General features: G+C 37.4%; 3 protein-coding genes across 5 annotated transcripts; 2 read left to right on the top strand and 1 right to left on the bottom strand.

The window, feature by feature from the left end:
* Positions 1-36,646: 36,646 nt before the first annotated feature.
* On the top strand, positions 36,647-50,556 carry LOC149833739 (serine/threonine-protein kinase PBL34-like). 2 transcript variants are annotated; one of them, XM_090010989.1, is made up of 7 exons: positions 36,647-37,706; positions 38,210-38,544; positions 38,648-38,783; positions 47,357-47,493; positions 48,711-48,834; positions 49,790-50,269; positions 50,397-50,556. In XM_090010989.1, the coding sequence occupies exons 1-7, from the start codon at positions 37,520-37,522 to the stop codon at positions 50,402-50,404; spliced, it is 1,407 nt and encodes a 468-aa protein (XP_089867115.1). In that variant the 5' UTR covers positions 36,647-37,519; the 3' UTR covers positions 50,405-50,556. The 2 variants fall into 2 exon arrangements, with proteins under 2 accessions (XP_089867115.1, XP_089867114.1); XM_090010988.1 differs by having other exon boundaries at positions 49,790-50,420.
* An 8,156-nt stretch (positions 50,557-58,712) lies between these two features.
* LOC149833738 (uncharacterized) lies at positions 58,713-61,487 on the bottom strand. The gene is made up of 3 exons (XM_090009209.1): positions 61,147-61,487; positions 60,256-60,950; positions 58,713-59,446 (listed from the first exon to the last, which is right to left on the bottom strand). Exons 1-3 carry the CDS (start codon positions 61,485-61,487, stop codon positions 58,713-58,715), a joined length of 1,770 nt encoding a protein of 589 aa, XP_089865335.1.
* Positions 61,488-66,458: 4,971 nt separating this feature from the next.
* Positions 66,459-71,849, top strand: LOC149833737 (hypersensitive-induced response protein 1). 2 transcript variants are annotated; one of them, XM_090010986.1, is made up of 6 exons: positions 66,459-66,562; positions 68,849-69,047; positions 69,655-69,775; positions 70,440-70,531; positions 70,631-70,727; positions 71,233-71,849. In XM_090010986.1, the coding sequence occupies exons 2-6, from the start codon at positions 68,859-68,861 to the stop codon at positions 71,586-71,588; spliced, it is 855 nt and encodes a 284-aa protein (XP_089867112.1). In that variant the 5' UTR covers positions 66,459-66,562; positions 68,849-68,858; the 3' UTR covers positions 71,589-71,849. The 2 variants fall into 2 exon arrangements, with proteins under 2 accessions (XP_089867112.1, XP_089867113.1); XM_090010987.1 differs by having other exon boundaries at positions 66,464-66,562; positions 68,856-69,047.
* The last annotated feature ends 240 nt before the right edge of the window (positions 71,850-72,089 follow it).

Below are 72,089 nucleotides of genomic sequence, written 5' to 3'. Positions count from 1 at the left end.
TGACCCAACCCATACTTAATACGGGTCGGACCCGGCCCGAACCAAAACCCAGGTTAGACCCGGTCCGAAACAGGCCCGGGTCGGACCCGATCCAAAACAGATACCGGGTTACATCCGGTCTAAAATGGATACCGGGTTCGACCCGGTTCAGACCGGATACCGGGTTCGACCCGGTCCATCATGGACCCGGGTACGACCCGGTTCAGACCGGATACCGGGTTCGACCCGGTCCATCATGGACCCGTGTACGACCCGGTTCAGACCGGATACCGGGTTCGACCCGATCCAACATGGACCCGGGTACGACCCGGTTCAAACCGAATACCGGGTTCGACCCGGTCCAACATAGACCCGTGTATGACCCGGTCCTATATGGACCCGGGTATGACCCGGTTCTTAATGGGTCCGGATCGGACCCGATCTAAAATGGGTCCGGATTGGACCCGATCCTTTTCGGATCAGACCCAGACCCGGTACCTTTATGGGTCTGGGTCAGATCCAAAAGAAAAAAGCAGACCCCGATCCACCCAAAAGGGTTTGGATCGGGTTTGTCATCGGGTTTCCTCTCCGGACCCGATCCGGTCCAAATTTAAAACCTAACCCGATGGTTTCTGTTTCAGTTTTTAGGGAAACCGAAAAGGGGGTTATCGGTTTCCCCCTTTTTCGATTTCACGGCGACCCACGTCGCCGTCACGGCGATCGGCGCAGCTGCCGGCGACCTGCGTCACTCCACAGTGACGCCGGTCCGGCGTCATCCACCCCGACAAAAGACGTCGCCCCACGGCGACGATTTGCGGCGGTGCCGACCGATGGCTGAAAGGGCACGGCCGGAAATACAGTGCCGACAAGATCGCCGGCGAACGACGGAAGATTCAACCGGCATATCGCCCTACGACGATGGTCCAATCCGGCGACAGCCCCGGCGAAAACCCACCCCCTCCCCGGCGACAGGTAAGGGTTTAAATAAATTTTTTTTTTATTGTCGCCGGTTTACAGGTAACTCCGGCGATGAGGTGGGAAAACCAGGGCGCCGGCATGACTGCAGTGGCAGTTCTGCTGTTTTCCGGCAAAAGCCCCTGACGCCGGCCATCCGACGTTCAACCCCGGCAATATCTCCGGCAAATGAAACCCGACGATGGCAAACCCTCTCTGCAGCCCAACGACCACAGGTATAAAACGATTTTTTTTTGTTTGCCTGAACCGGGAATATTAAGTCGCCTTTTTCCGGTGACATTTGCTGGTGATGACTGTCGCCTCACAGCGACAGTCTTTGGCTAATCGGTGGTTGTCGCTCCACGGCGACTCCACCGACGCCAAAACGCCGTTTCAGCCTACACGGCCACGCGCAGCGGGAATGCGTGATACCGTGGGCCCATAACCCATTGTAGGCGATATCCCTGTGAAAACAAATAGACAGAGAGCGTACCTTGATTCGCCATTGATCATGTAGGTGATTCGGCGTTCTCCTCAGCCGGTCGACGCCCACAATGAGCCCAGGCCTTATGTCGACGGTGAGCAGGACCCTTTCCGCAGCGTCTGAATGCGGAGCAGAATTTGGGCAGGGAAACAGCTACAAGTCACTCATCCTCCCAGTAGCCCCTAACCCCTTATTTGTAATGGGAGATTAGGCAGTTACGTGAATGTGGTCTCTCCACATTCACGTAACTCCCACCCACTATCTCCATTACTTGGCCAGTTACATGACCCACTAATGGCTGTGTCAAACCGGGTCAGACTGCGGGTTGGACCCGTAAAACCCAAAATGTCCAACAATATATTGATTTACATGAAGATGGAAGCACCCAAAGCAGCATTGTTTGTCATGATAGGAAGACCAACAAAGTGGTGTTGTCAACTAGACTGTTCCATGTAATCAAACAAAGTCATTCATTAGCAGATTTTTTTTTTTGGATAATTCAAGGAGAAAAACTTTATCATGGATCACACTTTGGCTGACCTTGTAAATGTTCAAACCACACGATTTTGAGAAATCACACACACACAGAAGAACAAGTTTTACGTGGCTCGGTCTAGAGAGTACATGTGAGAGGTTCAGAGTTCAATTGAACCTTTTGTGATTACAATCATGAGCAGAAAAAACTCTGCAATTCTTAAGCTTTTTGGAGTCCATATATACAAAACTGATTTCCCTTATAAAGAAGTATCTGACTGGGTGTACCGCCTCAAGGTGTCATCTTCTGGTCAGGAGTCTCCATATGAAGAGACCTCCTATTGCTAGGAAACCTTTTCTCTCTAAGCTGGACTTTCTTTTACTCGGGCTTGTCATGAGCTTGAGCTTGAGCTTGAGCTTGGCTTGGCTCACCACAAGAATAAGTTCAGCTCGATCACCCTTACTTTGGCTCATTTACCAGCCCTAGTTCAGTGGAGGGAAGGTATATCAAGTCTTAATGATGAGTTGATTGATCTAAATAGCGATACTAAAGTTTTTTTTTATAGAGAGCTGGGGTTAGTCAGACCCCTACCAGTTATACAACCATACCATTTGGGGTTCGAACTTGCAGCGTCCCAAAACACGGTGACGTGCACTAACTGCTCCTGCCAGACAAGCGGAGACCCCACTGGTTAGCCATACTTAAGTTTGACTGCACATAATTTGGTGTTATTACACCAAGCAGAGGGAGTTCTCACCTAGTGAGCATGGTCTCCAACTTGAGTGTTGATTAAAGGATCGTATACTTTATGATTAAACCAAGCATTGCATGTGTATCTCAACACTTGTTCTCCAAGGAATATTGCACGACTCAATATGATTAGGTGACATATCAACTAGGGGTGGCAAAACCTGACCCTACCCGCCAACTCGCCTCTTAGGTGGGTTCGGGTTGGGCTTAAGCCAACCCATTTAATAAACGGGTCGACCCGCCTAACCCATTTATTAAACGGGTTCGGGTTGGGGGTATGCCAACCCACCAACCCGGCTGACCAGTTTAATAAACGAGTTAGGCGGGCGGGTCAACCCGCCAACCCGACCCACCAACCCGCTCACCAACCCGACCCGCCAACCCGTTTTCCCGACCCAACCCATTTATTAAATGGGTTGGCGGGTGATGTTGGGTTACCCGTTTATTAAATGGGTCGGGTTAGTGTTTGCCACAGCCGACCCATTTAATAAACGGGTCGGGTTCGGGTTGAGGTATGCTGACACGCCAACCCGCCAACCCGACCCGATTGCCACCCCTAATATCAACCATGAAGAAAAATGTATAGAAATAAACACTATTTTCCAAAGAAAAAAAATAAAAGCTAACACCATTCATATAAATATCAAAAGTTAAGGGTCTTTCGCACTTTACAATTTGAGTTGAGAAGGTATTTGTCTTCGTCTAATTATACTAATGTCAAAATGCAAATAAGCCAGCGAGGCCAGCAGGGTGCTGAGATGAAGGCACCAGTTGAAACCACACTGCTATACAGGTGTATATGTAGCTTTCAGAGGTGGTCCACATAAGACAAGGTAGCCGTGGGGATCCACTCAAGGTTTTTCTGGCTTTGGCGAGGGTTCAGCATCATATAAAAAAACAAAATGCAAATACCTCCTATAAGTGGCCACTTGATGCAAAAGGCAGAAACTTTCATTTTTATTTTTATTTTAAGTTTTTGGTCTAAGTGACCTCATAGATGTGATCTACATGCCGTTTTTATTGGGAACTGGCTTTTGAATAGCCGGAATCCGACCTGTATTTAGTTTTTTTCAGCGATGCCAAAATCAATGGTTGTAAATATATTGATTTTTCTCAATTAAAAAAACATGATCCAAGGGTCCGCTTCACACTAATTTGAGCATGCTGAACACATCCAGTAGGTTAGATTGAGTCATAACAACTTGCATGATGGGATTCCAACTAGACCCCTACCTACAATTAAGGGTGTCAACGGGTAGGGTTTGGTTCGGATTCAGGTGAAACCAGACTTGAACCAAATTTTCAGGTATGGTATCGGGTCCGGACTTGGGTCTAATTGGGTCCACTATAAAAGAGATCATACCCGGACCCGATAAGAACTACATGAACCAAACCCAGACCATACCCCCATAAAACCATATTTTTTTTCATTTTTACATTGAAAAATTGCGAGTCTCAATCGAAACTCGGGTCGGGTTTGGGTCTGATATAAAAATTCACAAACTATACCCACGTTCATGTATTAATCAAACCTTCGAGTCTGGACCCAGATCTTAATTGGGTCTTCTTATTTATCACCATACCTGGACCTTATAGGGTTTGGTTCGGGTCGGGTCAGAGTAAACCGGCCCGTTGACATCCCTACCTACAATAGACTGTATTGAATATAAACCCCAAAAAACAAGGCTGCACTAAAAGGATGGCTGCTTTTAAGCACATTGTATAGCTATTGCTCGGATAAAAACTTGATGACTGATTGTACACAGCAACTAACCTTTTGGTGTTAGTTGATTAGCAAGCACCATGGGCATGATTGCTGATTTTGATATCAAAGACCAAACAAGTGTTTACGGCAGCTCAATGTTGGATAGGATTTAGAGGGTGGACAAGGTGCAATCACATTGCATACTTTGAGTGTGTCACTGCACTTGGTCGCACTCCTTCTTTGGCTGACAGCCTGTCAATTGCGGAGCCCAACAACAGATGAAGGGCAGCCAGGCGCAGCAGCACATTCAAAGTGTGCAATGTCATTGCACCTGATCTGCTGTCTAAGATTTTAAGCCAGAACTGGGCATGACACAGAGTGTGCTCACCAGCCAACCCATAATTTAGATAGCATTCGGCCCTAAGAACAGAGAAAGTGATATGCCAAATCACTGGTTTTTGGTTTCTTGGCATCTTCACCAATCCTTTCTTTAGTACATCGCCATTAATTGTGCAAACCAGCACCACACCGATGACTTTTATTTATAACCAAGCACCTGTGAATTTTGAGATCATGACGTCCCATTCACTTAGTCTCATGATGTTCATAAATCACCTCACTCCGTTTGAACCTGGGATGGAGGACATGAAACAGGGATGAAGGTTAAAATCAAAACTCGTGCGAGGATGGACTTACACTTTTCCCCGCCCCACCGTCATCCGGATCCCAACCTTGCCCTGCCCCGGCCCCAATCATTCTTTAAAGATGGCAATGGATCGAGGGAAAACGGGGCCCCACCCCATTTGGACTGAGGGTGGAGGACATGAAACAGGAATGAAAAGCTGGAATAAAGTTAAAATCAAAATTCATGCCTGGATGAAGGGCAGAATTTTGCGGGGCAGGGTGGAATGGCAGACACATCATCAGTGGCCCCACTAGCAGCCGTGTTCTTTTAAATGGATGGTCACCATGTCAAATCAATAAAGCAACGGTGATTTGACATATCATATGATCCAACCTACCTCTCTTCATCTCCTAACGCTCGAGTGCTTGTTGCCAACTAGGTTGTTTTATGAGTTTTATCTCATTTAAGACATGAACCGACATGAGCAGAAATTTGTACATTATGTTTGGTTGCATTCACTCACATGTGATTTGTAATCTCATGCAAATGAGATAATGATGAATCTCATCTGCACAGCCAACCAAGCATATGATTTTGAATCTCAGGCAAATGAGAAATGGACATCTGATATCTGATTTTAAATCACATGGTGAAATATGTGATTTGAAGTCATTCAATCATTCAATTTCAAATCACATTTGATTCCATCTCATACAATTCTCAAACACATGAGATGCAACCAAACACAAGCATCTGAGTTCTGATTTTCTAATATAGTTATTCAAGTTGGCCTAGTTTGAAGAACTTGCTTTAGTATTATCAGTTTCAATTCAAACATGAGTTTGATTCACACTCCATGTTCTGAAAAATATTTACCATTAGCATAAAAACAGAATCTGTCTAAAGAAGCTGGATTCGAACCAGCGTCGACATATTGCTAACTAATTTACAGTTCGTTTTCTTTGACCGCTCGGGGCATCGACCTAGAAAGATCTTATTGCCCCGAAATGACCCGACCCAATAGAAAAATCCCAATTTATTGGGCCTTTTGATACAATCAAATAGATTGTCATGAGGGTGCCATAGTCTAGGAGCCCAAACTATGATTGAACATGACCCAGAGTGAAACAGTACATCTTTTCAATGCAAGGTTAAAAAAGATACTCATGTGCTTATAACCATGAAAATATGAGGTCTTGGCAATTTCATGTCGTGTCATAGAAAAACACTACACCTTAGGGTCCATGTGAAGACATGGATAGGACAGACTAACTCGACACAGTCATGTATGGACATTATTTTAATGTTTTAAATATTTTAACATATTAATTATTTTAATAAAATACATTTTTATTTATTAAACTACTAAAAAATTTATTAGTGAAAATATTAAAAAGTTTGCGTCCTCATGTTCTACTTTCCAAAAATTTATGAACTTGAGTCACGAACTCGTGTCATGCATTGGGTCGTACCTGTAACTATACCTCTAACTAGGGGTGTCAATGGATCGGGTATGACACAACCTCTACCCGTACTGAATCCTATAGGGTTAGGGTTTGGTTACATAAAAGGGTCTGATTAACTATCCGGGTTGGACCTATTATTAAATGGGTCTGGTATGGTTTATAAAATTTTATACTAAACCCTTGATTTTCAAGATATTTAAAGATTTGATATGTTGTAGGCACTTGATTTTTCAATCCTCATAAAATCTGACATATAAGTCAGAGAAACATGATCCAAAGGTCAGTTTCTACTAAACTTGATACATACACCACATCATAGTAGAGAGATGAGTATGAACATATGAGAAAGGGGATTGGACAAAAAATAACGGGCCGGATCACTTCCATCTTGCGGCCCAGAAATTTTTCTTTCTTGGGATGGTGACTTGGTTGCCTAGATTTTTTTTTGTTTTATATTGTTATTTTAATGTATTATAATATTTTCAGTCTTTTCAGGGGGGGGGGGGGGGGGGCAGATGTACCTGTCATTCGGTGGCAGACGTTAGAGTGGGGCCGGATCCGACCCGAAGAGGCCAGGCCGGGACCCACATAGTAGTGGGATCATCAGAGCCAGGCCTGTATTTCACGAGGACCTATCTAGGTGACATTTCCAGAGCAAAACTTACTATGTGGATCAATCTATCGGGAATTGATTGGCATCTGGATCCTAATAAGGTCCATTAATGGTTCACGTGGATCCAAGTAGAGCTCAAGATAGTGATGTCAACGGAATGGATGTAACCAGACGTCTGACCCGAATCCAAATCTGCTAACCAAATTCTGATCAGATTAATAATAGGATTTGGGTTTGTTTTTGAGTCTTGAATTCAAACCCAAACCCAAATCCAACTAAAATTTGAATCTGGTTAAGTCTAAATATCCGGTTTTAAGCCACTCATATTTGGATTCAGTTTTATCTGATTCCATCCGACTACAAATCCGATTAGGTCCGATTCTGTAATGCATAGATCTGACCCCAGTAGGTCGAATCAATGTCAGAAATCTTGAACTGAGAAATTTCTGGAAAGCCCCATTTGAGTGCAGGTAAAAGTTTTGAAAGAAGCAAAAACTTCTAGTAAAAATGGTGGGACCCACCAAAAATTTCCATGTTTATGGAAAACATGGAAAATTTTTAACCTATTTTTTTTTTTGGTAAATTTTGGCCGTTTCAGTGGAGATAAAAAGTCAATGTAATGACATTGGACTTTTTTTTCACATAAAAACTTTATCCTACTTTTTTTTCTTCTGATTATTTTTCCAAATTGCAAACGGGGCCGAAAGGAAAAGTGTCACGACAAATGAAAAATTTTGTATTTATAGGGAAAATCTCGGGAAAAATGCCCACATGTAAGCTTAAACAATGGAAAATATATAAAACCATGAAGATGATTAAAATTTAAAAAAGGTTTTAATGTTACATATATATTGGTTGAAAATATCGTGATTTTCTCCGGATTTGAGAGTATCACATAATAATGATTTCAGAGTATCTCGGATGTTTGTTAAACAGGACCCGGTTATAGATGTGTATCCATCTCAGATACTACAATGGAGCTCTGGATCCACTTATGATTGAAGTCCTTTTGTCACTGAATCCTCATGTCATAAGAAGCTCTGTTGATTTTCGTCTGGAAAAGATAAAGTGGTCGGATTAGACCAGATTATGTCCAGATCCGATACATTCGTTTACCCTATTCAGATTTGGATCAGTGAAGATACAACTATATTTGTTATGGATCCAACCTGGATTCTGATATATGCTATCTGGATCTGAAAATCTGATTCAGATTTAAGAGTAGATCAAAACTCCAATTCGCATGCGTGCCTTGTGTCTGGGATATCTGCACGCTTGGCTATGCTGTGTAACAAACCTTAGGAGACCCGGGGTCCACCAAGACTCTGGTCGGATCAATTTGGGTCCCGAGTAGGTTTAAGACTCGAGAGACTGATCCAATAGTCTGAAAGGACAAATCCAATGGGTTCATGATCTTCATATGGTTAGGGGGTGTGAATGGATTGGATTTTGTTGGACAGCCCATCAATATTAGAAGCATTATTTTTCAGATCATGGATCTCAAAATAGGATTTGGACTTTAGATGGGACTCTTTCGCAATTCAGATTTCCTGTTGGATCTATATTTGGATTCTGATTAATCCATTCTGTTTGTGCTTTTTACATCTAAGATATGCATGTTTTGATCCTACTGCAGTGGATTTGGGAATTGCTGTCACTGCTTAATGGAAGTGGGCATCCACTAGCTAGGTGATGTGATGCAAATCAGTTTCCCTATTTGGATCAGTCTACCAAACTACAACTACAAATTACGATTAAGCTACCAAACAATGAGGGAGGAGCAAAAGAATAAGGTTTAGAGAAAGAGGGAAGAGGGAATAAAGTTCAGAATATTTTTTTTCAATCATCAAAACTGTACCTCAAAAATTCCTATAACGAGTATTTATAGGGAAACACGATAAACCCTAGGTCTACTTTGGATCCGATACGGGGAAGAGGGAACAAAGTTCAGAATAATTTTTTTATCATCAAAACTCTATTTCAGAAATCCCTATAATGAGTATTTACAGGGAAACACAATAAACCCCAGGTCAACATTAGATCCGATATGAATGCATTACATAAAAATCCAATTCTAAATAAGAAATCCAAATAAAAATCCTAAACTAAATTAGATACATTTGAATCTTTATGGATCGGGTCTTCTACTCCGCTCGTGCATCATGATGCTACCTGGTTGGGCCTGAACACATAATATGTGTTCGACCTCGATCATTGAATTTGCTCTTCTGATTAACATGCATGGTTGGAGTTCATGAAATTGATCATGTTCCATATCTTATTTTTCTAGACAGAGAAAGCTGGGTTAGGCAGACACATGCCAGTTTTGTTTTGTTTTATATAGGCAAGTTGGGGTTAGGCGGACCTCTACCAGTTATACAACTATACCATTAGGTTTTGAACCTGAAATATCCCAACACAAGGTGACGTGCACTAGCTGCTCTTACCGGACAAGCAGAGCCTGATAGCCTTTAAAGTACTCGATCGCCAAAGGCACTAGCTATAAATCACAGTCTCTGGTCCTTTGATATGTTTTATATTTTCAAAATTTCTTCTGTGTATAGAACTGGCCCCAACAGCCATATATAAATCCATCAAAGGGTGCTGGATGGGCTGTGCCCAAAGGAGAAATACCCCTTCTCTCTTGAATTATGTTATGTAATAGTACATTATTCTATGCCTTACATCTTAGTTAGTTTAGTTTTTTTGTGTGTAACTGTTACATCTTGAATTATGTTATGTAACAGTACATTATTTTATGCCTTATATCTTAGTTAGTTTAGTTTTTTTTGTTTAACTGTTACATAATACATGCCATTTAATTTGGGAGAGTCACAACCGTTGGAGTGGCACTTCCAACGGCTATTTTATGGCCACATGATCTTACAGAGCCCCCTTTGGTACATTCTCTCAGTTATACCCCCATAGGTAGACTCTGCCACTCATACAACCATAGCATTGAGATTCGAACTTGCAACCTCCCAACACAAGGTGACGTGAACCAACTGCTCCTGCCACACAATCGGAGAGTCCCCTCCCACACTCTCCCTCTTGGTGATCATGTTTCATATCTTACTACATATGAGCAGTTGGGGTTTGACTCCAGCGGGTGGTATCTCCTTGAATAAGCCGAAGCTCTACATAGGCTAGGGGTGAGCAAAAAAACCACGATCCAACCAACCTGAACTGGACCGTACCCAACTGGCTAATTTTGGATAGTAACCGGCAGGTATGGTTCGGTTCTTGGTTCTAATTTTTTAAAACCAGCGGGTAATGGTTCGATTTCCGATTTTGGGTGAGAACCACCCAACCGAACGGGTCCTATATATAATATGAACTTATATTTTTTAAAATGAAATCATTTGCCAGAAGGCCTATCTCTTGGGTCCAAAAGAAAAGCAGCTCAAACCAAAATGAAAAAACCCTACCCTCAACTCCTCAACCTTCGCTGCAGCCTCCTTCTCTCAGTCCTCCTCTAGTCTTGAGTCTTAGCTAATTCTCCCCGGACTTAGTTTATATGTCATGGTTTATATGTCAAACAGGCTCAAGGCCTTTGTGTACCTGTGGCCTGATTTTTGTGAAAGTTTCAAGATATTATGGTTTATATGTTATGATTTTAAGATGTTTCATTTACCAAAAATGTTCCATTTCAAGATGTTTCGGGATGTTATGGTTATAGTCTCATTTACAAAAAAAGGTAAAACATAACTTTCTTTGCAGAAAATTGGGTAAGCATTAAAACCGTAATCGGGATTCAACCGGAACCAAACCAGACCAGTGGTTCGGTTCTTGGTTGGATCCATGAAATGAGCAGGTGGTTCACGGTTCACAATTTGCAAAACCAGCCCCTAGTTGATGGATTTCGGTTCTAGGATAGGAACCATCCATCCTGGAACCGATCACCCCTAGCATAGGTCCTGGGGGTGAGGGTACTATCCCTGGTGTTTGCCTGCCCCAGGATGGCAACCAAGTATCTCAACACCAGGTGTAGGGTTTCCTATACATTGTGATATACCATGTTTTTTTTTATAGTTTTAATTTTCATATTTATTATTATTGGTTGTTATGTTTTAACTATAAACTATCAAGTTTTATTCTGATTTTTTTTCTCGAAAAAAAAAATTATTGCAACTTTTCCAGTTGCTGACAATATCATGAGAAAGAGATTTATGACTATGGTCCGAACAAGACCTTGAAGTCTGACCCGATAAAAATCCACCCGGACATAGCGGGTCCAAGCAGCTTATCACGTTCGAATGGGAGGACATTGTGAATGAATCGTGCATGGATGCATCATGTGATGCTGCTAGCTTGATCCAAAATAGAGGTGTTTTTGGAACTGACACAAAAGATTAAGGAAATTTTTTAGAACGAATTAAAAAAAAAACTCACCAACGGGTGCTCCGTTGCTTGGTAGGAGCAGTTAGTGCACGTCAACTTGTATGGGGACGTTGCAAGTTCAAAACCCAATGGTATGAGTTGTATAACTGGTGGGGGTCTGCCTAACCCCAGCTTTCTTCATAAAAAAAAAAACAAATTTAAAAAAGCTCACAAGCCGGGATTTCATTTTGACGCATTTGGTCCATGTAATAATTAAATTAGCCGCGGAATTAGCAAAACTCATGTGCCCAATTCCTCAAAAATAAATTGAATTTAGAATTTTAAATCAACTATGCCTTGTTGCTAAAAAATAAATTGGGTTGAATTGACATTCTTAAATCCTTAAATCCTGCTCCTTGCATTAGTTTTTAGATGTGCTGTTTATTAGCAGTATTTATGTGCTTCTTATAATGCAAAGCATATTAGAAATAGAGATAGAGAATATTCAATAATTTTATTTTAATTTTCAGAAAATAACTTGGATTTTCAGAAGGTTGCCAGGAGTAGCAATATGTTCGTTTTTTTTAGTGGAATGAAGAAGTTGATATTTTTTCAAGTACATGCGAAACAAAAAGTAAGAAGCAGGAAATTTTTGGCACATGTAATATTAGAAAGCGTTGTAGAATTCAAAAACAAAATGATTCTAGCATTATATCTAATATTAAGAAACTAAAATTTTTACCTTAAAGAAAATGTAACGTAAGTTGATTTTTTTTAATGTAGTAGTCTAAAGGAAATGTCTTATTTTTATTATAATTATAAAATTAGTATGTTATATACATGTACTATATATAAAGATGAAAATTGTTATGAACATATTAACTTCTTACAAAGATAACTATTCACTAATACCATTAGGGGTGTCAACCGGTCTGACCCGACCTGTACCAAACCCTATAAAGTCGGGTATGGTGATAAATAAGAAAACCCGATTAAGACCTGGGTCCGGACTTGAAGGTACGATTAATACATAAATCCGGGTATAATTTGTGAAATTTTATACCAGATCCACGACTGATCCGAGTTTTGATTAAGACCCGCAAATTTTCAAAGTAAAAATGATAAAAAAAATATTATTTTACTGAGTCTGGTTTATGTAGTTTTTATCGGGTCTGGGTATGGTTTCTCTTATAGTGGACCCGATTACACCCAGGTCTGGACCCAATACCATACCCAAAAATCGGAATTAGGTATGGTTCTACCTGGGTCCAAACCAAACCCGACCTGTCGACACCCCTAAATACCATAATGACCAATGATAGCAAACAATAAACTAACTTTAGCATTAAACGACTATGAACTGTATTGTTTTTTATATTTACACGGAGAAACCAACCCCAGGATCAAACCTAGCCGTGGTGGCTCTGCCTGCCGTACTTACTATCACTGTTTTGAGATGCAGGTATCGTGTTCGAATTTGGGTTCAATCGGACCTACCATAAAAAATCATATGTGGATCCTATAAGGATTACATGAACCAGACCCAGACCCAGACCATATCCAGTAAAATATTAATTTTTGATCTTGTTTACATTGAAAATTTATGGATGTTGGTCGAACCTTGTGTCGGTCACGGGTCTGGTATGAAATTTCACAAACCATACCCAGCTCCATGTATTTATTGGACCCTTTAAGTCTGATCCTAATTGTAATCAGGCCTCCTTGTTTATCACTAAACACTAACCCTATAGTATTTGGTAAGGTCGGGTCCGGGTCAAACCCGACCCATTGACACCCTTAACCATGGTGATTATGGTCTTGCATGGGTTTTAATTTCTACACATCTTGAACTGCCTTGCCCATCGATCTATATTTGTTTAGTCCCTGACGATGACGATGACAATGACAATGACGATGACGATGACAATGACGATGACACATCATCAAAATGTGATATCAGACACTGTCATCCATGTGTTAAGCGCGGGACCCACCAACTATGTGTGATAGTGTGGCTGGTCCCACTAGACATGTGCTGAGACTGAATTTAGTTGACCTTGCTGTAATTTATCATTATATATATATATATATATATATATATAGAGAGAGAGAGAGAGAGAGAGAGAGAGAGGTGCGCGCCCACAAGCCGAAAAGGAGTTGGATTTAGTTATTATTTAATAGTCATGGTCCTACAGTTCCACCGATGATAGCCATGAGAGAGGCGTTGCCGTATACGAAATAGGCATTGGTCCTTTGGTTGGAAGATTAAACAAGTTATTAAGTCCCACAAGTTGAAGGAAAACTATTATTATTGGTGTTGTATGTGACTACACTGTCAAGACCAATGTTATCGGTATCGGCCCTGAAATCGTTGGGCAACCGATTCAGCTGTATCGACCCCGACACCGATACTCAACTGAATCGTTCTATATCGGCTCAAAAATTATAAAAAATTATAATATGACACGTGTTGAAACTATTAAAATCAATTTCAAATAATATTAAAAAGTATTTTTTGTAATTATTAAAAAATAGCAAATTCAGGCTTGCAGCGTAATGATTTTCTGCCGATACCATGCATTACGCACCGATTTCTGATAACATGATTTCTGATAACATTGGTCAAGACGGTGACCATAAGTATGGCAGGCAGAACCAGCACGTCTAGGTCTCTGATTCTGGAGATGGGTTTTTCGTGTAAATATCAAAAAATATGACCCCACAACGCCACACTATAAGTAGCCATTGATGATCATAACCAACCACTTCTTAAACAATGTGAACCTTGTGTGCCTTAAACCATATAGGGAGAAAAAGTGAGACCCGCAAAAGGAAAAGCATGAGTAGCCCTAAAAGGTATAATCCCTTGTTCAACGGTACTTTATGATTCATTTTGTTACTTTTGTTCCATATGATTAAAGCACCTTAATCATATCACTTTCGAAACTCATTCTCTTGAACTCTTGCAAATTTTCGGTACTAAAAACAATGTTCAAATTCTTGTAACCCTAAAATTTTATAAACCTATCAAGTTAGTGATTGAGAGCGCTAAAAAGGAATTGAGATGCTAAATGTGAACTCCAAGTGATGCCTGAGGTGTTCAAGGAGAAGGACCTCAAGATGTACTTAATCTATAGTTACTATTGCAATCTCCATCTCCATAGTGTTGGCTCTAAGTATAAGATGAGTGACTAATGCAATCACCATCTCATCCTGAGTGATATCTTTTCACTTACAATCTTCACTGTAATTCTTTCCATCTTGATTTTATTCATAATGAGAATGTTTGCATTCTCAAGAAAAAAATAGCATAACAAGAGAAATGACTTGTCTGATGTTGCCAAGACCTAAAAGACAATGGACACACTCTATTGTGTTTGTCCCATTGAGAGTAGATTACAAGGGGACACGATATGAAATGATATGAAATTATAAATTGAAGTATCCTTATGATGTATCAAAAAACGAACAACATGATGCTGTAGCCATTTATCATTCTAGCTCTCCCATACTTCAGTAGTAATGGATGTTTCCTCAGACGGATGCATCCTAGGATGCAATTTCAGATGTAACAGTTTTGATCACCAAAGTTTGATAACCATTCTAATAACATGCAACTTGTACTTCAGCAAGTTACATGTTATTAGAAGATTGTAGCTAGGGCTGGCAAGGGGTTGGGTATCCGACCCTTATCACTACAAGAAATTTGTGGATTAGCGATGGACGTAATCCGTCGCTAAATAATTTAGCGATGGATAACTTTCATTGCAAATTCCTAGTCGATAATTAGCGATGGAGAATATGTGTTGCTACTTTCATCGCTAATTTGCGACGGATTAGCGAATGCCATGATCCATCGTGAGCCTGTCGCTAATCCGCAGAGATTTGGTTTTGTAACGGATTGTAATATGTCGCTATTGTAGCGACAGATCTGTGATGGATTACAATCCGTCGCAAAACATCAGCCGATTTAGTTTTGTGACAGATAAATATCCGTCCCTAAATTGGAGGCCGATTCTAATTAGCGACAAATATTATCCATCTCTAATTCATCGCAAAAATTTTAAAAAAAATTATTTGAAATATAAATATCGAGAAAATTTTTCTCGTTATACAATTTATATATCCTGTGTATAAAAACAAAGTACACATAAAAAATACATATACAAAGCAGTTGAAACAATTTATCGATCCACTATAATCCTCGTCAAGTTCTAATTATTTACAAGTGAACATTTACAAAGAGTTTCTTTTGAAACAACAAGAAGGTACAACAAATTCAACACATGAATCTAATCATCGCCAAGATTCTGAGCATCATCTTCTTCATTGTTTCGATCTGCCCCTTCATCCATACCTCCATCAGCTCCTCTACGTTGATTATCTCCAACATCCAACAAGAGAAAATAAAGGTTAGTATTGATAAACATAATATAATGAAATAAATTATATATAATACACCTAATCTAAGACAATCAAAGTAACATGAATGAATTACATATAGACTAGCTAGCAATAAAGTGAAGGACATTAGCAGAATTCAGATATGTGTTCTAAGGTTGACAAAAAAAATTCATAGTGATTCAATCATGCAGATATGTGTTCTAAGGTTGTTAAAAAAATATCATAGTGATTCAAGCATGCATATATGTGTTGTAAGGCTATCAAATAAATGTCTTTTGTATCACAATCATGCTTATATGTGTTCTAATGTTGTAAAAAAACTCTCATAGTGATTCAATTATGCATATAGGTGTTCTAAGGTTGTCAAAAAACTTTCATAGTGATTCAAGCATGCATATATATATATATATATATATATATATATATATATATATATATATATATATATATATATATATATATATATATATATATATGTTCTAAGGCAGTCAAACAATTTCATAGTGATGAAATCATGCTTATATATATGTTATAAGGCAGTAAAAAAACTTTCATAGTGATAGAGTCATGCTTATATGTCTTCTAATGTTGTGAAAAAACTTTCATAGTGATCCAATCATGCATATATGTGTTATAAGGCAGTCAAAAACTTTCATAGTGATGAAATCATGTTTATATGTGTTCTAATGTTGATAAAAACTATCATAGTGCTTTAAGCATGCATATTTGTGTTCTAAGGTTGTCAAAACTTTCATAGTGATGAAATCATGCTTATATGTGTTCTAATGTTGTCAAAAAACTCTCATAGTGCTTCCAACATGCATATATGTGTTCAAAGGTTGTCAAAAACTTTCGTAGTGATTCAATCATGCATATATATGTTATAAGGCAGTAAAAAAACTTTCATAGTGATGGAATCATGCTTATATGTGTTCTAATGTTGTGAAAAAACTTTCATAGTGATTCAATCATGCATATATGTGTTATAAAGAAGTCAAAAACTTTCATAGTGATGAAATCATGCTTATATGTGTTCTAATATTGTGAAAAAACTCTCATAGTGCTTCAAGCATGCATATTTGTGTTCTAAGGTTGTCAAAAACTTTCATAGTAATGAAATAATGCTTATATGTGTTCAAATGTTGTCAAAAAACTCTCATAGTGATTCAATCATGCATATATGTGTTCAAAGGTTGTCAAAAAACTTTCATAGTGATTCAATCATGCATATATGTGTTCTAACGTTGTCAAAAAACTTTCATAGTGATTCAATCATGCATATATGTGTTGTAAGACAGTCAAATTTTTTTATAGTGATGAAATCAAGCTTTTATGTGTTCTAATGTTGTCAAAAAGCTCTTATAGTGCTTTAAGCATGCATATTTGTGTTCTATGGTTGTCAAAAACTTTTATAGTGATGAAATCATGCTTATATGTATTCTAATGTTGTCAAAAAACTCTCATAGTAATTAAATCATACATATATGTATTCTAAGGCAGTCAAACAATTTCATAGTGATGAAATCATGCTTATATATGTGTTTTAATGTTGTCAAAAAACTTTCATAGTAAATCAATCATGCATATATGTGTTATAAGGCAGTCAAAAACTTTCATAGTGATGAAATCATGCTCATATATGATGCATTCATGCATATACTAGCTTGAAATCTAACGACATGAAACAAATGACATGAAACTTTCATACTTGACAGGCAGCTGCAGACAAAGTTCTTCTGTCCCGAAAAAAGCTGCACAACTCATTACGGACAACATCGGAAATTGCTTCATGTAAATAGTCATGCATTGTGTCTTTAACAAGTTGGCGGACACCATCCACAGAATTAGTCGGGTCAATCGGACGCTTGGAGTTGATACTGACGGAGGAACTCTGAGAGCCCTGGCTGAAGGAGGCAATGACTGGTGTTGTATTCATATTACTCCCAAACCCGAACACACTACCCTTTTTGGGTTCACTGGTTGCAGTTACCCATGCTGCAGGATCAAAATATGGATGTTGAGTGGAGTCATCGCTATATCGCTCTATCATTTGCTGCTCGTATGACTCCTACAAAGTAATGATTACAGTATGGATTAATAATTAAGAATTACAATGTCAATGATAACTTATATATTACAATATTATTAATACATACCGTTATCATTTTCGCCTTCTCTGATACGAACTCGCCCGTACTCTTACGTTTATGTGTTTCAATAAACACATTCTTGTAAGGCACAATGCCTCCTTTTTCTGCTTTCTGTGAGGTTAAATGATAAAAAACATATTTAAAAAGTATGCAACAATACTTATAAATTTGACAATATATATTGATGAGTTACCATTTTCTTCAAGTGGCTCCCAAAAGTCCTAAATCCACCTATGTGTAGATGGGCATCGGGCATCTTCGCTCGGTTTTGTGTAGCCTTTGCTGAGCGGTTTCAAAATTCATGCCCCACCCACTTGTAGGAGGGTCATAGCTCTTCCACTGCAGTGGATCATCTATCCCACCAGATGCTTTTATTGTTGCAGTCTTCATATTATGTAGTATGTCTGCAAATTGATTGACAGTCACCTTCTGCCATACCTGCCTCACGTTTTGCTCCTTCATCGCAGTCGCGAAGCGATTCGAAGCCTACAAATAATTTTAGAAAGTTAGTAGATATGATTATAATAAAAAATTAAATATGAAACACATTAGCTATGATAAACAATTATATACCATGAATGAGGATCACAATCTGTCCAACACCTTCTTCGAGTACTCTTTTCATTGAGCGATTGGTCCTGGTAATTGTTGAACTAGTGACTGCCTAATCTCTCGTATTACTTCTTGTGGCTCGAACCTCACGATGCACATGAATTGGTACACATTAACTATCAATATACACTATTTATAAGATAAATATTGGATAAGTGAAAATGAAATACTTACGGTCGATTATCAATATACACTATTTGAATGAGTCATCGTGTGTTAGGCTGAGAAGACCCTACATCCAGCGTTGTCTCGTGGCGTGTATGAATAGCTGGTATAGGTGGGTCATCTGCAGGCGAAACATCATTTATAGAAAAATGAGTTAGAAATTCACACAATGCGCATTTAAACTAATCAAGTATACAATTAGTTAAATGATATACCTATCGAAGCAGCCCATGAAGATGAAGGCTGAGACTGGCTACCAGTGGGTGCTCGACCACCGTGACCTCCACGAACCATATTCTAACAAATAAAAATTTTATTTAGATCAGTTACACAAGTGTATATATTCATGGATACATAATCAAATCAAAAATAACTTCATGCAATACATTCAAATCATTTACATCAAACATCGCAATACATTAAAACATAAGATATGACATCACTTGCTAATCATGGATAACTTATCCTTAACTTGCAATACAATTGGATTAGTTACATAACTCTAAAAGATTGCAATACATTCAAACATAAGGTATGTATTACAAGATGTATTTTACTAGCTCGAGTATGCTTCCTCATCACTTGTTTGACTTTTATATTATTCTTCTTCCTTCTCCTTTTCTTCGTCATCTTCTTCTTCTTCATTGGGTTCTCATTCACTTGGTATATCATTTGAATCACATTCTTCCATACGTGTGCCATCGGACAATGAAGATATGAAATGCATACCATATGCGACATCATGACCATAAGAGAAGTCATACATATCATCTGATTGATAGTAATCACCCTCTTCAACAATCTTGTCTTCCTGTAACTGATCATACTCGAGGTATAGTTTAGACTTCACCTTGCAAGCTGCCCACCATTCATTTTTATCTGACTTCTTTGTATTCAGATATGAAGTATAGTAAACTTGTTTAGCTTGCGAGCCTAATATGAATGATTCATATGTTCCAAACCTTGATGTATGATTCACCTCTATAATGCTTAAGGCTTTGTCAACTCTTGTTGTTGTGCGATCAAACCAATGACACTTGAATAAAGTTACCCTATTATTTATGCCTAAGTAAGTCAACTTCATTATTTCTTCTATAACACCGTAGTAGTCATGTTCATTTTCACTGTAGTTATTACCCTTGACACATACACCACTATTCATCATTGACTTATTTACACCGTAGTTTTTTGTATGAAATCGATAACCATTTACGATATACTCATTGTAACATTGCACAACTTTGGTCGAACCATTTTGTAAATCACATATTTCTTGGTCATTAACATCACCATGGAGGACCTACAAACATAAATAATGACTGTGATCATGACCAATTAAGTAACTTATTGTTGTTTACATGCAAAGAACGTATGCCATTGTCCTAACCAACTCTTTAAACCATGCCACAAACTTATTTTCACATTTTTTCTATACTTCTGAATCAGTGAGATGTGGAAGTTCTCTTCGCAACTTTAGATTAAATCGTCTGCACTTAACAAATATTTATATTACCGAACCATGTACGCACGTATAGAACTTAGTGTTATATATTAAGTATACTTACTCGTTGTAGGGGTCGATCACTGAGCAATTAAAAAGGATATAGATTTGTGTTGTGTCTTGCTCTCGATCTTTCAAAAGTCTTGACCGACAACTACCAAAGGCATGCCCAAGTAGTTGAAATATTGACAGTTTGTCAACTACAGCAAATTGCTCTTCATCATCATTATGAGGTGAGCAAGTGTAACGTACTGGAATGTGAGGTTTAAAGTACATAAATGAGAAATTTGAAATCTCTTCTAAAGTATATGCCTCATAAATAGAACCCTTCATTCTTGCTTTATTTCGAACCTTTTTTTTAGGTCAAACATGCATCTCTCAACAATATATATCTCGTAATACAATAATTTCTCAATATCATTGAAGAGAAAAATATATAAAATATATACCTTTCAAATGGGTACATCCACCGATATTGCACATGACCACCAACCCTAAGTTCATACAACAAATGTATGATCACATGTTCCATAACATGAAAAAATGCTGGCAGAAATATCTTCTCTAGCTGACAAATAGTAGTGACGACAGAATCCTCGAGATTCTTTACCTCAGTTACTACAACTTCTGATGCGCATAATATTTTAAAAAATCTACTCAACTCAGATAATATCCCCCATATATGTTTGTCTAACATATCATGGAATGCTAGAGGAATCAAATGTTGCATAATGACATGACAATCATGGTTTTTCAACCCATATAATTATCCATTGTCTATCTTCACAGCCCGAGCAATGTTAGAGACACATCCATTTGAAAATCTAAACTTCTCAACCATTGACATACCAGTTTTACTTGATCTGGTTCAATCACGTACCATGCCTTTGGTTTCAATACTTTGCCATTGTACTCTTTGAGTTCCAATTCTGGTCTTTTACATATTACTTTTAGATTTATACGGGCCTTCAGATTGTCCTTCATTTTTCCTTTGACATTCATTACCGTATTGAACATGTTATCAAACACATTTTTCTCTACATGCATCACATCCAAATTATGTCGTATCAATAAGGTCGGACAATATGGTAGTTCCCAAAATATAGATTTCTTTGTCCAATTATGATCCTTCCCAAATCGAAGGAAGGGCGTTGGACTACGGGCATCTGTCAGTCCATATGAAAAGTATCGCAATCAGCTTAAAATATCTATGCCAGACAACCTTGTAGGTGGACCTTCTATTTCAGTTGTGCATGCTCGAAACATATTCATTTGTCATCAGAATGGATGGTCGCTGGGTAGAAACTGACGATAATAATCAAACCAGCACGGTTTCCTTCCATGCGTCAATCTAAAATATTTTGTATCCTCTATGCAGTACGGACATGCCAACCTTCCATGTGTGCTCCAACCAGATAACATACCATATACAAGGAAGTCACTGATTGTCCATAGAACAATAACCTTCATATTAAATCTTTATTTTTTGTAAGCATCGTACGTGAGAACACCGTCATCCCACAGTATTTTCAGTTCATCAATCAATGACCTTAAATATACATCAAGATTTTGGCTCGAAGAGGTCGAACCAGAGATCAATAGAGACAAGAAAAGATTTTGACACTTCATATAAAAACTTGGAGGAAGATTGTATGGGGTGACAAATACTGACCAACACGAGTATGGAGTTGATCTACCTCTAAAATGATTAAATCCATCTGTACATAAACCTAGCCTAACATTTTTCACTTCTATTACGAAGGTCTGATGAGTACGATCAAAGTGCTTTCAAGCTTCCGCGTCAATAGGATGCGTGATCTTGTCTTCATTATGTTGAACTTTATTTGCATGTCATCTCATGTGTTTAGCTGTCCTCGAAGATATATATAATCGTTGCAATCTAGGGGTGAAAGGGAAGTAGCAGAGTGACTTGTATGACACTTTTTTTGACCTCGTGCTACCATTGCCTCTTGTATTTGGCTTAAACCGAGGATGCCCACAAAACGAACATGATCTGCTATTTTTTTTTATCTTTAAAATACAACATGCAGTGATTTGAACAAGCATCTATCTTTTGATACCGCATACCTAAAGCGTTGACCATAACCTTCACACGATAGAAATTTTATGGCAATTTCTCATCTTTAGGCATCATACTCTTCACAATAGAGCATAGACGGTCAAAACATGATTGACTCAAATTATACTCAGACTTCAAATTCATTAGTTGAAGAACAACAAACAAGATAGTGTGACTCTCGTAACCATTCCAAAGTAGCTCGTTAGCATCTCTAAGTAAATCATAAAATCTACCAGCTGCATCATTTGTTGCTTCTTCCTCTACCCCAGTTGGTACATCACTAAGACCCATAGTAGAACTCAGCTCTAGTCCTGCGACATCAAATATCAAATTTATATATAGATTATCCTGCACCGCATCCACCTGTGCGTCAAAATTGTTCCAAAATTCTTCACCATGAAGCGTCCAATTTTGATAATCACTCACAAAACCCTTTCTTTATAGGTGATGTCTAATGGCATGAGGTTTCACAAATCGATTATTCTTACACATTTTGCATGGGCACCTGATTCGACCCGTGGGATCCACTGTACTGACACTTGCCATTGCAAATTCAATAAAACTGTCAACACCATCAATATATTCATGTGATACTTCATTGTCAACTATCCTACGATACATCTATTCACAGTTTACAGCCATTTTGGGTGACGAATGTTTCAGATACTATCCTAACCAATTAAAAGAGAATCACAAGAATGCTATGATAAAAAAATATATAATTTATCATGCATTCATGGTGGATGTAATGATTTGATATCACACACACACGCACACACGCACACACACACACACACACATATATATATATATATATATATATACACATATATAATGTCATTTAATCACAAAAACTATGATGCATGCATTAATAACTTAATATTTTTAAGTGCAAAACCATTCATTTGAAGCATGTTTGAAGCATTGACAACTTATCATTCATTTTTATTTGCAAACTCATTCATAACACAATGCATTCATTGACGATAGCAAAAAGAAGATTTCTTAACATCAGACCCCATCCTCCACTCTCTATCGGGTTTGCCGTTGCTGACGAAGGCAACCTCCTTGATGATCGATCAGTGGTCAGAGTTGACTGATTGCCACAATTCAGACTGCATCCTGACTGATCCTGGCTCGACCCGACAGAGGTTCCTGACGTTCACATCGATGGCCTCGTCGAGCCTCAATTCTGATCGAGCATGCCTACCACATGTTGCTCCTCATCAGAGTTACGTCAACCAGTGATCACCAGCACTGACGACCGGCATAAATGCCGCTGGCGATGGCGACCCCCACTCTGATCGATGATTTCTTGCGACTGAGCATAAGGCATAGTGGGTCGGTAGGCCTGAGTCTGTCATCTGCCAAGGTTATGCCTGCTAAAAGCAGGCGACCAACAATGAAGGTGCGGGCGCAGTCTGCCAGGTGTTTGCCCAGTTGGGTTGCGAATGGAAAGAGGACGTGGAGAATTAGTGAGGGGAAAAAAATATCAAGATTCGGCGAGTGTCACATGAATGCCAACACACTCATACACACAATGGATGTGCAGAGTGGGCCCATAACCCAATGTTGGCGTTCTTCAAAACAAAACCGGAATGTGAAAGCAACAGTACACACTAGTAGACACAATGGATAAAATGATGTGCGGGTGATCGGCGTTCTCCTCTGCCTATCAACGCCCATGATGAGCATAGGCCTTCAAGTCAATGGTGAGCAGGACCCTAAACCCATTGAGAAGTGAAGAATCAACCATGCCTCAATTTATAGGGGGAGAAAAGTGCAAGGTTACATACATGGCATTCATGTATGTGAACTCTTCACATGCCATATTGAATGTCAACATTTTGCATTCACCAAACCTCTTCCCCACTAATTCTCACTAATGCCCCACTAAAACCTTCATTAGTGTCAAACCGGATCACACATAGGGTTGAACCTGATCCAAAATGTCCAACATTGATTTCTTTCAAAGTGGAAAATAAAGTATGGAAACTGTAAGAATAATATCAATAAAAGTCCTGGTCAAAGATAATGAAGGCACCAAGTTTTATTATGGTCATCAACTTTAGTTAGGTCATTATAAAATTGATGCAAGCCAGATCTACTTAAGAAACTAATGGAGAGTTTTTCATATCTCATGGGAATGTCCTAGTTATAAGTTATACCTGTTTCTTCATGTGCTAATTAAAAGAGTCAAAGTTTTCTAATGGACTATTTTTTTTTTTTTGAGAAACTGCTACTAAATTTTCTAAAAAGTTTCTTTCTTCTAGGTTTGACAGTCTTCTTGCAATAAAAAAAAAAGAGTGGTTGGCCAAAACACTGCTGTTAGTTGTCAGGATACCAAAACCCTAGGACTTGCGCAAGAGCCCAAAAGGGCATTGACACTGCACCTGAATGAACCAAGCTCAAGAAAAGTTTTCTCAATTTAAGAAACGGAAAATACAGGACAAACCTGCTCTGAAGTCAATACTTGGTGTAAATACTAGTCCTTGAATCCTGCCTAAGTTGCACCTACTTCGTTAGACCTTTCAAAGTATTCTATGTAGAAATTTCATTGGGATGACCTCCCTTTCAAGATGACCAATTTAAAATTGATATCACAAGAGCACACCTGAAGTTTTTTCAAGTTCAAAGATGGACTTTATTAAGAAAATAAAGGTCATGTACTTAAACAAGACAAATTGTAGCTAGGGATACAAGTTTTTAAGATTCGGTTTGGATTTAGGTATTGCCAGATTTGAAACGATCTGATATGGCATATATAGCATATAAGGTTTGGACCTGGGCTCCAACAAGGGAAGGAGAGCTGGATCTAATTAGCATTTTACCTTAATTGCACATGATTTTTCTTTTTCTTATTTTTTTATGATGAAGGAACCCTCACCTAGAACTGGGTCACTTAATGGCCCCTGCTTCCTTGCAAGGAAAAACTCCAGGTTGAAGACATAACTATTTACAAGCCCCAACCGTGATAAAGCAACAGCAACCCCAAACAACAGCAGGATTCGATCCTGGGCCTTCAACTTGACACAGGACCCCGCTGACCATATGGGCAACCACCAATTGCACATGATTTTTCATGGTACTGTCTTCAATAAGATATATATATATATATATATATATATATATATATATATATATATATATATATATATATATATATATATATATATATATATATATATATATATGGGTTCAGGTTTGCTACAGTTGTTTGCATGTGTAAACGGCTTAGCAAAGGGGGCAGAACACCATTTTTTTTATTTCCTCACATTTAACATCGTAGATGTGATGTACATATTTTGTTTAGTGGGAACCGGCTTTTGGGTCGCTGAAATCCAACTTGTATACAGTTTTTTTGGCGATCAAAAAAATTAATGGCTATTAAGGCATCAATTTTTTCAGCTTATAAAAACATATTTTTTTTATCAAAAAATATATACAATCCCTAATAAATAGACCTTGATGAACACATCTATGAGGTTAGATTGCGTCAAAACAACTCACATCGTGTGATTCAAACTAAACTGTAGGTACAATCGTTTGTACAGAATATAAACCATATATATATATATAGACACAAACACACTCCAGGAAAAATATTGGCTACACTCTAGAGCTCTATCCGAACTCTCTCTAAAACTCATAGGTTTAAATTTTATTTCAGCAGTTTGACCCCACACATGCATTCAACATTGTCCATTACTAAAAGGAATGCATTTTTGTTGAAAGGCAAGCTAATACAACGACACCATTGGGATTTGAACTTGCAACGTCCCAATACAAGGTGACCATGAACCTTTTGCACAGTAAAGCCTTCAAATTTAGGGTTTGATTTGCAAAAAATAAAAATAAAAATTGTGATGGAGCATGCAGTTTCTATTAGAGATTATGGTACACTCGAGGGCAGCCAATATTGTCTCAAAACTCCAGACGTATGTCGCCCTTTTTTTTATCTGAAGGGTAGTTGTCTCAAAACTCCGGCGTGAATGTCGCCCTTTTATCGTATTTTTTCTCATGTCTAACACTGTAGATGTGATCCATAGGTTTTGTTTATTGGGAACCAGTTTTTGGATCGCCGAAATCTGACCGGGATTTTTTGGTGAACCAAAATCAATGGCTATTAAGGTACCGGTATTTTTTTGGCTCATCTTCTATGCTTTTGGGCGTCATCTCCAACATGGTATTGCTCAAGCAAAGTTGATATACTTTATTTGGATTTACAGCAAAATAATTTGTATGCAAACTGCATATCCGCAGTACATTGAATGAAGTCTATTGAATGAAAAATTGGCAGTACATGAGCCATGCTGGTTTGCACATTCAAACCTGGACTAACTTTACAATGATTAAGATTTTTTTTTTTTTATATTTACATGGAGAAACCACCCCACGATCAAAGACCTAGTTGCGCTGACTTTACCTGCGGTACTGACCGTCGCTATCCTGGCAACGTAAAGCTATGTAGACTTACAAGGAGAGTCACCACACTTCGGCTTGCGCAAGAGGTGACGCTCATAGAATTTGAACCTAGACCACCTGCCCAGCGGCTTAGGTCCCATCCCACTAAGCCAAAGCCCTTTGGGGCTGTCACTAAGGTTTTCTAGATTAGATATTTTGGTCCACTTTCAGTTATGTAAATGACCATGTTGAAAAAAACATGGTTTTCTATCATTGCACCTAACATCCTCATCAGTTGCCTCGATTTTTTTTTCCAAACTTAAATTAGCATTTGTAAGGCTGCATAAAATCCGCAGCAAGTCTAGACTGCAGTCAAGCGATATTTAGAAACTGGTGATACTTGTTCATGATCATCACGTTAAGAAGAATAACTGATCCATGGAGCAAACAGGACATGACCAGGGTCCATAGGATCCAAATGGACCCGTTTGCTTTCAATATATTTAAGTGTTGAGTCATAGTTTATTTGGATATCAATTCCATATTGGATTTTGGGTTGTTTATCAAGATTTGATATTTACCATTGTAATTCCTCGTCTATAAAAAAGATCAGAGGTCTAATATATAGTTGAGTAGTCCAGTTGAAATGAATATCAATTGCTTTTTTCTTTTACTTTCAGTTAATTCCTCATTCTTTAAATTATTTCTTGCATTTTATTTGAATTTTCTGTTTTTTTCCTAGATAGAATAGTTTTGGTTGATTTTGGTTTAGGCACGAGTCCCATGACATTCTAGTCAAATTACTCTGTTCTTCCAAGTAACAATTATTATGAAGTGATCTCTTGATCTTTAGAAACAATTGAAAACTAACCCTCTTGGTTCTTTTCTTCATGATTGACTGATACCCACATGAAAGAAAATTATCAGTACCCAACAGTTTGACTTTAAAGAATGAAAGTGATGGACCCCTAATCAGAATAAACAATTCAATATATGACATGCCCCTGTTGAAAATAAGGTTTAGACTGCTTTTATCAATTAATTAACAAAGAGTCAATATCTTGTAATGCATTATCTAGGGTTCTAGTACTACTAGATATATAGATAGAGCCCTTTCTGTCAATCTCTGAAATTAAGGCAACTGAGACTTAGATGGTAGGTGCAGCCTAAAACACCTTGTCCGTCGAGAGCCAGGTCCATCTCAGAGATGGACGGTGCAGATGATATCATCCATATCACTATTGTATAGTATTAATATATAGCTGTAGACATAGGAATAAATTATGATTATTTTTTTTGTCATTACCTAAGCATTAAGTCTTCCTATTCAACTACCAAGCTATTATGCTTATCAAAAAATTATAAAGCCATTTGCCCAAGTATGCAGACGTCATTTTCTATTAGTTTCCATCCAAATTTGAGTATAAAACTGCCAATAATAAGGCTCCAAAGATCCGCTTGCTGGCCAGGTCCTCTATCCAAGCATATCATATGGACCAGATCCAGAACCACCAAGCTTTATGGGAAAAACCCCAGATGAGCATGACCCACTTTTACAGGGTTAGGTTTCAACCAATTGAGCTCAGCTCTGCCTTCACATCAAGAAGTTGATATCATGCTTCCCAGTTTGGCTCCAGACCCATTAGCATGCACTAAATTTGAACCGTTGGCAATCCTACCGTGGATCACGCTTGCAGTATTTGGATATGAGCTCGATGGTGATAGAATTGAATCTGGATCTAAAATTCAAGAAGTAAGTCAGCCCCAAAGGGGTTTGGCGTAGTGGGATGGTGCCTAGTTTGCTAGACTGCGTAGGCGGTCCAGGTTCAAATCTCATGGGTGTCACTCCTTGTACAAGCCAAAGCATGGCGACTCTCTAGGGATAAGGGGTAAGCTCACAGAGTTTTATGCTGCCAGGATAGTGACCATAAGTACGGCAGACTAGAGTTATCGAAAGCTTCTTAGGTAGGTGAGAAGCTCACTTTCCGAAAACTCGCTTAAGAAGCGTGATACTTCTCACTTCTGAAACTTCATGGGAAGCTCAATTCCCCCACGCTTCTTCTATGCTTCTCGTACACATAGTCTATGCATACTATATACTTTTCTCACATTTCTTTTCATCTTTTTCATGTATTTTTCTCTCAGGCTTTCACTCGCTTTCTATGTACTTTCTTTAAATTGGTAATCATCATTGTTAGATTTTAACAAAAAAATAAATCTTTTACAGAAAAATCATGAAATATAAGAATGATTAATTTTATTTTAGTTTTTATTTGTTTCTTGTTTGATTCCATATTGCTTTATTTTTTATTCATATTTTGCTTTTAAATTGAAACTTTGCTTCCCCGCTTTGTATAAATTAATTTAAAATGCCTCGCTTTTGCTTCCTAGTTTGGCAACCTTGCGGCAAACAAAGCTAGCACGGACAGGTCTTTGTTCTTGGCGGCGGTTTTTCTGTGTAAATATAAAAAAAATAAAACAGTAAGTTGGGATTTGATCACGCTTTTACATGCTAAGGATATAAATTGATAGGATTTGAACTGAGATCCAAATTCAAATTCAAAAGAAAATATTGACCATATTCTGAAAATTTCTAAATGGCTTTTGGGGGTCTCAGATCTGAATATTAAGACGACCCTCAAGTTTCATACCCTGATAGGGAAACCAAAAAATCCAAGAAGTCCTACATTTTTAGGTCACATCAACCAACAAGACGTGTACCTTAAGATGCCACTGAAAACTCAATATTCCCTGAAAATTGTGCATTCCCTTCCAACTGCTACTACTAGTGCAGCATTAGGAAACAAAAGTGGCAGAGGTGGGGATGATGCAGATCTTACAATCGACAATAGAAAAATGATCTATACATGTGCAACGAAAACTCCTGCAAAATGAGTCAGATCCTCTGTCCCAGGGTCAGGGTCCGGATATGCTACGACCTTTACACTGCGTCCAGATCTGGTTCGAACAAAGCTGTGTCGGTGCTGGTTCTCTTGACCCACTTCCAGCCATAAACTCTGGATATAAAGTGTGGACACTCCTAACATTTGGGGCCTACCAACATCAATCCAATCCCTTGTGGGATAGTACATGGTCCAAGGAGTGGGTCCCACGAATATATGAGTCCCTCCAAATCTCAGTGCCCAGAGCATCACCGTATCTGCTCATCAAATGGGCTCAGGATATAATGTTGTTGTCCCTACAGTGACAAATATTGTGATACTTTCCAAAATATAACAGGAAAAGTGTGATGTTTCGCCCATGTTTTTAAAATGTTGAATATATTCAAGTAATTTCGCCTGAAAAGTTATATTTAAATATTTGAGAGTATCATGATATTATTTATTATCAATCATAGTTGCGGGTACGGGTACGCAAGGCCTTCAAAAGTTTCGAGTACATTTTTATTAAAACATATATCTAAAAAATTTGGTGCTTCTGATACACACTGATACGAGATTTTGGTACGTTGTTTCCTTGATGATGGTAGAGTTTTTGGAAATTACATCTCATCATTTATGTTATAAGAATAATGCCATCATACACCAATGGGGGCTCCGCTTGTTTCTAAACATTTTGGTGCTTCTAATAGACATTGATACAAAATTTTGGTTGGTTGTTTCATTGATAACAGTAGAGTTTTTGGAAATTACATCTCAATCATTTATGTTATAAAAATAATACCATCATACACCGATGGGGGCTCCAATGTTACAGTTGTATAACTTGTGGGGGTCTGCCTAACCCCAGCTTGCCTAACATAAAAAAAAATAATACCATTATATATTGTGACAAAAGAAATGTTAAGAAAAGCAAAAGCATTAAACATAAAAATATCACATAATTTCACTATGCATAGATAGCTATAGCAATGAGCCAATATCTCAATCTGCATGTAGAAGCAAAATATTGAAAGCAATATGCTTCAAGACAATAACTAAATAAAGAAAAAATGGATCTCAAGCTAATGACGAAGGGCTGCCTCTTGCAAGAATTTATAAAAAGTACATGCAAGTACGAAAATGATCGCTTTCATGTCCTCTCAAATCTCAATCATAAAATTGATATAAAAATATATAATTTATATTTAGATTAAAAAATAAATCTCTCGCAACAACCTTCAATGACAGTGAGAGAAGTCTGCTGATGGTTTCAATGGAAGTAAGTTAAACCAACACATAAGAAAGGAGTGAGAGAGGTTGCGGAGTTCCTATTATCCCATGTCTTACCTTGTTTGAGAGGGATACAATTATTGCCACCACTATAAATGAAACTAAGTTTGGTACCAATTTCACTTATATAAGAAACAAATTTCCTATATCCTTAAGAACAAGTTTTATAAGCTTTTATACATGAAACCGAGTTTGGTACTAGTTTTACTTATATAAGAAATTGGTTTTCTATGCTCTTATGAACGAGTTTTATATGCATTTATAGATAAAACCAAGTTTGGTACTAGTTTCACTTATATAAGAAACTGATTTTATATATTCTTAGGGACGAGTTTCTTGGTGTTTCTAAAACTTGTTTCAATATTTTCGAAACCAGTTTCACACCAATATTAGGTATTGGTACACTTGAAATGAGATATATAGGGCAAAATATGGTTTCTATGCAGTTATGTAGTAAATCATGAATTTGACATCATATAGATTGAGCAAATCTCATTATACTTGCCACGTAAGGTAGGGTGGTCATGGGGCCGCACCCAGGGTTTTCCTCACTTCAATAAGGGTTTCTCGTCATAAAAAAATCTCATTATACTTGCCACTAGGACAATTTGGAACTTGGCAAATAAGGTTGAGTCCAATGGTGGATAATATGTATGGGTTAGTCTAACATTAAACTAGTTATGTTTAACATTAAATGAATTTAACCTTATGAAGATGACTAAAATACATTTAAATTAATGATACTGTTTTTAAATGCAAGGTTACTTTTTTATGTTAAAAAAGTAACTTTGATAACTTCATAAATATAATTTTTTTAAAATGGTATTTGACTTTTCAATTTTCTCGAAATTCAAAAGACCTACAATACTAAAAAAAAAGTAACCATGTATTTTCAGAAATATTATTATTTAAAGATTATTTTAGTCATTTTTATAAGGTTGAATCCATCTAATATTAAATACAACTAGTTTAATGTTATATATATATATATATACATATAAAAAGAATTTATGGGATAGCTGCCTACTTTCATTCATAAGTTCTACCAATATATCAAGCTTTTGAAGTTGTTTTTTCATGTTTTTCTCAAATCTGATCATATAACAACTAGTTTAATGTTATATATATATATATATACATATAAAAAGAATTTATGGGATAGCTGCCTACTTTCATTCATAAGTTCTACCAATATATCAAGCTTTTGAAGTTGTTTTTTCATGTTTTTCTCAAATCTGATCGTATAGATGTGTTTTACATGTTGGATTTTGTAAGAATGAATGCTTCGATTGTCCCATTTTGACACGTGGGTTGGTTTTTATAAGGTTAAAAATTTGACAGTCTTTTATAAATGTTCAAGCTTAAGAATTCATGTTTTTTCATCTAAAAAACAAGATCAGGTATCCTCTTCAAGAAAATCATCTATGCCAAACATATTTACATAGTCAAATTCATGAAAAACACTTCAAAAACCATTATTTGCTTGTAGTAGGCTGACTCTCTCTCTCTCTCTCTCTCTATATATATATATATATATATATATATATATATATATATATATATATATATATATATATATATATATATATGGGTGCTTCTATAGTGGTATTGTACCATCATAACAAACTCAATTTTCATAAATCTAACCTCCAAATGCAAAATTCTACTTACTAAGTCCAAAACCAAATTTTAATTCTAATTCTATTTAAATTATGATTTTCATAAATTTAACCCCAAGTTAAATTCAAATTTCAATATAACTTTAGTTAGAATTCCAATTCAAGTGGGATTAACTTTTTGAATTAATAAACAAAGTTAATTCTCATCCCAATGTATACTTGAATGAATAAAAATACTTAAGTTATATATAAAAATTATTATTATTTATTAAAATAATTACCAAAAAATTATGGGTATTACATTAAAAGTGATAAAACTTTTAACATAGTAAACAAACCATGTTAAACACACATATATAGTTAAAAGAGTGTGTACCACCATATGGTATCATAGTATAATACTACCTTATATATATATATGTGTGTGTGTGTGAATTATCCTAGTCATGACCTATATTAGTTAGGCCCCAAATTTGGTTATAGCAAAAAAACAGTGATTACAACTGTTCTCCACCAAATCTGACCTTTTAGATGTCTTCATCATTGTTAATTTAACAAGGAACATGCTTTAGATTAAAACAATTTACCAAAAAAATTGTAACATTTTATCATCAAGTTTTCGTGTATAAAAAGAGGTATTAGTTTTTCACCCTTTTGACGACACACATATATATAATCTAATGTTTGTTTCTAAGGTGTAAACTATGATAAACACATCTATTAGATCATGCAAAGGTCACCTGCAAACACAATTTTTTTTTTGGGGACCTAACTTGGGGCATATTGAAAAATGGGACCTAACAAAAACATTTCTCTCACTCACAAAAATATGTGTATATACACAAATGAGAGAGAGAGAGATTGAATCTTGCAACCCTCAAAGCTGACATCCAAGATACATCAGATTGAAAAAGATTGGATGGTCAACGTGAAAACAAGCAAAATAGAGCGTAGTTTGTGTTTTGTGACCACTGCTAAAGGCGGTTTCTACTTTCTAAATGTCGAAAAAGGCCGTTTTATCACTCCCACAGGTTTCTACAGTTTAAAAAGGACGTTTTATCACTCCCACGATTTCTACAGTTTAAAAAGGACGTTTCAACACTCCCACGATTTCTACAGTTTTTTATTTGGTGCATCTTTTATATATATATATATATATATATATATATATATATATATATATATATATATATATATATGAATGAGAGAGATGCCTGCCATACATGCTTAGTGAGTTTTTTAAGTTTTTTTCTTTTTATTTTTAAATTCTGACCGTACAAATGTAATCTATGTACTTGATTTTATAAGGATTGGCTCTTGAAGTGTCTCATTCTTACACATGGGTGGGTTTTTATAAGGTTGAAAAAATCAACGGTACAAAATCATTGTAAATTGTCAAAGCTCCAAATATCATTTTTTCATCAAAAATACATTATGTTCAGGTGTGAATTCCTCGTAAATCGACCATGCCCAGCACATTCAAAAAACAGAAACCCCATCGAGCAATGGTCTACAAATTTTTAAGATTTTTGAGGCTCCAAAAACATTTTATTCCTCCAAAGTTCATGATCAAACAGTTGATTCCTATGAAAACAAGCACATAGAACTCATCTGGAAGGTCAGATTTTTTGAAAAAAAGTCCATCCGATGTAGGGTCGGGTATATTGTCATTGCTCTCTCTCTCTCTCTCTCTATATATATATATATATATTCACTAAAATACGAGAACTAATGTGTGTACCACAATTTTCATTATTTTTTTTCTCTTGAATCTAACCCTATATATGTGATCTGCATGCTTGGTTTTATAAGAACCCACTCTTGAATAGTTTGATCTTGATGCATAAATGAGATTTTTTTAATGCTTCAAAATCAATGGCTCAATCTTTATAAAACTTGAAGCATTCAAAAATCAGATTTTTCATCGAAAATACACGATATGGTTGATTCATAGCAAATTGACCATGTCAAGCACATCCTCTAGAATATGAGAACTGAAATACTAGAGCTAGAATATGAAAACTCGATATGTTGGCATTATCGATACTTTTTTTTGTAAATCCAACAATGTGAATGTGCTTTGCACGGTGAATTTGTTAGGAATCAACTATTGGATCATATATTTTTGATGAAAAATGCAATTTTTGAATGCTTAAATAAATATGAAGATTATGAGTCATTGATTTTGAAGCCTTAAATTTTTTTTCTTTGCATAGAAAATGGGGCGATTCAAGAACAGGTTCTTATAAAACCAATATGTATGGTTAGATTCTAGAGAAAAGAATAAAAGATTCATAAAATGATTATATATATATATATATATATATATATATATATATATATATATATATATATATATATGAAAACTAAACATATTAGGCCCATTTATTAACTAGAATATGAGAACTAAAAATGTAGGCATTTTCAACAGTTCTTTTGCAAATCCAACCATGTGGGTGCGCTTGGCATGATGAATTTGCTAGAAATCAACCATTGGATCATGTATTTTAGATGAAATAATACTTGAATATTTATGAAGATTACGAGCCATTGGTAAAACCTTAAAAAAATCACGGTTATGCATCCAAATTAGATGATTCAAGAGCGGGCTCATATAAATCTAAGCATGTAGATCACATGAACAAAAAATCCATGAAAATAGTGGTTCACAAATTAATTCTCATATTTCCAATTATCATATTCTAGTGATTATATATATATATAGTATGTGTGTTTGTGAGCATAATTTGAATAGATGGATGTATCATAATTTACTAGTAGAAAATATGTACTTTTTATGTTTAGAACTTTAGATTACCCCTTAAAATAAAGTTAAGAACTGTAGGTGATGTGTTTAGATAACTAAAAAATCAATCTCATTCGCATTAAAACTTGACGATGAAATAAGTAAGTTTTTTTTATTAAGTCAATTTCAGTCAAAGCATGCTTGATGGTAAATAAGACACCCTCAACCCGAAATTTTTGCAGAGAGAGAGAGAGAGAGAGGTGTTGTCTCTATCTGGTTTGCCTTTGTTATTTAGTGTGTGGAGTAGAACCAATAGTATGCTTACAAACGGTACTGGACACTGGCCTGGGCTCTCAATCCGGCCCACTTTGCAGACTGGACCATCACATGGATTTTGCTTGAGAAAGATGCCAGTGTGGACCCTCCTGGCCCAGTTCCAATCTTCCTCGATTCACCCACTTGGACTGGTCAGCCCTGCACCAGTCGGCAGCTGCTTCCCAACCCGAGTCACCTGACCTGACCCGACCCCCTTCGCTTGACTCATGGCTCGGACAGCCCACCAACTCTATGGTGCCCCACGGCTCACCACTTCTCTTGAGGCCCATCCTCGCCCGCGAGTAGACCAACTTAACAAAGACCTGGACTACTTGGTTCGTTGACTCGGTCAGGAGTATCTAAATCTGTGGCCTGGATCGAATACTGGACCCGGTTCTTAAAATTGGTCCGGGTGATGGATTGTGGAGACCTACTGACAAAGTTTTGTTTTTCTATTCTTTTGTGGATGTTAGTGGGGATGTCTTCTGATCTGATTCTGTTCTGCTTGGAATTGGATCGGTTCGATGCAAAACCCGAGTCAAGCTCAGTCAATTGGTCAGTCAAATTGTGCTTAAACAATGTAAAGTTGTAAACCCCAAGAGTAATTATGATTGACAATAAACTAATCTCGAGAGAGAGAGATTCTTTTAACTAAAATAATGAAATAAATGGTCAGTTAAAATTCACGAACGATGAAAATCAGCAATAACTACCAGCCATAAATTAGTTAAAAAATGCATATAATAGACGGAGAAAGGGTGTCTAATGACAGTAATAAAAAAACACAAAAAACAAAGAGAAACAGAAAAATAAAGCGAAAGAAAAAAGGGAAAGGTACAAATAAAATGAAAGGGATAAAATGCGTGTCTGTGTAATTTTAAATTAAGAAAAAGAAATAGAGAAACACAAAGGAAAAGAAAAAGAAAGAAAAAGAGTGATAAGAAAAAGGAATGTAACATAGATTTAAAAAAAAAAAGTTTAAAGAAAGGGGGAGGAAAAAAAAAAGAGCAAAATAATGGTGCCCCAACACTGTACATAGCTAGGCAGGGGCCCCACTCGGTGCGATCCAGTCTGCTAATTCTTCCCCTCATCCTGCCCGTACTGCCCGACTATACCCTTCGCGTACCTCGCCCTCTCTCTCTAACTTGCACTCCTTTCCACGCCCTCCCCTTACCCTTACCTTTCCCTTTCCCTTTCGCTCATTCCACCACCTGCTCCCCTCTCTGCCTTTGTCGGTGGTGGTTTCAAATGGAAGAAAAAGGGGTTGAAGAGTGACGCTGTAGAGTCGCCGGACAGCTATCTGCCCGATGGTCCTTCCCCCTCCCGCCCGCCTTCTCCGGGCAGCTCCACCAACCCCACTTGCCCCTCCCTCTCTTAGCTCTCTGACTCAGACTCACTGACCCTTTGAAGCGTCTTGAGTCTGACCATCCTTCTTGGGTGATTGCGGAAAAGGGGGAAAGAGAAGAGAGTCTAGTGGGAAGGAGAAAAGGAGAAGATGGTCTGCTCCTTTTCTTGGGAAAATTGGGCATCTCTTCTTCTTATCTGATTTGTGCGTTTTTTCTGCCTCCCTTATTTTTTCTCTTCCTTCTCTCCGGGGCGTTGCTGGATTTGAGAAATTTGGTGACTGATTTGGAGAGTTGGTCTCTCTCTCTCTCTCTCTCTCTCTCTCTTGGTGTATAGATTCAGGGTGGAGTTTTGGGAAAATTTGTAGGGTCATATATCCTTGCTGAAACTATTTTGGGCTCCATTTCTCTGTATATTTTGGGGATTAGGATTTTTTCAAGGTTTTTGTTTTTTTCTTGTGTAGTATTTTGCTTGGTGATTTTCTATCTTTTTTCCTTCCTTTTTATTTTCATTTCCCTCTTTTGAGGTTTTTCCTTTGTTGGTAGTTGCTGGTCTATGTGGAGTTGGCGTGGGGGTTTCTGTACGATGGTGTTGTTGTTGTTGCTGGTGTCGTTTTACTGCTAGGATTGGGAAGAGATGGGTATGGGGCCTGGGGTTGTGCAGGTGGAAGCGTGGGATGAGGTGGGAAAATCAAAGGGGAGGAAAAAAAAGAATGGTGTGGAGGATTCTGGGTGCTGGAGTTTCAAGATTAAGCTCATGGGTAGTTGCATTTCTTCAAGATCTAAGGTGGATAACTCTCTAAGCAGCACTAGCACCCATTGTGGTAACCCATCATCTCTTTTGTTCTCCATTTCTCATTGTTGCAACCTTTTTGTTTTTATGTCATGTTTTTCTTCATGTGGCTTAATTGGTTGGATTTTGTAATCTTCATAATTAGTAGGTTTTGACAAACCCCATGAAGACTTATTTGATTCAGTTTTGTTAGTATAATATGTTGTTGGTTTGTGGATCATATTGCTTAAGAATGAAATATCTTTTTCGTATGCCTTCGCTATGAAAACCGGGGTTAAAGAGGCATCTTTTATGAAACCTTTACCCATACATATTTTTCTATAAGTACATTTTCCGAGATTGGAATGAAGGCAGGAGAATCTTATTTTGTTTCATCAAGCATCTTTTGACATGTGCTTTGATTTGAGGCCTAGAACCAATATAGCTAACCGTGAATAGTAATTGATGGGAAGTGCGATACCAAATAGACCTAGTGATTTGTATGCTTTAAGGTCGTATGCACTGAATTGTTTTTGTTTGCGTTTGAATTTGCAGAAAGTAAATCGACCAATGACAGTAGTAGAGACCAACCTACGGTACCTGCTATCTCCTCCACGACTACCAGTAATCCAGAAAGTAATCCATCAACACCAAAAGTGGGTGAGGAGATAAAAGTTGCCTCACAACTTAGGAAGTTCGCCTTTAATGATCTCAAGACTGCAACAAGGAATTTTAGACCAGAAAGCTTACTCGGTGAAGGAGGATTTGGTTGTGTCTTCAAGGGTTGGATTGAAGAGAATGGAACTGCACCCATGAAGCCGGGCACTGGTCTTACAGTTGCTGTTAAGACACTCAACCACGATGGGCTTCAGGGGCATAAAGAGTGGCTGGTAATGATTGTTTGTTCTCATTCACATAGTAATGTTGAACTTTGGACATGTGATTGAAGGATTTCGGTTTGGAATATGTGATGTTTTTTTTCCCATTTTGTAGGCTGAGGTCAACTTTTTAGGCGATTTGCTCCATCCTAATTTGGTTAAATTAATTGGGTACTGCATTGAAGATGATCAAAGGTTGCTCGTATATGAGTTCATGCCTAGAGGGAGCTTGGAGAACCATCTTTTCAGAAGTATGCCACTCTCTCTTTCTAATCTCCAAGAATTTGGAACATTGATTAAGGTCCCTCATGCAAAATTTATTAGCTGTTTTTTATGGAATCTGATTTTTTTTAAACCATTTCCTTCACATTTCACAACAAAGAAGGGAATGTCATGTGATTAATACCTAAGAATGCCTTTTCCTCATTATTGGATATGCATCTATCTTTAAAGTAATTGACAAAACAAAATTTTGTATTAGGCAAGATGTGTTTTCAGTTCTATGTGCCTAACATATGCTATATGTGTTAAATGGGAAATGGAATCCGTGAATGGCACCTTACTGCATATATAGAAAGTTTTGAGCTTAGTTGTCAAAGGTGGGTGGTGAGACCCTAAAAAGACTAGGTGGGCACTAGGCGGACTAGTCGGTACCCCAATTAAAAAAATGAAAAAAATATACACAAAACATGTAAACAAACTGCTAAAATTAATAACAAACATGTGTACAACATAAAATCAATCAACAATAAGCAATAGACAAAACACATGTCGTCAAACACTATAAAGCAATTATATTAAATAACCTTCTCCAAAAAATTAAGAATAAATGAACAATTGAATAAATAAACGAAACAACTGACAATGTGAATAATCAATATACAAAAAAATTAACAATAGACATAAAATAAGCAATAGAAAAATATAACTCACTAGCATATTAAATAACCTGCTCAAAAAAATAAGAAATAAATGAACAATTGAATAAACAAACGATACAACTAACAATGTGAATAAACAATATACAAAAATAAAATCATGTATACAAAAAAATTAACAACAATAGACAAATATAACTCACAAACAGTCAACCAGAAATATAACCCACAAACATAACTCAGAAACAGTCAACCCGAAATATAACTCAGAAACAGTCAAACAGAGTATATATGAATTACATTACACACACACACACATATATATAAACCTGAAAACCATTAACTATGGAAAAAGGAAAAATGAAGAAAAAACAGGATGAAGAAGAAAAAAAGAAAAGGAAACAGGAAGAAGAAGAAAAAAAGGAAAAGGGAAGGACAAACAGGAAGATAAAAAAGGAAAAAAGAAAAGAGAAAAAGGAAAAAAGGGGGGGAAGAAATGAAGAAAACCCAGAGAGAGAGAGAGGTGAGAAATCTAGAGAGAGAGAGAGAGAGAACCATTATGGAACTATGAAAGATTATTGATACAAGATGTTTTGGAATGGCTTTGAGGTTTGGCAAAGATATAGTGTGGACAGGCAGAAACCTAAACTGTTTGGGCCTCTAATGGTTTGACTAAAATAATAAACCAAAGTTGTGAGGCACGTATTGGCAGAGCAGTTCATGTGTTAAAAGTCTGAGTATGGATAATGGCAATCCTATGCTCTGATGCTGTTCAGGTATAGCCAAGGGTCTTGGCACACTGTGCACCATTGTTAGATTTTAGCTGTCCCGAAACTCCACTTTTATGTCCACCAGTTCTGATATATGAAAATTTTGGAATTGTTGGAAAACAAGGCTTTCTTAGCATTTCTTTCTGCTTTTCAAGATACCTTTCTTTCAGGCTGCTGAAGTTGTTGCATTAGGTTCTTCGCATAATCTCAGGAAGAGTAAGGTTTTTGAAATCTTTAAGGGGTCGTTTGTTTCATTCCCACCAATAAAAAAAAGACTGAATGGGAAAGGCATCCCATGATGGGAAGACCATCCCATGTGTGAAAAAATGCATATGTAAATCCATTCAAAGGGGGAGGGGGAGTATGGATTTACATAGTAAATGCATGGTCAACGTGAAAAGTAACCCATGATGACTGTGGGCCCAACAGGAAAATGAAGTTAGCATGTTTGTTTCACCTGTATGCGAAAATGGCGGGTTTCATATGTAAACCCCCATTTTCATGTGTAAATTGGGTGAAACAAACATCCCCTAAAGGTTGATATGTTTGATATTCGTGATATATATATATATATATATATATATATATATATATATATATATATATATATATATATATATATATATATATATATATATATATATATATATATATATAGGGAAACTTGAGTATGTTTGCCACCAAAATATGTTTAGTGGTATGAATCGAGTTTTTCATAGTTTTTTTTTGCAAATCTAACCCACAGATGCATTCGGCGCAGTCCATTTGCTAGAAATTGACTGTTGGATCATCGTAATCGGATCAAGAAATGCAATTTTTTATGCTTGAATATTTACAAAAATTCTGAGCTGTTGTTTTTCAAGCCTCAAAAGATCCTTCTTATACATCGTAATCGGATGATCTGAGTGTGTTTCTATAAAACCAGGCATCTAGATCACATCTGTACGGTGAAATTTTAGAAAAAAATAAAAAAAACCTATGAAAATCTCGGTTCATACCAGTAAACATATTTTGCTGGTAAAAATATTCCAGTATATATATATATATATATATATATATATATATATATATATATATATATATATATATATATATATATATACCCTCGTGGGCAAGGAACCCCCTCATTGAAACTCATGGGGGAAAGTTGTTTTGACCATATCTGACCTCATGGGTGTGTTCAGCGTGGACAAAATAGTAGGAATCAACCCTTGGATCATAGATTTTTGATATAAAAATATGTTTTTTTGAGGTTTGAAAATTTGATACATTGTAGGCCATTGATTTTTCGACCCTCGTAAAATCTGAAAAATTCATCAGGAAAACATGATCCAAAGGTCAGTTTCTACCAGAGTTACCGGAAGCGCCTAGGCGTATGGGGAAGCGCAAAACGTCGCGCTTCTAAAACATGCAGGGAAGCGCGCTTCCCCCACGCTTTTCCATTTTTTTCATTTTTTATTTTTTTGTAATTTTATTTTTTTCGCTTCCCCCTCGCTTCCGGTTCGCTTCCTAGGTCGCTTTCGAGATGGTTCATAATTTTCTTCTAAGTCATCCCATGCTTCCCGCTTCCTAAAATTTTGAAAGTGCCTCGCTTCCCACTCTCGCTTCCTTGACTGGTAACTCTGGTTTCTACTAAACTTGATATGTAGATCACATCCGAAGGGTCAGATGTGCAAAAAGACACACACACACACATATATATATGGGTATGAAAACCTCCCTAGTGGAAACCCTTCCAAACCTCATGGAAGTTTTTTTGTTTTTTTTTATAAATTTTGACGGTACAGATGTGTTCAGCATGATTGATTTACTATAAATCGACACTTTGATCATGAATTTTGGATAGAAAAAATGGCATTTGGAGCCTCTAAAATTTATGAAAATTGTATGCCGTTGATTTTAAAACTCATAAAAACCTATTCATGCATCGGAATCAAATGCTCCAATAACTGATTCCTATAAAAACAAGCATATATATCACATTTGTACTGTCAAAATTTAAAAAAAAACACCAAAAATCTAATAAAACGTCCATTGGGGAGGTTTGGGAGGGTTTTCCATTGGGGGAGGTTTTCATTTTCCTATATATATATATATATATATATATAGGCCGCATCTGTACTCTACCATTTTCCGGCCCTTGTAATACCCAAAACTGGCGAAATAAATGCAATGTCAAAGGGTTTGATGTCCTATACCATAGAATGTTTAGACTCATGAAATGCTCTTCATATAATAATTGAGACAATTTTGAACCTAGTCTAATGGTGGAACATGTCACATGGATACAGTTGAGGATACAGTGCGGTAGTCAAAATGGAGTATCCATGTGACACACACACACACACACACACATATATATATATATATATATATTGAGCATAGTGATATCAGCGATATTTTGAAAATATTGTGAGAAATTCCTATATTTTTAAGGTAGGCGATAATATTGGGAAAAACTCTCAATATTTTGAAAATATCGTGATATTATTGCGATATTATCATGATATTTTTGCAATTTTTCTTTCTTATTTTTATATATTTTATGTTCAGTTTTTCTATTCTTTTGTTTTTTTGCATTTAAAAAACTTTTAAAATTTGTTTCTTTATATTTTGGAAGAAAAATAATAGAAAACCTATTCCTTCTTACTATTATTTATATTTTTTCAAATTTTTAAGCTTCCAAGATTTTCCCAAGATTTTTCACCTTTGAAAAACACTCCCCATGAAATTACCTTGAAGGATATAGGTGAGTATGATATAGAGTTATGCAAACATGCTAAATAGATTTTTTGGCTTTTTCGATATTTTTTTCACAATTCCGACCTCATAGATGTGTTCAGCATGGTCGATTAGGAATTGACACCCAGTTCATGTGTTTTCGATGAAAAAAGTGATACTTGGTGCCTCGAAAATTTACAAGGATTTGGACTGTTGATTTTCGAACCTTATAAAATCATGCCATGTCCCAAGCCCGGATAAAGGAGGAGGGTTGCGGTAGGCCAGTGACAGCCAACATAAAAACTTAGTCATACCCTATGAATATGAACCAATATGAGAATTTCGTTGGGGCGTTCCCTACTGAGCGATGCGCTGTACTCTATAGGCCCGGAGGTAGTGATAAATGGGCAAGGGTTGCTAGGTCACCGCTCGGAAGCGACGCGTCACACCGGCGCCCGGGTGTGGTGTCAAATAGGCAAGGGTTCCCTCACTTTGTTGGACGGGTGGGGGTAAAGAAGTTAGTCCAAGACCATAAAATTAGGTTAACCACTTGGAATATAGGGTCTTTAACTGGTAAGTTGGTAGAGTCAGTAGATGTTATGTGTAGGAGAAAGATTGATATTTTATGTCTACAAGAGACCAAATGGGTAGGTGAGAAAGCAAAAGTGATAGAACCTTGGGGATATAAGATTTGGTATACAAGAATAAATAGGAATAGGAATGAAGTAGGGATTGTTATGAGTCGTGAGTTTATAGATAAAGTAGTTGAGGTCCGTAGGAAGGGTGATAGGATTTTACTTATTAAATTAGTATTAGGTACAAATATTATTAATATTATTAGTGTTTATGCACCTTAAGTAGGTTTAGATGATTCCATTAAACGCCAATTTTGGGAAGATTTAGATGGAGTAGTACAAGGGATATCTTATGGAGAAAAGCTTTTCATCGGCGGTGACCTTAATGGGCATGTAGGCATTACTAGGGATGGATTTGAGAGTATCCATGGAGGCTATGATATAAGAGAAAGAAACGAAAGTGGAGAAAGGATTTTAGATTTTGGTTTGTCCTATGATATGATCTTAGCAAACACTTGGTTTAGAAAGAGAGAGTCTCACCTAGTAACATTTAAAAGTGGGGTTAATACGAGTCAAATAGATTTTTTCCTACTTAGAAAGAGAGATAGGTGTTGTTGCATCGATTGTAAGGTTATATCGGAAGAAAGTGTAGCTACACAACATATAGTCTTAATTTTAGATCTTAGAATTAGACAATGCCGCAAAAGGGATAGACATAAGATAGATCCTAGAATTAAGTGGTGGGCACTGAAAGAAGCTAAACAAGGAATGTTTGTAGAGCAGGTAGTTAAGAAAGCTGATTGGTGTCTCGAGGAGGATTCAAAATCAATGTGGAATAAGATAGCGGGTGGCATGAGAAAGGTGGCTAAGGAGGTATTGGGTGAGTCTAAAGGCGTTGCACCGCTAGGTAAGGATACATCGTGGTGGAACGAGGATGTCAAATTAGCTATTAAGGTTAGAAGAGAGTGTTATGAAAATCTAAGTAAGAGTCGTGATAATGAGAATTTGGAGAAATATATGATAGCAAAGAAGGAAGCTAAAAAAGTAGTTCGAAACGCGAGGAATAAGGTATATAAGGAGGTTTATGACAAGTTGGATACCAAAGAGGGCGGGAAGGATATTTATATGCTTGCAAAGATAAGAGATAGGAAATCGTGGGATCTGGGTATGGTTAGATGTATCAAAGATGAAACACAAAGGGTTTTAGTCAAAGATGAGGAGATTAAGGAAAGATGGAAAAATTATTTTGATAAGCTATTTAATGAAAGACATGCTCAGGATCTTGGAGACTTCTCCATTCTTTTTCTGAATCGTGACTTCATGCGCAAGATTCAAAAGAAAGAAATTGTAGAGGCTTTGAAGAAAATGAAATCAAGAAGGGCAGTTGGCCCAGATGGTATACCTATCGAGGCTTGGAAATGCTTGGGAGAGAAAGTTTTAGAATGGTTGACAAATCTTTTTAAGAAGATTTGGCGGACAAATAAGATGCCTAATGAGTGGAGGAAAAGTACTTTGGTGCCTCTATATAAGAATAAGGGTGATATACAAGATTGCACAAACTATCGTGGTATAAAACTCATGAGTCATACTATGAAACTTTGGGAGAGGGTGATTGAGTCTAGGTTGAGGAAGGTTGTCATGATATCGGAGAATCAATTTAGTTTTATGCTTGGAAGATCAACTATGGAAGCTATTCATCTTCTTAGACAACTTATTGAGAGAAATAGAGAGAGGAACAAAGATTTGCATATGGTTTTTATTGATTTGGAGAAGGCATACGATAGAGTACCTAGGGACGTTCTCTGGTGGACAATGATGAAGAAAGGTGTTTCTCTTAAGTACATTAGTATAATTAAAGATATGTATGAAGGAGTAGTAACCAATGTCCACACTTGTGGAAGGGTGACGACCAATTTTCCTGTAACGGTTGGGTTACATCAAGGATAAGCTTTAAGCCCTTTCCTATTTGCTATAGTGATGGATGAACTTACGAGATCAATTCAAGAAAATGTGTCGTGGTATATGTTGCTTGCTGATGATATTGTTTTGATTGATGAGTCTAGAGCTGGGGTTAATCCTAAGTTAGAATTATGGAGACAGACATTGGAAGCAAGTGATTTTAAGTTGAGTAAGAGTAAGACATACTATATGAAATGTCGGTTTAGTAAGCAACGAAGTAGTGATGGAAGTCTAGTGAAGCTTGGTGAGCAAGAAATACTGGTGGATGATTGTTTCAAATATTTGGGATCTATCATTCAAAAGTATGGAGAAATTGATTGAGATGTAAATCATAGGATAAAGGTTGGGTGGATGAAATGGAAAAGTGCAACTGGAGTGTTGTGCGATCGTAGAATGCCATTGCGGTTGAAGGAAAAGTTTTATAGGACGACTATTAGGCCCGCTTTACTATATGGTACGGAATGTTGGGCTGCCAAGAGACATCATATTCAAAAAATAAGTGTAGCTGAGATGCGTATGCTGAGATGGATGTGTGGAAATACAATAAAAGATAAGATTCAGAACGAGGAGATACGTAAGAAGGTAGGCGTTGCACCCATTGAAAATAAGATGAGAGAGAATCATTTATGGTGGTTTGGACATATTCGGTGAAGGCCTAATGATGCTCCGGTTAGAAGGATGGAGAAATGGGAAAATATATTAGTTAAAAGAGGTCGGGGTAGGCCTAGGAAGACATGGATGGAGATGATACGAAAGGATATGAATGCTTTGAACCTCACCGAGGACATGGCATTGGATAGAAATGATTGGAGGAGAAGGATTCATGTGGAAGACCCAGAATGATTTTCTTTTTTGGTTCATATCGCCGACCCCAATTGTTTTGGGATGAAGGCGTAGTTGTTGTTGTATAAAATCCTGCCATGTGTTGGAATCAAACGCTCCAAGAGCTGATCCCTATAAAATCAATTACGTAGATCACATCTGTACGGTCAGAATTTAAAAATAAAACAAAAAAGGCCCAAAAAACTGTTTTACCATGTTTCATTTAGCATGTTTGCATCACTACATATATGTAGATGCTACTGAATAAAAGCATGACTGTTATCTTCAATTGTGAGGATAATCCAGTAGAGCCTTATCTTAGAAAACTTTTAAGGGCATACCAGTAGGTTTTTCCAACCTACTATGCAGTGCATTGAAAAGGGCAGGTGGGGAAAAAACTAGGTTAGCTTGAGATAAGGTTTAAACATGAGCTGTTCTTTATACTTTACAAAAATAATGAATATTTGGTGATAGTGAACCATCTATGACTAACTTTCATTCTCTTATTTTTGTTGCCTGTTTTCCAAAGCTTCACATGAATAAGTTGCACTTAAATTCTTCTTTTCAGTTATTCAAGAACTAGACATGTTGGGTCTTTAGTGTTCTGGAGCTTGCGAGGGTAACTATATAATGTATTAAGTAAGGTGATACCTTGTGTGTTTTTTTCCTCCTGCTCTCTTTTCTTTCTGACACGAGCTAGTAGTAATAGATAATTTGGGATTACTGTATCTTGTCGTGTGATGCATACTTTTTTGGTTTTCTCATTTTCTGTAGCAAGTGATATGAGCATCATGATTTGGTTTAAAAGCCTATTTTTGCTTGGCAGTTGGCACGAATATCATTTAACACCATGTGCAATTTATGACCAATTATTGTGCTTTTTCCTTCTTTGTACTGTACATTGTCTTTTGCTTTTTGATCTTCCATTTATTGATTGGACCAGAAATCAAACTGTTGGTGATAACATTAGTGATCTTATTTTGTGAATGGCTTGACTCTCTTTTTCTTTTGTTCCCTTGACTAGGGCATGTAATACTTTTTCTGTCTTGACTGTGAAGGCTTTAATGTTTTCTGGTAACAACCACTTTTGATGTAGAAGGGTCTCTGCCTCTTCCATGGTCTATCAGAATGAAAATTGCCCTCGGGGCTGCAAAGGGCCTTGCTTTTCTTCATGAAGAAGCTGAAAGACCAGTAATCTACCGGGATTTCAAAACATCTAATATCCTGTTAGATGCGGTATGTATATAAGCAAACTGCCATTCTTTTGATTCTATTGTGTTGGCTTAATACTGCTATCATTATGTGATAGCACTATGGTATAGTCAATTAATGGGTTTTCATCTGCTTAATATTTTTTTGAAGGATCATCTGCTTAATATTAAGCATGGTTAGTATAGGACTTGGACTAGGCTGTCATCCATTCTTTGTTGGATGATGAGAGTTTAGAGTCGGTTGATTTTTGTTTTGTTTCGTTAAGAGTGCTGTATCTCCACTGAATGTTCTCTTTATTAATGATACCTTTAATGTGCAATTTGTCATAAATGCATAATGATAGTTTAAGGTGACTGTCATATGGAGTATTTATCCATTTTTCTGTTTTGTGTTGGTTTCATTGTAATATGTCAAATATAAATGTGTATATCTTTGACCATATCTTTTGTTTTTCCCCCCATGTTTATGTAGAATATAGTGTATCCATTACTGTGGTTGCATGAAACGTGGTCCATCTCTTTTTCTTAATAAACAAAAAAGTGGTTCGTCTTTTGTTTGGACTTACCATATCAGTTTTTTTTCTTTTTGTGTTTTTGTTTGTGTTAAATATGACAATGTAATATCTAGTCTTGGCTAGACCCCAAGGACTTACCATTATGAGTTTTTTTTCTTTTTGTGTTTTTGTTTGTGTTAAATATGACAATGTAATATCTAGTCTTGGCTAGACCCCAAGTGGTTGCCCACATGGTCTTAGGCTTGTGGATGGAGAGCTTTCCCCCTACCCTGAATTTGAGTCCCTGCGAGCACCACACCCCCTTCCACACGGCAAAGCTGGAGGCTCCCTAAGGGTCAAGGGGGGCACCCGTGGAGCTTTATGCCCTTGGACAGTGACTGCAGATACAGCAGGCAAAAGACCAGCTTGACCAGGTCTCTGATTGTCTATGAACTTATGTTTGTTGGTTTTGTTTATTAATTAATTTGTAAACCACATATATACATGGAAAACTTATGCATTTGATCCATGAGTCAACTCGCCTCAACAAGTATTTGATTCTGGAGCTTATAAGGATATTAGGCTGAAACTTTTGTATTGTTTCATTAACTGACATGATATAAGGCTACTTGCACAAGTTCACCTGGGGCTTATAACTGCCAACTCTAGTCTCTTTTTAATCTTTAGTATTTAGTCGGATTATGTTCTTTTTGGTCTAGTCCTCACAATTGTGAAATATTTTCTACAGGAATACAATGCCAAGCTCTCTGATTTCGGGCTGGCCAAGGATGGTCCTGAAGGAGATAAGACTCACGTGTCAACCAGAGTAATGGGAACTTATGGTTATGCTGCCCCCGAGTATGTGATGACTGGTGAGTTTCATAAAATTTTCAATTTCTTGTGGTCAACTCTATATTTCCTTTTCCTTCTCCGAGGAGTTAAAGAATTGTCTGAGCACCAATTGGTTAACTTGGTTATGGTTAGTAACAGTAAGATTGCTTATTGCTGAAGTTTTTGGCCAGTCCAAGTTTGAAGTCCGTCTTAAATAGGGCCATCTGAAATGGTTATGGCCTCCATCTGGAGTCATCGAATGAGTTTCTACTTATGGTAAAAAATATTGGCATGCTGCTTTGCATTTGATTGCGCTCATCACATGTACGGTGGTTATCTGCTCCCTTAGATATCCTCAATTTGAAACAGAAACTGGTTCCAGCTTGGGATGCTTGTCAGAACTGTTTTGATCTTAAATTACTTGTCCTACCTTTATATTCTACTCTCTCTCAAGTTGGTTTGAGTTGTACAATACTTGGTTGATTAATCAATTATTGGGTCCTAAACACTTCTATGCATATTATAGTCTCTGGTTTCATGTATTGAGAAGGTTTTGTTTGAGCTTTCAGACATCATGATTGCACCACTAGGGTCTTAATCAAACAGCCAATACCAATGTTTAGGGACTTTGTTTATAGAGACCATAAAATTGTTGTTTGATCAACTCGTTCTTTCTCAGGCCAGGTTATCTTACTGTCCTAGTGAAATCAAGGTGTTACTTTTGAAGTTTGTCTTAGTAAATTAAGGTGTTTTGTTTGAAGTTTGGTTGATAGGTTGCTATCTGTAGGATTGATCTGCCTATAGCTCGTGCAGTTTGTGGTATTTTCTGAATTTAAGTGAGATAATTGTGAAAGGCTTTTGTTTAAACACATAATACAATGATTTCCTTCTGTTATTGCTACTTATTGATGGGGATGACTAGTAAACTCAATCTGGAGCTAATTCACCTTTCCTGGAATTGTTGGTCTTTCTCAATCAATGAATCTCCTCCCTCAGGGCATTTGACATCCAAGAGCGACGTCTACAGCTTTGGTGTTGTTCTTCTTGAGATGCTAACTGGCAGGAGATCCATGGACAAGAACCGACCCAATGGTGAACACAATCTTGTGGAGTGGGCTCGACCTCATCTTGGGGAGAGGCGGCACTTCTACCGGCTGATAGACCCTCGGCTCGAAGGCCATTTCTCAATCAAAGGTGCACAGAAAGCTGCACAGCTGGCTGCCCACTGCCTCAGTCGTGACCCAAAAGCTAGACCATTGATGAGTGAAGTAGTTGAAGCCCTCAAGCCACTTATAAATCTCAAAGACATGGCCAGCTCCTCATACAACTTCCAGGCTTTCCATGCTGAGCGCCTTAGTGCCAGTTTTAATGCCAGAAATCCCAAAGCTCAGGCGCATGCTTTGAGAAATGGCCCGGTGAGGACCTTATCAAGTGGTGCTCATGCTTCCCCATACATGCAGTCGCCCAAGCCGAACGGTAAGCAACTGTAGATCGGCGACCCTTGCCACGACGTGTCTTGCTCTTTCTCTTCTTACCACACGAAATTCATATATTTGAGACTGAAATTGTGATGCCGTGTTGTTATTTTGACTGTTTTGTGCAGCGGGATGAGGGTCTCTCTCTCTCTAATATAGTTTTGGATATCAATCTTGTTAACAGAGGAATACAGGGGAAGTGACAGATCCATGTGATTATGATTCTGTGAAAAGCTTTGTTACTGCTATAACTAAGTTTGTGCTATTCTAAATGAGTAATCGTTTACATCTTGCTGATCTATCTGCATCTGTGTGTGCATGCTCTGGAGAGAGAGAGAGAGAGAGAGAGAGAGAGAGAGAGAGAGAGAGAGAGAGAGAGAGAGAGAGCTTCCAGCTATTTCATTCGAACCGGTTAAACCATTAAAGGGAGAGTTTTTTCATCTTATTTGGCTTCTGTTTGGAGCCTTGAATTGGAGGTGGTTTGTGCTCTCATGCTCTCTGCTATTTGGAATCAGTGGTGTTTGCCAAAACACTGCATTGGGAATGGAGTTGGCAGCCCCAACAGCGCATTTCAACACCATTCACAAGATGTGTTTTTGGCAGTTCCATTCTCAACACTAGATTTTGGCGAAGCCATATTTTGACAATACATGAAAATGGTGTTTCCATCTCCATGCAAGGCTCTCAAACAGAGCCTTAATTGCTTAGTGAGTCATGCATATAAATATGAGCTATTGTTTATTGCAAACGTTTGTAGCTACAAATGTCTCTAGATCTCCATGGTGCCGGTTGTTTTAATCCAATTGGATCAAATAGATGGGTTCAAACATGTCTAAAATAGTGGTGACTGGCTTTTGGGTCATGTTGTCTCGATAAAAAAAAACATGCTTTTATGACTGGACAAAGTGTCGGATATTGTTGTTGACCGTTGATTTTTGAAATCTTATAAAAACCTGCTTAAGTGTCGTAATTGGAGCCCCATGAGGGGTTGGCGTAGTGGGGTTGGGTGTTGGGTGCTAGACGGGCAATCAAAGTTCGATTCTCATGAGTCGCCCTCTACGCAAGCCAATGTGTATTTTAGGCCCCGAGGGCAGGGGCCCTAGCCTCAGTTTTATGCTGCCAGCACGACGTAGGTATGGCAGGCTGAGTCACCGTGATCAGGTCTTTGTGCCGGGTGCAGGTTCTTCGGGTTATAAATAAAAAAAAAAGGTGGTGTACGATCTGATAGCCAATTCCCACAAAGAAAAACATTATCACATCTGTAATGTTAGTTTCATGAAAAACGCTAAAAACATGATGCATTTGTACTTACAAACGAATGTAGCAAAATATGGTTTCTATAAATATTATTTAGTCTCTATATCCTCAAAAAAAAAATAAGTCTATTTTTTTTTTGAAAGGCCAGCTGGGGTTAGACCGACCCCACCACTGACACAACATACCATTGGGTTTTGAACTTGCAACCTCCCAACACATGGTGGCGTGCAGTAACAGCTCCTACCAAACAAGCAGAGCCCCCGTTGGTAATAATTAATCTCTATCTACTTAAACATTATTGGTATAGTTATTAATGATATTGTTAAGCTAATAATATTAGTGGGCAATGTGCATGTGCAAACTGTTAATGATCTTATTGGACTTCTAATAATCCAAGCTTTAGGGTTGAGTTTGGCTCATTAATTAAATAAAACGTTTGAGCTAAGCCCTCGAAGAATTAATCTTTGTGCTTCACCTCAGAAGTTTGACTCGTTGCCAACTCTTCTAGATTGTGTATTGGACCTTGTTATATTAGAACCGAATGCATTTATGAGACCCAAATCATATTAGATCGAATCTTGCAAATCTTGTATGCTAACTCATACTAGAACCGAATGCATTTATGAGACCCAAATCATATTAGATCGAATCTTACAAATCTTGTATGCTAACTCATACTAGGGTTACAGATCTTGTATGCCAAATCATATTAAGGTTACAGATCTTGTATGCGAAATCATATTAGGGTTACAAATCTTGTATGCTAACTCATATTAGGGTTACCAATCTTGTATGCCAAATCATATTAGATCTAATCTTACAAATCTGAACTGAATATAACTCATTGCCAAATCTGGATAGTATACATCTAAATCTGGGTTGGTTTTGAAACAAATGCGATCGAGTCTAGTCGGATCTAGGGTGGAAACGAGTAATCGGACTATTGGATATGGGTCTAACACAACCTGTTCACATTTTTAATATTAAAACTAACAAATTGACCATTTTCGACAGATCCAATACCATCGAGTAATCGGACTATTAGACTCACATTGTGACATCAGAGTTGGATCCAGATATGAAACATATTCTAAACTAAAAAAAAAGATCCATAATTTGTCTGGTAAAGTATGAGCCGACCCATATACCACAAGTCCCTAGTATAGATGCTCATCTATTCCAGAGTATGGTGCATCACCTTTTTAGGGTATCTGTGGGCATCGTATAATGTGATCAATTTGATGAACCTCAATGTTTTTTTTTTATTTTTACTCAGAGAAACTGCCCATGGCGCAGAGACCCAGCCGCACTGACTCAACCTGTACTTATGGTCGCTGTCATGACAGTGTCAAACTTTGAGGGCTTACCCCTCGACCCCAGGGAGTCACCAAGCTTCGGCTTACGGAGGGGGGTGACGCCCATGGGATTTGAACCTAGGCTGCCCGTCAAACGGCCTAGGCCCATCCCACTATGACAAACCCCTTGGGTCTAATGAACCTCAACGTTGCTGCAACATAGCATGTATTGTCAACATAACATACAACAACAACTACGCCTTCATCCCAAAACAATTGGGGTCGGCATTGTCAACATAACATGATTTTCTTAATTTTCTTGATTTCGATTAATTATGAACCTTTGTATCAAGTTATAAAGATTATTTCAAGAATAATTGAAAAAGATAAAATATGTGGAATAAACAAGAAAGTAAATTATTTGTATATTTTTAGATTATGAATTTTGATCTAATCTCATTGGATTGGACTAATAGTATCAGACATTATTGTTGTTTTGACAGAATTTTTGGCCGATCAGTGACTCATCTATTAAATCAAATTTAACCTTGACATTTTTCATTTTAAGGGAATCAAAATCGACTATCTACATGCTCAAATTAGTATTGATTTGAGTGTTTTTATTATCGATCGAAGTTCATGCCTAATTATAGGTCAAAATTAACGCTTTTTAATATCAACTAAATTTTCTTGCAAATCTGTATATGTTTGATTAAATCTAATACCACCACGACGATCTATATTTTGAGGGCTATCAAATCGACTATTTAAATATCTAATTTTGATGAGTTTTTAGGTCTATAGGCCTCCCGAAAGGTTATCATGACACTAGAACCCAAGCCAAGGTAAAATGTCCTTACTTTTCTTTTTTATCTTAAGTAATTTTGAAATTTAATTAATTAGGTCTCATAATTTATTTTCTTATTTTATTAATAAAAAATTAATAAATATTAACTTGTTATATTAGAGATAAAACTCTTGTCTAAGCCCGTCTATAAATAGAGGCCCTTGTGAGAAAGATTGTTAGTTCTCTCTTTCTTTCTCTCTTCTATTTTTCCTTTGGTTTTTGGGTTTTCTCTCTCCTTCAAAATATGTAAGAGCCTTAGAGAACCCTTGTGCAGCAATTAGACACACACTTACTCATTGGGTGGTGGTGGAATAAGAGTCGGATTGTCCGTTTCTTCATTCTAACCATGAAAATTGATCGTAGACAGGTAAGATTTACCTAGCCGATGTTTTTACACCCTTGGAGCATGTATGATTGAAGTATTTTAATTTCCTATAACTTTTAATATATTCTTGATCTGTTTTACATGTTTTTTTGGTGAAATAAATCATTTCTTGAATAAAAAATATAAAGATTGCATTTTTCTCAAAAACGATTTTGAGAAACATGCAAAATTAAAGCTTTGTTATTATTTCGTATTAGATCTAATCATATTATAATTTTTTATGATGTTATTCATGTATTAACTTGTATTAAGTTAGATCAAATAAAAAAATAAACAGATTCTAAATGATTTATAATTTTAAAAAGGGTTTTTAGAAAATCATTTTCTGAGAAACCTAAAGCTATAATGTCTGATATATTTTTCCTGACCCATTTCAGAAAAAATATGATAACTCTATGAATACCAGTCCAAAAAATCTAAATAAAAGTACTAAACTTATCTACACATCTTGATCTTGAATTTAGAATCACGTTTCGCTCATTTTGGATCTGTATAGATGCAAATATACCTATTTTAATAGAGCCCTAATTTTTAGCTCTCTTTATAGAATGATTTTGACCCATCTTTGATAAAAATTTTAAACACCTATAAAAAAACTCTAAATATTTTATGTTTTTTTTTTTATAAATCTTAATACCTAATAAAAGATTGTGTAAAAAGGGTTTGATAAGAAACATTCTAAAAAAAATTCAAAAAATACCTTAATCGGATTAAAATCCTGCAGATTACATATTTTGGACCAAAACTCTCTCAAAATAGGGTTTCATAAAAGATTTTTAATTATTTATATATTTATTTGTTTTATGAATGGTTTATTGAGTTATATTTTTGACATATACAGATTATCACGGTAAAAATACCATGATTTTATCAGTGTTCTGTTCTTCTAGACAGATTTTACAAAATCCGGTTAGCAGAGATCTGAATTTACTTCGACAACTTATACTTGTTTTTAATCAACGTGTTAAAAGCGTATGATTTTGTTATATTTCTGACATGTATTGCATATTATTAATTATTTTATGTCATGTTGCATCAATATTAATGAGCTAGCCAAGTGAAAAGTTCTGATTGAGATGTTTATGTGAATCGTACGTGTAATACACGACTTCTTTCATATTGTTTTGCAAATATATTATTTTGATCAATTCTAAAAGACATATTCTATTGAGATATGAATTGTTGGTAGTTTGTATGGCATGAACTAAGTTTAAGTAATGTGTATTCATCTTATTTAATCATTATTATAATTGAACATAATTAAAAATATGTGGGTCCTTCCCGTTTGGGCTTATGGAAGCTTGAATCGAGAAAAAGGACTTATGTGCTTTTAGTTACAGGCCAGTTGTAATGAGTTTCATAATGTATATGATATCATAGATATTTTAATTAGGTTTAATATGATTGGAGGACTGAAAGTTCAAAATATTAATTATAGTCATATCAATTTGATTGGTAAGGGTTTATGGGAGCTCTTATCGAGAAAGTTGAGTTAATGACTTCGATTATGTTTTGATGCTTTCTGTAAACTTGAATCATATTTGATCTGAGATAAATATTTGTGATGGAGTTAATGGTAAGATTTATTGTTTCTATACATGTTCCAAGTAGGATTTGTGGACTTGTTTAATTATAGTAGTTTACTTATGTATTTTTTTATGATAAATCGATTTTGAGCATGATTGTAATTGCAAAGCATGTGAAAAAAAATTGAATAGTGAGCATGTTGATGGTATTTTTTTATCGTTTGATTTTTTTTGTAAAATTATTTTCAATAAAAACCGCTAGCGAAAATCGTTCATCAAATATTAAAAACCAACTTTCACTATTGTAGTGAGTGGGGTCGATCCACAGGGAACGAGAACACTTCAAGATCCGTTATCTAATCAAACTTCACTTTATTAATATTTAAACATAATAGTAATGAAGAACATGCTCAGTACAAGCATTCAAATTGCAAGTCAGAACTAAAAGATTAAAATAAAAAAGAAAGATTTCTATCTGGCAAGCATGAGCACTCAAAGCTCTCAAGTCAATTTTGCCTTCTTCTATAAGTGGTGCATTCACTTCTAAATTGTTGAACTCGACCTGAAGAATGTGCACACGCCCTTTCGAAAGCCCAACGAACAGAGGTGCAAGAAGAGTGGACCATGGCCTCTCGAACCTCCCAATGACGTCCTTCAATGGCTGCTCTCAAGTCTGCAAAAATCCAGCAGGTTTCACAGTGGTTGGGTAGAGGAAAGAAGAGCGAAAATGCTCGTAAGAAGAAGATCTGATCGTTAGATGTAAGAAGATTGACTGGATCTTCGATAGTGCTTGATTACTTGAGCACGAATCACGTCGTTCTTCTGCTAAATCCCTGCAAAAATATAGCAGCAACCATGAAGAAAAATGCACAAAGGAATATAGAGAAAATAAAATGAAAGGATGAAGAATGATGGAATGATAGCGAAAAAAATATTGTCAGATTCCGACGAAGAGGGGTTGGACTAGGTGCAAGAAACAAAGTAGGATTTTTTTCTTTCAGCTATGGACAAAACCCCTCCATGAAGAACACGTTCCATATGAGGATGCTCAAAAAACTATTTTTTGTAAATTTCAAAACAGCTCTCATTTTTCAAAGAATTTTATTTTCACTCAAAAACCCCTTTAAAATGCATTTGGCCTAAAAACACCCCTTTATTTTGAGTTATTTTGAAATTTGTACAACATGAAGTTGGATGGATATGGGTTTAGAGATGGATATTAGGATCTTGTCTGATCCAAAACCCAAAATTTTAATTTTGGGTCAGATTTGGACCCGATCCATTGTCGATTTCGCTCTAAAACCATGAAATGCCTCTAACTTCTTCATTTTAACTTCGTTTTCGCTCAAATTTGAAACGTAACTCTTTGAACCTTACAATGACCTAATCATGGATTTAAATCATGAAATTTCACTTGGATGCATATGATTAATGACTCAAATATGTTGTATTGCATGCATCATCAAAATCCCCCATGCTTACTCGTTGCTAGACCTCGAACAACGCTTCGAACATAAAAAAATACTACTTATTATGAACATAAAAATTTCAGAGATTATCAACTCTACTAAACATCAAACAACTATCCTAACTCACTTTTGCAGGCATCGCGATTGCATTTAAAACATGCAATAAGCCCTTTCAACCCTTAGGTTTCACCCACAGAGGATGAGTGTGGTCTCGTGAGGGTTTTCAGCGATGCTACCCCCAAACATCATTACACTTCATTTCATTTATTTTATAAAAGTATTGAGCCCACAAGAAAATCAAAATTTTAACTTTAATATGTCATGCTTATATAGGACTGAACATATAACAACAATTCATGCCTCCATATTAGAAATATTTTTCTTAAATCTCACTAAAATTTGCAATAATTTACATATTAATTGCAGAAAATCAAACATAATCATGCCAACACCCTTTCATTCATACTTGTATAATTTCTTTTTGATTTTCTTTCTTTTCTAAGGCAGTGTTTTTCTTATTGTCACTCTTTTTTTTTTGTAATGAGCTCTACATCTATCTCAACCCTAACAACCTGTCACACTATTAGGCTTGAAATATCAGTAGTATTTGTGCAGCCCCTATCGTGTGCAATGTTAACGCCTATTAGGCTTTCTACTGCATTCTAGTAATGAGTTTTGGGCCGGCAACTCCCAGACCAATTGGCCTTAGGGTACCAGGTGTAAACACCCTTCAGGCTTACTTGCTCAAACACAGTAGGCCTCACTGACGTCAACTAGGTAAGGTGTTCATACATCTAGCGGCTCTTGTTCATAGAGTGGAAATAAATCAACTATACATCCACCCTACTACATGAGTGCACCAGATAAAGAGGAACAACTACACTTGTTCTTTTCTAAAATTTTCACTGCTTTTATTTTATGGGGTCATACATGATCATACAAGTACTTCACTTAGGTGTTACACATTCTTATGTTATCTTTTCATTAAAAGTTACATAAAAAATCATGCATTTTAGCTTGGTTTTTGAAAAAAATTCTCTATGGGGCTTAAAATTATTAAAATATGTTAATTCCTCCAACTAGCACTCCATACAAAACTAAAAATTGATTTTTGTGACCTCAACTATGCGAGTTTTTTTTTTTCAAAAATGAACACATGGACTAAAAAATTAAAAAGATTCCTCCCCCCATGCTTAAACCAATGTTGTCCTCAACAATACTCCCCCATGCTTAGACTAATGCGAATATCATGAACAAATAATGCATGTTGGCAACAATAATTAATAAAGGAGAAGGAGCAATACAACCTGATGGGATATGAAGGTCCTGTACGCGCCCATGCACCACCATAATTCACACTCTGATGCTTTGTTTTCTGCTGTCTTGTAGATCCTTCAATTTGTCCAACTGTCCTCAAAGATCTAAAATTGCACACAATCAGGCTCAAAAGATTAGATGAAATACCAATGATATTCAATATGACAAAAAAAAATAATGACAAGCAAACAAAACTCATGAATAAAAAACAATTCCTATGTTGATTATTTTACAACAATCATCGTGCCATCCTCACTCATTAATGAGGTCAATGATATCGCAATCCTCCGATTGTGCGTCTCTAGAAATATAACACTTTAATCTTTGTCCATTCACAGTGAATTTGAACTAAGTGTGAGGATATTGAATTTCCACTGCTCCGAAAGCAAAAACCTGTAAGATAACATATGGTCCATCCCATTTTGACCTCAATTTCCCTGAAAATAACTGCAATCGAGAGTTAAAGAGCCAAACTTTTTGACCGGGCTCGAACACCTTCCTGCTGATATGTTTGTCATGAAATATCTTGGTGCGAGCCTTATAAATCTTCACACTCTTGTATGCATCATTTCTGAGTTCTTCTAACTCAGATAGCAGCAAGCAACGCTCTCTCCCTGCTTGATCATAATCATAATTCATCTTCTTGATTGCCCAAAATGCCTGATGCTCAATCTCTACAGGGAGGTGACATGCCTTTCCCAAAAGCAGGTGGTAAGGAGACATTCCAATGGGAGTCTTGAATGCAGTCTGGTAAGCCCATAGTGCATCACCCAAATGCAGTGACCAATCCTTCTTGTCTGGATGAACTGTCTTCTCTAAAATTCTCTTGATCTCTCTATTAGACACTTCAACCTGACCATTGATTTGTAGGTGATATGGCGTGACAAACTTGTGATGTACAGAGTATTTCCTTAGCAAAAAAGCTACTTGCACATTTCGAAAATGCTTTCTGCCATCACTAATAATCGCATGTGGCATCCCAAACTGGCTAAAAATATTATGCTTAATGAACTTAAGCACCACTTTATGATCGTTGGTCTTGATCGTCACATCCTCCACCCACCTGGACATGTAATCCACCGCTACAAGAATATACAGGTTACCAAATAATGGAGGAAATGAGCCCATAAAATCAATGCCCCAGACATTAAAAATCTCAACAACAAGGATCGGGAGCAAAAACATCATATCTCGCTGTGACATACTCCATGTCTGCTGACAGTGAATGCAGTACTTGCAAAAATCATATTTATCCTTATGGAGGGTTGGCCAATAGAATCCGGACTGAAGAACCTTGGCCGCAGTCTTTCGACTGCTATAATGACCTCCACACACAAGGGAATGGCAAAAAGTAAGAATGGACTGAACCTCATCCTCTGGGATACACCTATGAATTACCTGATCGATGCAATACTTGAACAACTATGGTGGGTCCTAGTAATAATACTTGACTTGCAAAAAAAAATCTCTCTCATTCTTCGACCAATGCATCGGTATCTGTTGGGTTTCCAAATAATTAACAATGTTTGTGAACCTTGGGCAACATGCAGACTTCACTGCCATAAGTTGTTCATCCGGGAATGAGTCACTGATTGGTGCTTTATTTGAATCAGACTCTGCAACCAACCATGACAGATGATCCGCTACTACATTTTCACTACTCTTCTTATCTTGAATCTCGAGATCAAATTTCAGTAGAAGCAAGATCCACCGGATCAACCTGAGTTTAGTATCTTTCTTGCTGAGTAAATATTTCAATGTGGCATGGTCCGAGTAGATAACTACTTTGGACCCCAGCAAGTAAGATATAAACTTGTCGAGGGCAAAGACTACAACGAGCAATTCTTTTTAGTTGTTGTATAATTCATTTGGGCATCATTGAAGGTCTTACTCACGTAATAAATAGCATTCAACTTCCTATCAATTCTTTGCCCCAAAACAGCCCCAATAGCAAAGTCTGGTGCGTCGCACATGATCTCAAATGTCAATGTCCAATTCAGCAACCTCAAAATAGGAGCAGTAACCAAGGCATTTTTCAATGTCTCGAACGCCTGCGAACATTCTGTATCAAAAGTAAAAGGCACATCCTTTTGAAACAAATCACATAGCGGTCTGGAGATTTTATTGAAATCTCGAATAAACCACCTATAAAATCCAGCATGCCCAAGAAATGATCGCACTTGCCTCACAGTTGAAGGGGGAGTCAACCTTGCGATTGACTCAACTTTTGCGCGATCCACCTCAATGTCGTGGCTAGAAACAATGTGCCCTGAAACAATCTCCTTTGACACCATAAAATGAGTCTTTTCCCATGATAATACAAGATTTGTCTCCCTGCATTGCTGAAGCACTCGTGAAAGCTTATGAAGACAATCTTCAAAGGAAGAGCCATACATAGAGAAATCATCCATAAAAATCTCCATGACATCCTCGATCATGTCGGAGAATATGGACGTTATGCACCTTTGAAAAGTTGTTGAGGCATTACAGATCCCAAACGACATTCGACGGAATGCGAAGGTGCCAAACAGACATGTGAAGGTAGTCTTCTTCTGGTCCTCCGGATGAACTGCGACTTGGTTATAGCTGGAATAACCATAAAAAACAATAATAGCTCTGGCCGGCCAACTTCTTCAAGATTTGATCGATAAAAGGAAGAGGAAAATGATCTTTATGTGTCACCTCATTTAACTTCCTATAATCGATACAGATACACCACCCTGTAGTGGTTCGCAGCGGAATCTCTTCCCCTTTTTCATTTTTGACCATAGTGAGACCAGACTTTTTGGGAACAACCTGTACTGGACTAACCCACTGGCTATCAGATATGGGATAAATAATACCGACATTAAGCCACTTGACAACTTTCTTCTTAACAACCTCCTTCATGTTTGGCTTGAGCCGCCTCTGTATGTCTTTGAATGACTTCTTCTTCTCATCAGTATGAATGTGGTGCATGCAGAATGAGGGATCAATCTCCCAGAGATCTGCCACCGACCACCCAATCGCTTCTCTGTTTTCGTGCAACACCTCTAGCAATTTCTTTTCTTGCTCATCCGAAAGGTGTGATGAAAGAATCACAGGAAGGGTCTCCCTCTTTCCCAAAAACTCATACTTAAGCATGCTCGACAGAGGCTTAAGTTCTCACTCTGGGGGAGACAAGATAGAAGATGGTGCTGGGATTTCAGCCAAAGATGGAAGGAGCTCAAAACCCTCTCTCTGTGAAAAATTGGTTGAAGAAGGAATGGAAGACCTAACAGTCAAACTACTACTACCTATCTCTAAATCCACATCTCCCATACTATACAAATCTACAGATGATGTCATGTACATCTCAGGTGCCTTTTTAAGATCTCCTCAATAACATCAATCGAGAAACACGTTGAGTCCTCAATAAGTCCCATAGCCACATTAAATACATTAAGCCTAACCTTCTTGTTTCCAAATGACAGATCCAGAGCTCTGGTTTTACAATTGATGCACGCATTGGTCGTTGCTAAGAACGACCAACCCAAAATAATCGGAGTTTGTCTCTTCTCATCAATGCCCTCTATATCGAGAATGACGAAGTCGACTGGGAAGTAGAATTCCTCGACCTTCACTAGCACATCCTCAAGAATGCCGTGTGGCACCTTTACAGAACGGTCAGCTGGCTGGAGGGTCATGAGTGTCGACTTCATCTCCCCTAATCCAAAGTAGTCATAAAAGAAACCAGGAAGGATATTGACGCTCGGTCCTAGATCTAGCAATGCTCATTCCACCTTGATTTCCCCTATCACACATGAAATGATGGGTGCACCAGGGTCTTGCAACTTAGGTGGCGTCTGATGCTAGAGCACCTTACTCACCTGCTGATTTAGCACGACCTTGGTGGGGGGTTTTCCTTTGGATTTCCTCTTTTGAGTGCAAAGCTCTTTAAGAAATTTTGCGTATGCGGGCACTTGCTTAATGTCATCTAGAAGAGGAAGGTTAATCTGGACATTCTTGAACATCTCAAGCATGTCCTGCACCATGGCAGAATTGCACCTTGGCAGGATTGCTACCTGCCGGCATCTCTAAGGCTCTAGGATAGGGTGGTTTGGGGCTCCTCTTCCTGTTGAGAGGACACACCCTTATCCTGATGATGACTAACTGGGATGGACGACTGAGCTGAAGTAGAATGCTAAGGATACTCTGGCTGCTCTGCCGTCCTGTTGGATTCTGAGGCATGCAAATTGTGTCCACTACGCAATGCCATAACAAATTTAGCTTGACTATGCTCATCCTCAGAAGCAAAAAGATTTCCCATAACTGGTGCCTTACCCTTAGGATTTTGCAATGGTTGACTGGGTAAGGTCCTCTCTAATCTCCTACTTAGTGACTCTGCTAATTGCCCCACTTGCGTCTCTAGCTTGACTAAAGACTGGGTGTGCGAACTCAGTATTTGGTCATATTTTTGTAGCATTTGATTATATCTCTGTTGATTCTTGTCATTAGATGCATTCATATCCTCACAGATCCTCAACAAACGTTCCTCCACTGATGACTATCGCTGCGGCTCCTGAGAAGGTGCAGTAGGTGCAAATGGAGACTGAGACTGAGAAAAAGATTGACGCTGATAAAACTGCTACTGAGGCTGGCCCTGATGTGTGTTCGATCCAGCTGGCTGACTCTACGAGAAATTTGAATGATTTCGCCACCTTGGATTGTATGTGGTGGAATAAGGATTATTTTGAGGGCTATTGAAATCCTCCACTGCCTGAACTTGTTTTGTCATAAATTCGGGGTATTGAGATGTCGAAGGGCACTCAGTGACCTCATGAGATGGACTGTGACACAGAGTACACACCAACGACTGACGCATCAGGGAACTGGTGAAAAGCTGATCCATCTTACGATTAAGCAGATTGAGTTGACTTTGCATCACATCAAGTGGACCTACTTTCAAAAACCCACCTTTCTTTAAAATGCTCGGTGTGCCCCTCTCAGTACGAGAGGAAGAAAAGGAAGATGAGGATGAATTATGAAGAGAGTTTTCCGCTAGCGTGTCAAACAAATGCCACGCCTCATCCTCACTCTTCAAAAGAATGCTGCCCCCACAGGATAAATCAATGAGTTGGCAGTTTCTTTCTGATAAACCATCATAGAAACACTGTAGAACCTGCCACCTCGCGACCTGATGGTGTGGGCATCTCTGAATGAGTTCCTTCATTCTTTCCCAAGATTCATGAAATTACTCGCCTTCACTCTCATAGAAACTCGTGATAGCTTGCCTAAACTGATTTGTCTTGCCTTTTGGGAAATATTTATGAAGAAACTCTTGTTGTAATTGATCACATGTATCAATTCGCCCTGTATCCAATGTCTTGAGCCAATGCTTGGCTTTATCTTTCAATGAAAATGGAAACAATCGAATTTTCAACACATCATCCCCTATATTATTAATTCTAACAATATCACACAAGTTGAGAAATTCATCAATATGCTTATAGGGATCCTTATGGGTTAGGCCATGAAAAGATGGTAACATGCTAAAGTAAACTGAGCCCTGGTGACCAACCTAGCTACTCTAACCTAAGTGTGCAACCGGATCACAAATTGCACGCCCACACAAACAATACAAAAAGAAAAAGAAAACTATTGCTTTTGGTCTCTACTTTCTCAGAAATCCAAATGCTTGAATTTCTGGAAGATTTGCAATACACAATAGGTATGCAGAGATCAGATGACCTAAAAATCACAAGAAAATTTAAACTAAAAACTCAATGAATCAAAGAAATACACAAAAAAAGCAGTTTGCACAAATCTGTTCTGATTTCTATTGTAAATCGCTACTCTCTAAATTGATTTCTACTGTAAATCGTTACTCTCTTATCTAATTTCTATTGTAAATCGCTACTCTCTGAATTGATTTTTACTGTAAATCGTTGTTCTCTTAAGTGATTTCTATTATAAATCGCTACTCTCTGAATTGATTTCTACTGTAAATCGCTACTCTCTTATCTGATTTCGATTATAAATCGCTACTCTATTCAGTTTGACGTTGTCACCATTATCTCTGTTGTAAATCGTTATTCTCTGTTTACTCAGTGCGACGCTTGCAACCTGGCATCATGATGAACAATAGAAAATGCTGATTTTTTTTATAGTTCAACTATTTCTCACGAACATACAATGACAATGGGTGTTTCGGCAATAATAGATGACGACAGTTGTAAAGGGTACTCCGACGACAACAGACAACGATAAAGGATTCTCCGACGATAGCAGAAAGCCACAAAGGGTGCTCCGATGACAGCAAAAAGCGACAAAGGGTGCGTCGTCAATCGGAGCTCCTGTTACAGCAGATGGTGCAACGTTTAGGGCGACATATTGCGAGAAGCTCCTGTTAAAGCAGAAGAGTTTTCTCCTTAAGACGAAAACGATAATGATTTTAACCCTTGTTGACGGGAGGACATTTTTGTCATTTCCTCGAAACACCATTTTATGACGCTAATGGTGGGAAAGGGTACTTAAGTCTTTGCATACGCAGTAGACTTCGATGCTAAGTGATGCCGACACACACGGGGAGATGAGCCCCACATGATTGCATACATGGCGCTCATGGGGGGGGGGGGGGAGATATAACCTGCTTCGGTGCAAATAAGATTGGTTCTCATGTTTTTCAACCCAGTCCCAAGTTATTAAACCGATTTTCTTTGGTTATAAAATTAGTTTATGCAACATCCCCAATTTGGACTCATTTGAACCGTGATTCCTATCTAAACCCATCTAAACAATCCTCAAACCCAATACTTTTGGCCTCATTCAACCAAAATATCCTTTTAAACCAATTGGTAACCATTTCCACCCCTCTTAAACTTGGTCAGCTCTTACCCAACACAACTTAACCCTAAGCTATGTATTTTCTAGTTGTTTTTCCATCTAAAACCCATTATATACATAGATCCACCTCCAATATATTTCGATCCAATACTTGTTAGTGACCTAAAGGTCATCCCTTGTGACTTGTTCCAACCCATTTTAAACCATTATACCAAAAACCAATGCACACTTGACCCAAACACATTATATCTGATCCATAACTCGAACAGTAGAGTGAAACTAGAAAAAGCGCAAGCCAGATATAGACTTGAAGGTAAGTCTTCTCCAACCTAGAGAGAATAATGCGGAAGGAGAGCAGAAGACCTGAGTCCATAAAGATTGATTTAAATCTGATTCATAATTGAGATTTTATCATTTGGATATGTTAGAATTTGGATTATTTTTGTGTTTTGGTTCATTTGTAACAAATATTGAATTTATTTATTAGATTCAATAGCAAGATCTTATTAGGTCACGATAAGTTTTATCTTTTTTAAAGGTTATCCGGATAAGTAATTTACTTGAATTGAAATTAGGTAAAATCTTCTGTTTATTGATGAGAGAGCTACGTAGATGGATAATGGGAGTTGGATGGTAAAAATTGCAATGTTTTTTTCTTATTTTTTTATGTTTTTTGTAACTTAGTTTTTCTAAGTGAATAGGGCAAAAGACCTTCACTAGCCAAATAAAAGTGAAAAATATCATTTTATGTATCCCTATTCCAAAAAGTGAGGACCTAAAATGTTGTGTTTGAGAATTTTGGATCTTGGTACATTCAGAACCTTTCTAAGCTTGGGTATCAACGGGTTTGGTTTTGTTCGGACCCAGGTGAAACCAGTCTCAACCAAATTTGTGATGATTGTACTGGGTCCAGACCTGAGTCTAATGGGAGCCACCATAAAAGAAACATACCCAGATCTTATAAGGACTACATGAACTATACCCGGACCCTACCTGGTAAATTAAATTTTTTTTTTTATCATTTTTACATTGAAAAATTGTGAATCTTAATCAGAATTCAGGTCGGGCCGGGTCTGCTATAAAATTTCACAAACCATACCCAGCTCCATGTATTAATCATACCCTTGAGTCTGACCCGGATTCTAATCGGGTCTTCTTATTTACCACCAAATCCTGACCCTATAGGTAGTAGGTGTGTCAATGGGTCTGGTTTACCTGAACTGGACCCGGACCAAACCCTATAGGGTCCGAGTACGGTGATAAATAAGGAGACTTCCGTGCTTATGAGAGAGAGAGAGAGAGAGCCTTCTTCCGCTCTGCTTCTGCGTGCAGGATCTTGCTGGATCGGGCGGTTTCTGGGACTCGGTCACACGCGAGAGAGAGCGTCGTATCAGGTAAGCGAACCGGATCGGGAATTTCCGAGCATCTCCCTCCCTTTCTCCTGTGGTATTCATTGGTTTATCCCCAAGATTTTTTTTTTCTTGTTCAGGATGAACTCTCTCGAGGGGTTATTTTCTCGTTTACGTTTCACGAATTGAGTGTTTTTTTGGGGAACTATCGTGTTTCTGACATGCCTTGTTGAATCAATCTAAGGGAACCATTGCTTTTTTTTTTCGGAAGAAAACCCTAATTTCTCGGTGTTGAAACCACGAAAACTGCTCAAATTTTCATGCCTATCGTGATCTTGTTGTAATTTACGTTTTTTTGGGGCGTGTGATCTGAGAATTCTTCGATTTGTTGGTTTCTTTGTTTGTTTTTTTTGGAGCAAAATAAAGGGAATAAGGAAATCGTCATTCTGGCGAGTTTCTTCTTAGTTTTATGTATTTGTCTTGTATTGACAGAAAATTTGGTTTATCTTGATGGATTTTTATCTAATTTTGTTGAATTGTTGATTATTCTGATTCATTCCTTTTTAATTTTCAGAATTTCATCGCTAAAAAATAAGAGAGTAAAATTGGTGTATTATCAGCTTCATTTCCATGATTTTTTTTAATGGTGTCGTTGATTATTATAAAAAATTGTTTTTTTCCATTTTTTCTTTATTCTCGAGCATTTCTCATTTTGAAATTAGTAAATATAGAAGTTGTCGCTTGTTCCTATCCATTCTGCAGTGGGGATAGAGCTTGGTCAAATTACCGGTATGCCCCTTCTCTCTGTCTTGGCTGCCCAATACCGATCTCATTGGGCTTATGCACCAGACCCGGACCCACATATCTTTGGCATGGTCTCTATCTAAAATACTGAGACTTAAAGTGTCAGATCAGTCTCTTTTTCGTTCCTGATGACTAAGAGACCCTCACCGAGGATCGCGTCGCTTAATGGGCCGCCCACACAATCTAGCTCCAATTTTTGGCATGGGTCATACGCCAGGTTCAGTACATGGTTTTTTTTTTTATGATGAAAGAACTCTCAGCGAGAACTGGGTCACTTAGTGGGCTCGCCTCCCTGCAAGGTAAAACTCAGGGTTAACGATGCAACCACCCAACCTTACGTGCCTCAGTACATGGATCAGTACGCGGCCATGCATAGATCAGTAGACGGATCCTAGTTTAGGCATTAAGAGACTACACCTGTGAGCACCTCATTAAGCCCCGGACTCATATAACGAGTCCAACCCTATCTCGGAACTGACCCTCCTTAGACCAAGTCAGTGGAAAGTTGAACCAGTCAGCTTTTTCATTCCGTACAGCCCTTTGTGTTTTCTTCCTTTTTCCTTGGGGACATGTTACATTTTTTTTTCAGAGACTTGGGGACATGTTACATTATGCATGGTTTGAAGAACGGTTCCGTTGTGTGGGTTGCTTGCACGTCTTCAATTTCTAAAAGAGACGATATATGCTTATGCTTAAGACTCTTTGGAAACAAAGACAAGCAAAAATGAGAACCAGGGAAATTGCCTGGTTGTGATCTTTCCCGTGAAACCATGACTTAAAGTTGTTTATTAGTGTTAAATTGTTATGTTGATGTCTACGAGATTGCCTTGTTGTGTCCTTGAGGTTGAGAAACTTCGAGTGCCGATTTGACTGTAAAAGTCTAAAAAGATTAGTTTTAATTTAAATGCAAATTGTTGGTGGCACTTGGTGGAGTCTTTATAGGGAAGCGCTGTTTCTTTTAGATGCTTAAATTATGCTCTAACCACGACTTGGATATTTTCATTTACTGTTGAGGAAATTAGCAAGCTGTAAGTTTTGGACAACGGGTGCTCAGGGTATTACTTCTCTATAATTCAAAAAACTACTTTTTCCCATACAGATTTGCGATTTTTTTAGTTTGGTAATTCATGTCATCCTATTATTTTGGTATCTTCCTGTACTTCTAAGGAAGACAGCCTGAAATTGAGCATTTGATTCTCAAATTATAAGATACTTCTACATGCAAGTCTGCAAATGATCTGCAGTAGTTAGGTAATGTGGTCATTGATACTTGGATACCTGATGTATGCCATAATCATATCTGACAGCTAGTTGGTCTTATACAATGACATGATTTTTATGTGCAAAAGATATCCTTAAAGCTTAACAAATGATATTCATGGACTATTCTAGTTGTCCAAATTGTGAAACTTGGTGGAGTTGGTGCTGTATAGTTTTCTCCCTCTTGATGACTAGGTCAAATAGTACACTTGTTTCTGCATGGTTGTTCAGTTTTTTTTATGTTGAATAATCATTCGTTTTCAATAGGAGGCAGATCATGGGGCAATTGTTATGCTGCATTCAAGTTGATCAGTCAACAGTCGCTATTAAAGAGACATTTGGAAGGTTTGAGGATGTGCTTGAGCCAGGATGCCACTTCCTTCCTTGGTGTTTGGGAAGTCATGTAGCAGGCTATCTTTCCTTGCGAGTGCAACAACTTGATGTTCATTGTGAAACAAAAACCAAGGTTCACGACTTTGTATCAGCTTATATTAGTATCACCTTTCGTCCTTTTTTTATTTTATCCATCTACAGTCTGCTTATTGTAGTAGTCACAAACATGGTTTAAATACTTATTTAGAAGATTTTGAAGATTGGCTGGTTGTCCAGATGAATTAGGACCGTGTACCGAGGGTTTTGATACTTAATGAATTTATTATCTAGATTTCTTTTCTGCATTGTGGTTTCTTTTGTTAATGATTGTTGGAAACTGTTGTTTTTCTCGCGACTGTCATCCTTTATTTTTATTGTTCAAACTAAGGACTTCAGGATTTTCAGGGTCTCCAGTCAGGTTCAGTTACTATTGGACCTACTGACTTAGCTAAAGTTTCTCCAATTCAAAACCAATATTCATTGCAGTCTTGGCCAGCAATAACATAATTGCCAAAAATTGGGCATTTTGGTTTAATATATAGGACCCATGATTCCTTTGGGCCTTCTGTGAACTTGAATTACTTGAAAAAATTGTTGTCTCTTGGGCGGTGTTAGATCAAGGAGTAGTTTCTCCATCTGGTCACACTCCTAAAGCTTCTACTAGTAGCTCACAAAGAGCTAATTTTTCTTTTATTTTGCAGGATAATGTGTTTGTTACTGTTGTTGCGTCTGTTCAATATCGCGCCTTGGCAGATAAAGCTTCTGATGCGTTCTACAAGCTTAGCAACACACGTGGGCAGATCCAAGCTTATGTTTTCGATGGTATGTGAAACTCAAAATGCATTCTGTCTTCAGATTCAAGTGTGTAAATATGATTCTTCGGCAGCTTACCACTGTCAATTTTAGAGTACATGATCCCTAACTTTTTTTGTTTCTTCACAATTTTATAAAGGTAAGTGTATGTCGGCAATTGGTTTTGCTGTGCCTTTGTGTTGATGTTTTGTAGAAAGGTGAAACTTGCATCTGGGCCTGTTTAAACTCTCTCATCCTTCTTTATGCTGGACAACTTAGATGCTTGCTGAAATTATATTTGAAGTATCTTGATGCCCTAAACAGTTGAACTATTAAACAGTTTCCGATAAAGCATGCACATCCATCATTTGAATCTTAATCGTTGTGACAATACATTATGATGATGTCACTGCTTAGTAGAGCAGATGTGCACAAGCTAGCACACTCATGCTATTAAGAATGACTTACGATATATGCATGCACTTGGACCTGAAATAGTCTACAGATGCAATTACTTTGAATGGCCACACGAACTTGTGATGTGAAATGGCATTGGCTCCTTAGTGTAGTGATTTATGTCGTATTGTGATTTTGCTTTTAATATACTGGCAAGAATTAACATCGAGGAAGGGAGATATTATTAAAGCAGAACAATATGGAACAGCAAATTTGACTTTTCTTTTCTTCGTTGCAGTCATTAGAGCTTATGTTCCAAAGTTGAACTTAGACGATGCTTTTGAACAAAAGAACGAGATAGCAAAAGCAGTAGAAGATGAACTTGAGAAGGTAAGCTTTCATGTGGCTATTTGTTGGTGTATTTTTTGAGCCATGGTGGCAACAGTGTAGTTTAAATTTCATCTTTTTTTTCTTACCATATCAATGTAGGCTATGTCCGCCTATGGGTATGAGATAGTCCAGACGCTCATTGTCGATATCAACCCGGATGAGCATGTTAAGAGGGCAATGAATGAAATAAACGCAGGTATGTTCCTTCATACCAACGTTTCATATGTACATCTTAACCATTAGATAGAATGTTTTCCTAATCACTGAACAAGTCTGAAACATCTTGTATGAGATCATGGAGATGACTGATCACTCAAAAGAGAGTTCATTGTGATTGTATCCTTATAGGCTGTTGAGCGATGATTTAACAAAGTCATCCGAGTCAACCTTTTTCTCTTCAGTGTTCACAACACATGCATAAAGTTCATCACCTTATGCTCCAAATATCTCAACTCAACAGCACTTCTTATGATGATATCACTGGAGATTGCGTGAATTAGAGGTGGTCTGTTGCACAAATCACTGTTTTTGAAGATTAGTCTGCTAGTATGTTTTGTTGGTGGAGTTTCAACTGTTGCTACTACATACGTGTGGGTTGCTGTTGGAGAGTCCTCAGATGAAGTTTGGTATTATAAATAGGCTTGTATGGAATTTTGTAGCATAAATTTCTGAATTTGCATATGTTCTGTGAAATTTTGCAGCTGTGAGACTGAGGGCGGCTGCTAATGACAAGGCGGAAGCAGAGAAGATATTGCAGATAAAGCGTGCCGAGGGAGATGCTGAATCAAAGTATTTGGCTGGGCTTGGTATAGCCCGTCAGCGGCAGGCGATCGTTGATGGTCTTAGGGACAGTGTCCTTGCATTCTCCATTAACGTTCCTGGCACGACTGCCAAGGACGTGATGGATATGGTGCTGGTCACCCAGTATTTCGATACAATGAAGGAGATTGGTGCATCCTCCAAGTCATCATCTGTTTTCATCCCTCACGGCCCTGGTGCGGTCGGCGACATCGCTTCTCAGATCAGGAATGGGTTGCTTCAGGCTACTCCACAGTAAAGCCTTCATCAGAATCTTCTTGTGTGCCATATGAATCATAACCGCTTGAACTAGGTATAGGTAAAATGGACGACATACTGGTGATTGGTAATTTTTTCGCTGCTTTTGTTTTGAGTTTTGCATGTGAACTGGGGATTTTTGGTGCATGTCTTTGATATCGTTTAGCAAGTAAACTTCTTTTATGTAAAAATTTTCAAACTTGAAAACTGCTACTCATTTGTGTAAATTTTTCAAACTTGAAAACTGCTATTCATATGCAAATTTATGTTTGAGCCACATTTTTTGTTTAAGCAGATAATGCGTACATGTATGCATCTGAGACATTTGATGACCCGGGATTGACTGGTAAATGGGTGCTTGAGCCCGGTTTGTTGGTGCCATAGTGTATGTCACAAGGACACCGGCTATTTTTATATGATTTTCTGTGAGTAATAGTACACAAGGCCCTGCTTGATTTTCTTTTTTGTTTATAACCCAAAGAAACTGCACCCAACATGAAGA

This window comes from Nuphar pumila, chromosome 6 (assembly GCF_984573655.1).
Source record: "Nuphar pumila chromosome 6, dmNupPumi1.hap1.1, whole genome shotgun sequence".
Lineage (NCBI taxonomy): Eukaryota > Viridiplantae > Streptophyta > Magnoliopsida > Nymphaeales > Nymphaeaceae > Nuphar > Nuphar pumila.
The sequence above is the reverse complement of the archived record's forward strand: the minus strand, read 5'-3'. Positions and strand labels throughout refer to the sequence as shown.

Excerpts from the sequence above, each read along its gene's own strand:
- LOC149833739 (XM_090010988.1), top strand. The coding sequence starts at position 37,520 with ATGGGTATGGGGCCTGGGGTTGTGCAGGTGGAAGCGTGGGATGAGGTG. Across the intron at positions 37,707-38,209 it reads CAGCACTAGCACCCATTGTG|AAAGTAAATCGACCAATGAC; the intron begins GTAACCCATCAT and ends TTGAATTTGCAG. Across the intron at positions 48,835-49,789 it reads CCCCGAGTATGTGATGACTG|GGCATTTGACATCCAAGAGC; the intron begins GTGAGTTTCATA and ends CTCCTCCCTCAG.
- LOC149833737 (XM_090010986.1), top strand. The coding sequence starts at position 68,859 with ATGGGGCAATTGTTATGCTGCATTCAAGTTGATCAGTCAACAGTCGCT. Across the intron at positions 69,776-70,439 it reads CCAAGCTTATGTTTTCGATG|TCATTAGAGCTTATGTTCCA; the intron begins GTATGTGAAACT and ends TCTTCGTTGCAG. Across the intron at positions 70,532-70,630 it reads TAGAAGATGAACTTGAGAAG|GCTATGTCCGCCTATGGGTA; the intron begins GTAAGCTTTCAT and ends ATATCAATGTAG.
- LOC149833738 (XM_090009209.1), bottom strand. The coding sequence starts at position 61,487 with ATGCTTAAGTATGAGTTTTTGGGAAAGAGGGAGACCCTTCCTGTGATT. Across the intron at positions 60,951-61,146 it reads GTACAGGTTGTTCCCAAAAA|CTATAACCAAGTCGCAGTTC; the intron begins GTCTGGTCTCAC and ends TGGTTATTCCAG. Across the intron at positions 59,447-60,255 it reads GAATGCTATTTATTACGTGA|CGGTGGATTACATGTCCAGG; the intron begins GTAAGACCTTCA and ends ATATTCTTGTAG.